This window comes from Cyrtonyx montezumae, unplaced genomic scaffold, assembly GCF_038088225.1.
Source record: "Cyrtonyx montezumae isolate F1298 unplaced genomic scaffold, pur_monq_1.0 scaffold_8, whole genome shotgun sequence".
Taxonomy (NCBI): Eukaryota; Metazoa; Chordata; class Aves; order Galliformes; family Odontophoridae; genus Cyrtonyx; species Cyrtonyx montezumae.
Genome location: NW_027072089.1, coordinates 60132321 through 60203561, shown reverse-complemented (window position 1 = coordinate 60203561; position 71241 = coordinate 60132321). Strand labels below are relative to the sequence as shown.

The following is a 71241-nucleotide window of genomic DNA, read 5'->3' as shown; positions in this document are numbered from 1 at the left end:
TACAGCCGGCCCCGGCGGCGAACAATGTAGCAGTCCTTGCAGCGCCTTTTTATCGACGTTTTCGTCTTCAGCCCCGCACAGAGCTTCAGCAGCCCAGGCGGCGGCAGGACGGCCAGCAGGGCCCGGCTGGAGGCGGCCTCCCCGTTTCGCAGGGGTATGGACACGGGTAGGGGCACGGCCGCTGGCCGCCACCGCGGCGCCAGCGAACACAAGGCCGAGCGGCCCAGCGAGCGAAGCGGCCCGGCGGCCCTGGCCAGGAAGAACAGCATGATCCGCGCCCTGCGGGGACAGTGAGGGATGAAGGCACCCAGCCAGCTCCTCGACCCGCCCCTCTCCCTCCTCCCTTCAGCGCGAGCCGTTACCAAACGCAGCTGCCTCCAACGAATGCAGACCGCTCGTCTCCTCGCCGGGCAGCGGGCGCCTTCCCGCGTGAGCCACGCGCATGCGCAGTGCCGAGACCGGGCAGGGAGCGTGCGGAGGACGCGCATGCGCACGGCCGCTGAAGCGGGCTCAAGATGGCGGCGCCCTGTGCGACCTTCCGTCGCTTGTTGCGGCCTTGGGGCCGCTCGGTTCTGTCTCGTCTGGACCCACCCGTTTCCTTTCGGCTTTATGGTTTGCGGGTTGCTGACACCGGCGAGCCGGTGACACACACGGGACAGGTGAGGGGCTGTGGTGGAGGAGGGTTTGGTGGTCGCCGCGCAGCGGAAGTGCAGTTCTTGTCTGTGCTCCTTGTCATCAGCTGCGCGGGGCTGGCTTTCTCGGGCCCTAGCTGGTAGCGGCTGAAGGAACGCTTTTGTCCTGTGCTGTTATGAAGCTACAGCATTTTAATTTTATGCGCTTCTCCAGAACCTTGGATAGATTGAAGCTGTTTGTGATCCTGTAGGTGTTTCCCACTGTGCTGATGTACCGGTCTTGCAAGCTCTCTTCTTTGTGGCCTTGACAAAACACTGTTCTGTAGGCAAACGTTTTCTGCTTGTTTCCTTTTATTTTTGGTGAGAGGATTGCGTGCGCCCTCAGTAAGCATGCAAACAACTCCAAGTTGGGAAGGAGTGTTGATCTACTGGCATATAGAAAAGCACTGCAGAAGGACATGGATAGACTGCATCAATGGGCCAGGTCACACTATGAGTTTCAATAGGGTCAAGTGTCAGGTCCTGCATTTTGCTCACAACAACTGCAGGCAACCTTGCAGGCTTTGGAAGGAGTAGCTGGGAAGCTGCCTGACAGAAAGGGACCTTGGTCTGCTGATGAACAATTGGCTGAATGTGAGCCAGTGGTGTGCCCAGGTGGCCAGGAAGGCCAGTGGCATCCTGGCCTGTGTCAGTAATGGTGTGGTGTAGTCCTGCCCCTGTACTTCATACTTGTGAGGCCCCACCTAAAGTACTGTGTTCAGTTTTGGGCACCTCAGTACAGAAAGGACATTGAGGTGCTGGAGCAGGTGCAAAGAAGGGCAGCAAGGCTGGTGAAGGGCTTGGAGAATATGCCCTATGAGGAGCAACTGAAGGAACTGGGGCTGTTTAGCCTGGGGAAGAGAAGGTTGAGGGGAGAGACCCTATTGCTCTCTTCAAATACCTGAAAGGTGATTGCAGTGAGTGTGGGGTTGGTCTCTTCTCACTGGTGACAGGACAAGGGAAATGACCTTAAGTTGCATCAGGGAAGGGTCAGGTTGGATATAGTGAAAATCTTTACAGAAAGAGTTGTTAAGCACTGGAATAGCCTCCCCAGGGAGGTGGTTGAGGCATCATTCCTGTATGTGTTTAAAAATAGTTTGGATGTGTTACTTAGGGACGTGATTTAGCGGTGGGTTGTTAGAGATAAGTATAACTACATCCTAACAATGCTACCCTGATAGTCTTTTCCAACCTGAGCAAGTCTGTGATTGTGTCACAAGTATACATAGGTCACTTTGTAGTTAGTCTCCTATTTTTTTCTATAGAACCCACAGCAGATACGATGAGGGTGATAATAGTATTTGGTAGAGCAAATTCTCGGCTACAAAGTGCTCTTTTGCAACATCATCCCCACTATTAGCTATAAATGCTCACTAGCAGTGAACAAGTAGCCTGCATGCTGAGCTAGTAAAACTGCATCAGCAGAGGTGACCTGTTGTTGCCACTGCTGAAACACACCACCACTGCCTTGCTGTGCTCTTAGGCAGTTTGGTTTCAATGTTCAGTGTGCATCCATGACTGTTAATGGATGCCAGCCTTTACACATGGAAGAATTCAGTGGTGTGTCTTTGCTTCATCTGCACTTCTGTGTCAGATGCCATGTTGTCAGGCATCCCCACTGCTGCTGTCTGTCAGGTGGCAACAAGATGTAATGGAATGTGGTCAGGGAGGTTCAACCTTTACTAACATCCTGTTTTTTTGCAACTTTGTAGTCCATTAGTTCTGGTTAGGATTAAAAGTGTTACAAGAATATTCTCAACTTATTACTGTTAGGTGGGCGTTGGATCTTTAAGTTGATCCATGAAAGTTGCAGAGAAAGTTATTTGGAAATCAAATGTTTGCAATTTTCTAAAGTGTCTAGAGTATCTAGACAGCATACATTTCAGATAACAGGCTTACAGTAAAATTGAATGCATCTTTGTTTAATGCATGCTGTAGAATTCGATGTTGTTAGGTACTACGTAGTCAAAACTTGTGTGTTGTTGTTTTTTAAAGTCAAAGGTACAGTATTTAACAAGCACTGTAATTTGAGTTCAACAGTTGATGCAGTTGAGATGCTGACAGATAGGAGGTGACCTTGTGTAAGTAGCTTGTAAGTTAATATCTTCTGTTCTTCAATATGTACATACCTAGTGTATGACAACTAGAGAGAGCTATATAATGTTTTATGGAGTTCTGAAAGAGGTGTGGCTGGTGTAGTTGGTGTTGGAAGAGTATATCTATTTCTAGTTGTTTGTTTTTCATAGATATTAGAAAGTTTTACATATATATATATATATATATACACACACACACACAAAAATAAAACTTACGTTTCACAGTTCACCTTCCAGATGACAGTGTGAGATAAAGGAACAAGTAATAAATCTGTTGGTCACAGCTAAGGCTTCTATTTACTGGCTTTCTCCTCTGTTTTTCAATCTACAATTTATTTTATTAAAGAAAAACAGGAATTGTTTGGTTGTTTTTTTTTCTGTGCAGTGCATACTGGTAAGACGGTGATGATTGAAACTTTTGAAGTGCTTAAATAATTTAGTCTTGATAGCGTTCTGAGTTTGTTTGTGGTCAAGGCTTTTTAAATAACATCAGGTTTATTTTGTATTTCAGGTGTATGATGAAAAGGATTACAGGAGAGTTAGATTTGTTGGACGACAAAAGGAGGTAACCTATACTTCTTTCCCTCTGTGGAGTGGGAGCAGTGTTATTTATTGACATGAACTGCATGCCAGTTACTCAGATTTGTAGCATGTTTTATTTTTGGCAGTCTTTATGTGCTTACTATGACTTTAAGCAGGAAATATATTTTCCTGTAAAGACAGGAAGAAAGGAAAGCATTGGTTATCATTTATAATACTGACTACCCAGAAAACACATACCAGACTTAGGTTTTTGAATACTTAAATTTTCTTACTGGCGAGTAATACACTGAAGATACCACTAGTTTTTTTTCCAAATGTATTTTGGTACTTCAGGTTACATACCAGTGACTTGTCCTGGAAACTCAGATTCTAGTTAAATCATAGTGCTGGTATGGTTGTGTTACTCTGCACAATTACAGAAACACTAATTCTGTGATGCACTACATTTAAGAAGAGGAAGGAAATTCAAAACTCACAATTATTCTCTCTGTTTAAGAAAGATGTCCTTTAATAGTAACTGAATTCAGAAAAAAGAAGTTTGCAACATGTAGTATTATGCTGTATTATTCATAAGAATAATAACTTCAATATCTTTCTAGTGGCTTTACCAATATCCTAGGAGTTTCCCAAATGTGTTTTGTCTGCTGGTGTTGCAACTTTGCAGCAGTGTCTGCAGTCTGAATGCTGTCTTGTTTCTGAGCTAAAGCTAGCCTGCCGAGTTGGTGATTGTGCTTTCTCAGTTATTTCTCTTTTATTTAATATGCTGTCCTTAATCAAATTGGGCTACTTAGACATAGTCTCTGTGGCTGTGTGCTGTGGACTACAGTCCTTGGGTGCATATGCCATCAGTGAAGTCTGGCCTCACACCTCTGTTCTGCTCATGTCTTCTCTCAGCTCCTTCCAGACTGAGAGACCATGTCTAGGTTGTGTATGTTGTCCCCTTGGTTCTGCCAATCTAATTGTTTGCCTAAAGAAATCCATGTGTTTGAGTTGAAATCATTGTTCTTTGTGCTGGATCTTGATTGTTTTACTGTGCTGAACTGGGGGATTAATGATCTCTGGTAAGGATCTGAAACAGCTGTGAGAATACTGAGAACAGCAGCTATTAATCTGCTGCAGCCAGAACAGTGTAATCTCATCCTTGTGTAATTCTGAACATACCAGAGAATCTAATAGCACACCACACCTTCCACTTCAGCTCTACTTTTCCTATTGTTCTTAATCAGAAACAATTTGCCTTTCTAATTGTTATGCAGCATGGTAATGTTTTCTTCAGATTCATGTGCAGTGGTGGATTAACTTGTATGGTAGGAGGCTCTAAGCTACTGGCAGTTGTTTCATCTTTCTCCTGACCTTACTTGTCCTGCTATTATTTTGAGTTTATCAGCACAGGGTCTTTTTGCAGTTTTATCATGTAGTGGCTAAAGCACAATACAGAGGCAGCATCAGTTAAATATTTTCCATTTTTAGCTGCTTGCTTGTTCCTGCTCACCTATTTGCTGAATCTGCCTAGGTCGTATTGTTAGCCTGAGCACTGGTGTGGCCTGTGTCAGAGGAAGGGGATAATTTTTGCTGAATGTAACATCTTCAATTCACTGATCTGTTTTACAGCACAACATAAGTTGCTGCAGCTGTGGATGAGGTGGGAGGAAACATATGAAGGAACTTCTTTAGATGGCTATAGTGGAACTACTTGGGGAAGCAATAAATGGCAATTATTTTCTGTTTGAGTGGCAAAGATAACCAAAAGTTTTTTGTTTTTTTTTCCCTTGCAGGTGAACAGGAATTTTGCAATTGATTTAATAGCAGAGCAGCCTGTGAGTGAGGTTGAAAGCAGAATTATATCATGTGATGGTGGTGGTGGAGCTTTGGGACATCCTAAAGTATACATAAACTTGGTAATATTGCTGTTCTTCATGTAGCCTGTTTTGCTTGCTAATTCTTATCTGTAAGATTATGTTTTAGCATGTTAATTGAACAAAGTAAAAGAATAATGAGAGGCTCATTTTATTTAGTGCCTGATGTAAAATTAAGATTTCTGCCCATAAAAGTTAGAGAGTTTCCATTTGAAATTACCAGAAATTTTTCTTTGATCTAAAAAAAGAAAAATAAAAAAATTCTTTGATTTGTTTGAAATGGTCCTTTTTTCTCTTCTGAAAAAAGAAATCAACTACAAAGTACTATGAACAAGCAGTGCCTTGTAAGCAAAAAAACACATTTCATCTGTTTTGAGGTGTTTATTCTAGCTGTTAAAATGCTGTATATTTTGAATTATGCAGTTTGTATTGAGTCTTGTGAGTTCAAGGAAAAAATGAAATGTATTTGCAGTTCATGGGAATCTTGGTAGTTCTGAAGATTGGAAGATTCCATCATAGGGAATCAATGAAAAAATAAGACATTATCTTCCTGTTTTCCTTGACAATAGTGATATCTTTCTCTGGAGAGTAATGACATTGAGATTACTGATGAACTTGGTAGAATCAGTGATCACTGGCTGATTAGGTATTGTTCTCAGGCAACTCCTTACCATGGATGACTTAGTCTTTGTTTGCTCATCTGAACTTTGGTATTTGCTTAATACTAAAGGATAGTGGGAGACACTGTTATCCTTTAGCTGCAGTGTCATTGCAACTCTCAACTATGAACACAGACATTTATATTTTGAATAAACTAAGCATTTTATAATGATTCATTTTACATTCTTCAGAGTAGATGCTCTGATATTCTAATTCATAAAACTGGGAAGCTTGTTTTTGTTAGTCTTATGAAGTTAATGTCTGTAGTGCACTGTTGATCTGTTGTCTTAGTCCTTTTGGTCTGCATTACATTCTTAAGGAATGCTTTAGCTTTTGTAACTTTTGAGATCTTTGCATTAACGATCAAATTCTGCAACATCTGTAGTTCAAATCTTGAATGCTAGCACCTATAAACAGTTCTGTAAAGTGAAACTAGCAGCTTGTGTATTTATTTTTACAGGACAAAGACACAAAGACTGGAACATGTGGCTACTGTGGACTTCAGTTTAAACAGAAACATCACTGAATGGTTATCTGCATGCTTGCATGTTTCTGTTAAGATGTTAATGCTTAACTATAAATAAACAGTATATTTAAAAGCTCAAGACTAGCATTTTTGTTTATCTTAGCTATGGAAAGTCCAGTCTGAACATCTTTAAAACCTACCTTTATGAGTATTGATGACCTGAAAGGTATATTATCTATGTAGTACTGATTTTTGTTTTTATGGCACAAATGTTTTGTTTGTCAGACTTCTTGTGGACTTGAAGGTGGCATTAGAATTCAGCAAAGATGGTTTGTAACAAGTAGACTTGGATTCTTTTGAACTCTGAATTGGATTTAAATGACTTGGCAATAGGTTATCCTAGAATATTGTCTTTTGATTCAATTTTACACTGTTAATTTGCTCATGGTTTTTAATCTATCCAGATGAAAAAGTAAAAGTAATAGAAAGTCAGAATATTCAGCACTGTAACATTTATAGGTGCATATCTCAGAAGAAAGATTGTAATCAAGTAGCTACCCGTCCTTTATTGTATGAAATGGTAATCAGTGTGAGCTGAAAGGTGAGGACATAAGCATTTCTCTTCCATATGAGAAGTTCAGAATATAAATAACTGATTTTGCTTGGATTTCACACCTTTGAAGCCACTTTAGAAATTGGCCCTGTTATACTCAAGGATACGGTAGTTACTGCTTCATATGAGGTAGCATCTTCTGCTCTGTTACTTTGGATAGGTGGGGGCTCTTATTCGTCAGGTTGTTTAATGCCACTGAGACTGTATTAGGCTGATTGAAGGACATCATCTTAGAACTGTGGAGTAGAATCCACTAAACCATGTCACTCAGTTCAACATTGAACTTTTCTTGAACACCTTCTGGATGGTGACTGCACCACCTCCCTGGGCAGCTTGTTCCAGCTCCTGGCCACTCTCTCAGAGAAGAATAATTTCCTAACATCCAACATGAATCTCCCCTGCTGCAACTTGACGCCATTTCCTCTAGTCTTATCACTTGGAATGCAGAAAAAGAGGCTGACTCCCACCTCACCACAACCTTCCTTGAGGTAGTTGTGTAGTGTGGTAAGGTCACTCCTGAGCCTTTTCCAGACTGAAAAACCCCAGCTCCCTCAGCTGTACCTCATAAGGCTTGTGTTCTAAACTCCTCACCAATTTCATTGCCCTTCTCTGCTGCCTTCTTGCTTGATTTCATTTCTGTTGTGTTCCAGAATGAGTTTCGAATGCCTGGAGAAAGATGGGAGCTTTGGCTTCTGCTTTGGACAGAGCTTGTATCTCTTGCTGTTAGGTGACTTCTTTTTTAAACTCCAGTAATGAGAAGTGGTGCCAGACAGTAGTTGCTGATAGGCTGAAGTTCAGTGGGGCAGATTCTACTAAAGCTTCAGATTATATTGCATTAATTAAATTGAAGTAATGGTGTCAAGTTGAATCAAATCATATGGGACTGTAGTTAGTAAGATAGATGAATTGAGCTTCTGCAATCAGACTTAAGGGAAGGTGTAAACTATTCTTGTCTGTAGAAGTTCTATTTAGAGGCTATCACTGCTGTTATGTGCATATACACCGCTTTTTTTTAATACATGTTCCACTTGAGAGAGCTTAATCTTCCTGTCTATATCTTTCTTTTTCTCACTTCCATTACTGCTCATTTCAGTGATTGTCAAGCTGGCCCTCATTCTTTGTGATGATGTAGTCTTAAGAGGTAATGATGTATAAGTATAGTGTTATACATGACTGATGAAAGTCTCTTATGTGCTATCATCTCTGCAAAGAGTCCTGAGTTATATGTTGTTGTGTGTGGTCATCTTCTTCGGGCCTTTGTTGTTTTGTTTTTTTCTTGGTTATATTATTCATACTTGGATCAATGTTGTTCATAATAAATTTACAGTGTTTAAGTTGGCACAGCATCTGCTGAGGACTCTGACAAATCCCTTCCCACTGATATCAGCTATGGCATTCTGTTCTTGTTCTCCCTAAAGCACTTGTTTCATATAGAGCTATCGATTTCCACCACTGAAGCAGAGGAGTTCTGTATTTTGCACTGGCGATTGCCATATAAAAACTCTGGGCTTCATTCTGTATTTTCTGGTAACTAAATTTACATATCTAGTTGTGCATAGCTGTTTGTATGAAGTCTCTTGCATTTCAGATCCTACTGTCCAAATATCTGTGAAAAGACCAACCTTTATCTACATGGGAAAAAGAAGTGAGGAAAAGCAGAAATTATTGTTGCTGTAAGTGGGTGTGTGTGGAAATGGATTTATGACTGTAGACTAATACACTTCAGTATTAAAGCAGCATTATGTTTCCTAGACAAAAATTCTGATTAGGAAGCAATATGAAATAGAATTCAGGTCTGTATGTTTTATCAGTCACTGTTCTGTTTTTCATAGATGATTACTTCTTCCAAGACTGGAAGTATAGACTCTTGTTCTAGTTACCAAAGTACAAACTGTAATATTTGCTCAGACACTATGAAAATAGGAAGTGTTCCCTATCCTCTAATTAAAAAAAAACAAAACAACAAAACTAAAAATTGATTTACAAACTGAGTCTAGTTAGTTCATAAAAGCATAAAGCACTATTATATCTGACTGACCTAGTGTGCAAGTGCATATTTTTAAACTATCTTTGAATCATACAGCCTCTGACTGTACTCTGGAGTTAGCTCTTATAACGTGCTTCTCGAAATTAGCAGACAACGTCCCTATACCTCCTGTGCAAATACTAAATAAAATAGAGCTTACAATAAGAGCAATAGAGATGGTTAGTTCTCTAATAGCTACATTGTTCTAATTCTTTGGTATATTCTCTGCTATTGATCTACAAAGCCTTTAATAGTAATTAAATATTTGTGGTGGCCTCTGAGTATGTTGCCTAAACCTGAAGCCAAGGACTGTTGAAAATTGCATCTGTCAATTCAGCCTTGCTAGTGGAATGGATTGATTGGGGTAGAAATGACCTTGCATTCAACTTGTCATGAATGTTATGGTGTAAATTATCATACCTCATCAGGCATCCATCAGGACTTGTGTAATTAGGGGAGAATAGCAGTTTCATCATAAGCAATATATCACAATAAGTATAATTAAAAAAATACGTATCCTTGCTGTAAAAGTCATTGATTTGGATGATGATGCTTTCAGGTACTTTTCTTTTATCAAGCATTGTTCAGCATTAGCAGCTGGTGCAACAGGATGTATTGAAGAGCATGCACATCCACATAGTGACAACTTCTGTTCCAAGCTTTCCAGATCACAAATCTCCAAGTTTTCTACTGACTGATTGCAGTGAGAAGTTGCAAGTTGAATGTGCTGACTGTCTGTTTTTCCCATGCTGAGAACAGCTCATGGAACTCAGATATGGTACACTTAACTGACAATAACGGGAACTCATTTTTCTGCACCTGAAAGTTCTGCAGTCATTGCTGATTGTTTCAGGCCTGCGCTGCTATCCAATGACTTGATACTCATTTTGCCATCTGAAATACTTAGCATTCAGGTGTCAGAACTGAGATGACAAAGCAAAAATTTCTGTGTGGAAGAACAGATTATGTAAGAGTAACACATTGCTTATAAAATGCCCCCACTGCCTTAGCGTCGTGCAAATGCTTTGAGAATATGCATAACTGCATTTATCCTGCTGATACTTCACCTTGTTTTTGGAAGTCCTCCCAGTCACCTTGCTGTGCCTTCATTTCTATTGCCACTGGCAATTGTATACTAGCATAAAGGGCTGTTCTTTTTGAAACTATCACTAGGTCTGAAGCGTACATTGAAGTGATTTAAGGAAGCAGTCATTTGTCTAGATTTTCTTTAAAGCTTGCCTGGATCAAGAAATCTAAAACTGTGTTTGCTACAGTGATTAATGATCAGAATGAAATCTCTGTATTGTTGGAATAAACACACATCTAGGTGAAAGATCTAATACGAGATTTGAGACATCATAGCATAGCAACTTGGCAAAATATTTCATAATCTTTATTAGCCTTCACATACAATTTTTGTCTTAACATCAAGTGATTTCCATTTGTGTTAACTTTATCTAAATATTAGTCACTGTCTTTTGTTGGCACGAGTAACTTCTGAAGTTTGAAGTTTATTTTCTCTACTGGATAAGGGGGAGAAAAGAGCTTTGTGGGCTGTGTTAATATGTTTGCTTGGGACACAGTAACTTTTTTCAGAAAATGTGGCTAAGAACATAAGAATAAAATTTATGTAATTTTAATGGCGATATGCATTCTTCTAAACTCGATTTGTAAGAAAGAGTCTCCTTCAAAGAAAACTTGGACGTAAAGCATTTCTTTTCTTCCAGGAGGGGCTTCTAATTATTTTTTCCTTCCCTTCACCAAGGTGCATCTTCTCCTGCTGTTCTAGGTGGATCTGTGATTTAGTGCCTAGTTAGACATCTAGAATGAGAATGGGACTTTCTCCAGGTTGTTTGTGCCAACTCTGAAATACAAGCTGAGTGACATACAGAGAAGGGATGTAGGAACTACATTCAGATGTTAGCCTTATTAGTCATTCACAAGCTTGAGGATCAGGAAAGATGTTATTGCGTGTCAACATATAGGGGAAGATTTTTTACCTAATATCATTGATATACTGATTGATTTATAAACTTCCTCAGCGTTTATTATTATTATTATTGTATTTATTATTATTATATAATTATTCTATACAGGCGTGTCTCTGCAGGTACAGAATACTTAGAATTGGTACCTATGACTCAGATGTGGTGAGATCTGGTATTTAATTCTGAGACTCAAGGATGGGTGCTCAAGTTGGTTCTAAACTAAAATTTTACCCATGCTTTGTATTTTTCTATAAAATAAATAAATAGGGAGTTGTCTAGGGAAACTGTTTGTTGGCCTAGAGTCAAACTGAGGGAGTCCACTACTGTTAAAGACGTATCCCTGTGTTCAGAGGATGGCTAGAAGGGTTATAAATCTAAGCAAAATATGTATATAATGAAAAGCTGAAAGAAAATGAAAACAGATGTGAAACAAGTCTAATAAAAAGCACATAAATAGTTTAGAAACAGTCTTAATGGATGTTGATCAAATGTAAGAAGGGTATGATTAACATCTCAATTTTAAAGATATCAAAAATTAAGAGATGTATCTTTTTTATAATGTAATTGTATAATAGGAAGTCAACAAATCAATTTCCAGTAATAGGTAATCAAGGGGTTGCCCTTTAATAGCTGCTAAATTTAGATATTTTTAAATTGGCATGTCCAGATAATTAGTTTTCAAGGAATTGTCCAATGAGGCTCCTGGATTGTTAAAGTTGATTTTTGATAAGCTTTGTAGTACTGGAGTAAAAGAAGAAAAAATGGCAAATATGCCAGCATTCAGAGAGGGTAAAAGGCATGACCTGTATAATTACATGTCTGTCAGTTTGACATCACTTCTGGGCAAAATAATAAGGGACCTAATTAATAATGAATTAAAGAAGTGTTATGTAATTAGCGCCAATCAACATGAGTTACAGAAAAATCAGTCCACATCAAACAACTTGATGTGTTTTGGATGAAATTAGTAGCAGTGGTTGATAAAGTTGGAAGTGTTAATGAAATACCTTCTGATTCCTGTGAAGATTATACTTGGTAGTGCTCCATGGTATTTTGTTTTAAAAGTGGTAGCTAATTCCTAGGTGGAAGGGAAGGTGTATCTCTTGGACTCTTGATGGCATCCTTTCTCAACCCTTTGTCACTTAGCATGTAACAGCTACTGGTGGTTTGAGAATTTAATAGCTGAAGGATTGTTAAGCAAGACAAGAGGATTCAGCAGGTCACTGCCAGTTACCAGGTGAAAGCTGGAGCAAAGCTGTATGTTTCAGTGGGATGAAACGTAAAGGATTGCATTTCTGTGAAGAGATCCTTGTAACAGTCTGAGTTATATTTTATTCTAGATGAATATCAGCCTTAATATGACTTCAGGTAATAGGAAAATTTGACCACTAGATTCATCTGGGGGGATTTAGTGATCATCAGATATGGCTTCATGGTTCAGTTCTGTCAACATTTGTGAAGTTTTGTGGAATAAATAGAACTTCACTGAGTAGGCATATCTTTCTTAATTTGGCATGCATTTGTCTGTACTTGAATAGTGTCCATTTTGAGGTCTATAGTTCATTAATTAATGTGGGTAAATTAGAAAAAGTTCAGAGCAAGTGCTGGCACTAATTACAAGAGTATAAAATGTGTTGTGTATTGAAAGATTTAACAAGCTTCATCTTTGCACTTCCTCATAAATAAGGTTAAGGGCTGACTTGATCAGAGTCTACCAATACACATGTAGAGAACAAAGCTTTGATAATGGGCTCTTTAGTCTGGCTGAAAAAAGGTAAGATATAGTGGCTGGAAGATGAACAGACAGATTCAGTCATGAGCGTCATTTACCAAGGACTGCAGTAGACTGCACAGCACTGTTGATTCTATTTTTGGAGTTGATATTTCTAAAATGTGTATTAATTGAAAAAGTGACAGTGCCTATAAAACTGCTATGAACTATTATGAAGGTGATTGGATGTTTGCAGTAGTCCATGCTCAATCTGTAGTAACATATATTACACCAAAGAGGCACTGGTTCTTTGAACATATTGAAGTACATTTCAGAACTTCTGAAAAAAACACAGGAAGGACTTCAACTTTTTTCCCCACAAAAAATACTCTAGTTGTCTGACAAATGGTGACTTGAACTCTGCTTTTGCTAAAGAAGCGTGAAGATCTAATCCTGATGTTTTATCACTGACAAAGAATTGTCGTTGTCCAGTGAGTGCCTAACAAAAATCCAGATAAACTAAATTAAAAAAAAAAAATAGGAGGTAGGCAGTTAGAGGATTTCCTCCTACCTGTTTCTTACTTTCCCAATTAAAATGACATAACGAAACCTCCATTACAGCTTGGGGTGAAAATGAAAAGCATTGTGTTCCATTTAAAAATTAAGTCACAGGTCACTCTAATTTTGTTTTTGGCAATATTTCTTCTGCAGTGTTCTTGATGTTACACTGAATTTTGGAATAAAGGGACTTGTACTTTTTCTAAGCACTGCTTGCCATTTTAAGTGGCTGTCTGGATTACAGTCTTAGATATTCTATGATTTTGATGAAGTAGCTAGTATTCAGCAGTTCCTTAAGTGTTGGATAGTAGCATCTTCAAGGATAGTCATGGAATGATTGATATTTACTCCAGTTAGCATAGGTTAGAAGTCATTACATTGAGACACTTAAGGGTAACCTAAGACAATAGTAGGAAAAATGTTGATGGAACATCTGTCCTTATTAGTGTTTGGAATAATTGAAAATGTTTTCTTTAAGTATATAGGTTGCTCTGAAATTAATGTCTCCTTTTTTTTTTTTTCCATGGCAACTACAACAAGTACAAAGAGCAGAACAACAGTATTTGATAGAGCTAATTCTCGGCTACAAAAGATTCTTTTTTTTTTTCAACAGTCACCACAATTAGCTATGTGTTTTTTTGCCAGCAGTGAGCAAGAGCCTGCATGCCACTCTAATGAAGAACTGCACCAGCGGAGATGACCCACTGTTTCACAGGTGCTGTGACAGCATCGTTGCTAGGAAAACGTTGCCTATGTGGTCCATCTTTCATCAGCCTGAACAGATGGAATTTGGAAGGAACCAAATTCAGCCTATACAGTGGGTGTGGTAGGACAGTTCAATATTCAAGTCCAAGATTGGTGATGTGCTTCACAGTCGTCAAACTGGAGCAGTTCTATTTCTGTCATCTTCTGTACAAATATTTGCTTAATACGACTTGGGTTATTTTATTTCCAATTCTGGATTATATATTTTATATATATATATATATTATAATATATAATAATATAATATATATATTTGTGTTAGGCCTCACCTAATGAGAAAGATCTTTGTCGGACAGATTTTCTCGTTTGTGATAACTTTACTGAAATCTGGTTAGCTGTTTCTAATGATGTTGTCTAATGATAGAAGTATAACTTCAGTGTAAAACTTTGGGTACTGACACATCCAAAACATTTAATAGCCTTACATCTCTTAAGGTGTAAATTTTTCCTTCTGTCCTTTATTCTTTAAGTTTTGACTAATTTGTGTAGAACATCTTCATTCTCTGTTTTTTACTGTTTCATTTCAGTTATGGTCAGATAAAACAACAGTTTGTGCAGTTGTTTGCGACTGTGACAAGTTATTCCTTCTTAAAGCAAGTTGTTATCCAGAGTTCTTAATTGACTTAAAAGTGCTGAAAGCTTCAGATGAAAAATAGGTTTGCTTTTTTTCTCCTTTGATTGTTTTCTTTTAAAATACTGGGATGTGTATTTGGAGGTGGGAAAAACCCCTGAGCTAGAATTGCTTTAAATTCCTGACAAGTGAAACTCTTCTTAATATTTTATGAAGGTTGTTTTTTTTTCTTTTATCACTTCTGGTAGCATTTCTTTATTATCTACTGAATTTAAAGAAGTTCATTTCTCAAAGTCACCATAGTTGTTCACTTCATTGGTTAATCAATTACACATTTGCAGTTGTTCTTATGAACTCTTAACTTACAATATCACTATTGGAACAAAAAGGATAGGGGGGAAAAGGGAAATAAAACGTGAATCAGGGCATCTGGTCTGCTGTGCTGTCCATGCTCAAGTCAAAGAGAAAGAATTAGTCAAACATTCTGTACTGAATTACCTGTGCTTCATCCAAGTCAACATTATGAATTACCTTATGACTTGTGGTCACGAGGTGTGGAAATATGAATGTTCACGCTACGGCTGGTTTCTGGTCTTGGAGCATGTGATCTTTGTGCTGTAATTTTGGAACTTCCGAGTTCCTTTGAATCCTGACTTAATATTCCAAATAAGGTCTTAGTATTCTACCGTTGTTTTTTTTTCTTTCTAAGTAATTGATATAAATTACAAGGTGAACTGGAGTTAATGCTACAAAACTATTATGAGAGTATAATCTATTTCCTAAAAAAAAAAAATCTGTATTTCCTATAAATTTCTCTCTACTTTTATTTTCTTTGCAGAAGTCTCCATTAGTAACATTCAAGAAGTGAGGATTTTGTCACATTCTCAGAAATAGATGGATTTAATTCCATGTTTGTAAATCTTAAATTAGTTACAGAGCAAACATGATGCAATACTTCCTTCATTATGAAGGACTGGGGAAAGAGCCTTGATTCATCAAAATATAAGTATGTATGGGACTATTAGCAATTATGGTAAAATCTGGGGAAAAAAGCCTCTTTATTTTTTTTCCTTTGGTCAGTGAAGCCAAGGAAAGTCCCAGTGTAAGCTCATCATTCTGGTGCTATCTAAAGTGTTTCATGTATCATTTATTATAGCAGATAGAGAAATGCTGAAATGCAGTTCACTTTAGCAGTAAGCTCCTTTAGGACTGTTTGGATAAGTGACTTAATGGCTTATTCTTAATGTTCTTCTCTTTTATCCTGAGACCTAGTAAAATCAAAATGACAAAAAAAAAAATTCAAATTCTTCTTGGCAGTAGGTCACCTGTGAAATATTTTCTGTCCAACTTCATTACTTTTGAATACAAAATGCCAAGAATAATGTGTGTGTGTCTTTGATCCTAAAAGATGCATATATCTGTAAGCCTTTCATATACCCAGTCTGTAGCTTTTTGCAATGGCAACAAAGACAGAAGTATTTTAAATCATAAAATCTGTACTCCATCTGCTCCATCTTAACAGCACTTTAAATCCTGACATAAGCCGCTGATAAGTGACATAAAAGCAGAAGCGAAGGAGAATTAGAGGCAGTGGCACTCACTGGGATAGAGAAAGTAGCACTGAATGAAAGTGATAGCTAGTGAGTATTTAAGGAAAATAGGGGGATTTAGAAGGTAGCAAGCTTTCAGTAAAAGTTTTTGTTTGTTTGATTGATTTTTTTTTTTTTTAATACAGGAAATATTTGTAGATGTTCTATGAAGGAATGTTTAGAAAATGTTCAGTGCCGGGTGCAAATAGAGGAACTTGTAAATTCCATTTAAAAATAAACTCTCAGCTACCTCAGAAAGATAATTGTATTCATTCTTCACACGTCTTTTAAATTATGTTACCAGGAAAGATAAATAGTCAAAATGAACATTTTATGTAAATAAGTTACCTGGAAAAAACTTCCTTCCTTAATTAAATTGTGTTTGTGTGCAGATGTAAAGTTGCAAGTTCAAGGGTATTGGTGTCTTGGGTTCTGATAATGGCTATCAGATTTAGTAGTCCCTCTCTGTAAGTCTCTGGCATAACTATATGCGCACAAAAACACACTAAATCAAGTTTGACAAAAGGAAGTTAAAGCAGGCAAAACATGCATAAGGTGAAAACAGCAAATGTTTCTAAGTTGCTAATTTCTACCTTATGGGGTTTTTCTATTAGCCAAACAAAATAAAACTTACTTTATAGCATTTTGTGGTCTTCCTGTTGAGAGTAGTAAATGGGAGAGTCAGCAGCTGCAGGCAGAGCATGACATTATGTGATGCTTCTCAGATCTGATCCAGAACCTAACTGTCAGGCTTCTGTTTCTCTCTTGTAACTCTCTCTTTAAGACACCAAACATCTTTACGTGATACCAAAGGCAGCATGTTAGATTAAAAATAAAAAATAAATTCACAGTTTTTGAAGTGGGACCACTTGGAGCCCATACATTGTTGCCTTCAATGAAAGCTCAAACCTTTCCGGTCTCTTGAGTTCATAGGATAATTGCTAATGCTTAGGAGATTGCATCAGTTGGTTTTGAAGGTCAAGTGAGCATCGCCTAAGGACATTCCTCCTATGTAGGAAGAACTTACAATCTCATCTTTTGATATTCCAGCTTGCATCTGTCTCCTTAATGCTGGTCTCATTAAATATGGTCACAGTTTCTTTGCTTGAGCCTTCACAAGAAAGAAAATGAGTTGATACTTCATGCTTGTGATGCTGCTTCTCTAACCAGTTAATGAGTCTAAATACTTTCTTTTTCATTATATCTATAAACTAATTGTTGTTGCTTTTAATGTTCATTGTTAACAAAATCTCACGTTGTACCTCATCTTTCTGATATGCTTATGCTTTTGCTTTATATTCATTTTTCATTGTGTGCCTCTAGTAACATGTCCTGCATAAAAACCTTTTACAGGTCAGACTTATTTCTCTAATTGCTGTGTCTGTACCAAAAGCTCTTACTGAGATCGTCATGCAGTGTAGCCATGTTTGCTCAGGCATAAAATATCTTGTAGGCTTCTTCAAATGCTTTCTAATTCTCAAAGTGTTTTGAGACCAGGATTTGTTCCAACCTTGTATTCTAACCTGTCCTCACGTAAGTTTACCTGATTTTGGTGAAATAAAACAGTATTAGCTTGGCCTCTTACAGATGTGCTCTTGTGGGTGTTCCTTCAGACCTTGTCCAGTGTTGTCTTGTGGGCTCCTCTATGGCTGCATGGAAGTTGTGCTCCCTGTGGTGTCAGTGGGCTGCAGGAGGACAGCCTGCTCCTCTGTGGGCCTCTCCTGGGCTGCAGGGAGATGCTGCTGCATGCCTAGAGCACTTCCTGTCCTTCTGCATTGACCTTGGTGCCTGCAGGGCTGCTGCTCTCATTTTGCTTTTTCTTTCTGAAATCTGCTCTCACAGAGGTGCAACCAGTTTTGTCCATTTTCTCAGTTTTGGCAGCAGTGGGTCCCTTTTGGGGCCATCTGGGACAACTGCCCTCATCCAACATGGAACAGATTCTGGTCTCTACTCAGAGGGCCCTCCTGCTCCTACCAACAGCACAGGATCCTTCTGGTCATTTTGTGTCATCTGCTTGGCTGTATCCACTCCCAACCTGTCTAACACCAGGTAAGTGTTAAATACTGAAGCTGCAAGTGCATCTTTGGGCTGAGGCCTGGTCTGCATGGACTACTGGTGCATGCATTCTTTAACTAGAAGCTATATTTCAAACCTGCTGACTGCTTCATTTCTTTTTCATTTCACTCTACCAACACCACTTCCCATCAACTTTAGAAATGTTCTCCCTATTTTACTGCATACTTCGTTCTAATGTCCTCTATTTTAAGATATTATTTCTTGATCTGTTTAAGAATGCTTTTAAGTATTTATCTGAGAGGAAAGAAGGTCACATTGCTATTGTAAATGTTGACTGTATTTTTTCTTTTCAAGTGGAAATGCCTTGAGTTCTGGAAGTGCCTTTTAAATTTCCCTGGAAAACTTTATTTCTTTATAGTGGTAAAATTGCTACTCTCCTTTAATCCTTTCTTAGAGGCATCAGGTTTGTCAAAAAGAGATGAACAAATGAACACTCTGCGTTGTGCTAATGCCAAAGGCAGTAACAGATGCTGCTGTAGAAGCCAGAACTGCTGCTTCTGGGCTGAAATTGCTGAAGTGTCACCATTGTGGAGCTAGGAACTGATGACTGCTGCTGCTATATTTACATGTAGCACTGTTGGTTTTGGTGGCTTTCTTTACACTTGAAGCAAAAAACAAACAAAAGTCTTAGAGACATACTGTTAATTGTTTTTTTGTTTTTTTTCTAACTTATCACAGTTCTTGGTACTTAGGATCTAGGGCTGAGCTTACAATCATATTTGTGTCTCCTTTGACTCATTTCTGCATCTGAATTCTGAATCTGAAGACCCTCACAACGAACTTATTGTAGTTCTGTAGAGTCTGTTCTTCCTCTTTGCTGGGCTTAGTGATTCTAGTCATCTCAGCCACTTTTCATTGAAGAACTTTCTTGCACTAATCATTCTCATCACCTTTGTTACCTTTCATCCTGCAACACTACCAGAAATGTTAAATGAGTTAAATTGTGCTTTACATAAATTTCCAGATGAGAGCGTACCACTGATTTACAGAATGTTCCCTGTCTTAGTCTCTGCTCTGCTTCTGTACGTTTGGAAGTAGGCAGCAAGGCTAATTAGCAGGTGGAGTGCCATGCTGATGCTGCCACTCTGACTCTTGCCTTGGAGTTAGTTGCTTTGCAGCTAAGTTGGCATTCTCAGCACAGATCTCCTGCTAAAACCAGCAGAGATATCTCACAAACTCCTGTGACCTTGAAAAAAGGATCTTTGTTGTTTTTATATTTCGTTTTCCTCTTGTCACTCCCAGAGTCACAGATAAAAGAATCTCTAGTTATAGAATCACAGAATCATTAAGGTGGGAAGAGGTCTCTAGCGTCACCTGGTTCAACCATCACCTCATGCCCACTAACCATGTCCCTCAGTGCCACATCTACACGTTTCTTGAACGCCTCAGGGGATGGTGACTCCACCACCTCCCTGGGCAGCCTGTTCCAATGCTTGACCACTCTCAGAGAAATTTTTTCCAGTATCCAACCTGAATCTCCTATGGTGTAAATTAAGGCCATTATCTCTTGTATCACCGGTTACCTGGGGGAAGAGGATGATTCCCACCTCATTGCAACCTCCTTTCAGGCACTTGTAGAGAGAAATAAGGTCTCTCCTATGTCTCCTCTGAACTAAACAATCTCAAGTCATAAGACTTGTGTTCCAGACCCATCACAGCTTTGTTGATCTCCTGGACGTTCTTCAGGGACTCAGTGTCTGCTGTGTTTCTGGTAAGTCTCTACAAGCCCACTAAAGTGTGAGTTTTTGTTATTTTTGTTTTTCTTCACATGTGGAATCAGATCAGATGCACAAGCACTACAGCGTCTTGGAGATATATAATTTAATTTTCTGCTGTCAATTCTAAGTGGACACAGAAGGAAAATTGAAAACACCAGCCAGAGTTCCAGCAGAAGACATTAGCTCAGGGAGCCCCGAAAGTAGAACTTCGTGGTTTTTTTGAAGCTCTGTTGAAACTTGTAAAGTCTCAGGCTTGAATGGATCAGTGGCACTTTGCAAGGAACCAAGAGCAGTGCTGTGGAGAAGGACTTGAGAGTCCTAGTGAATGAAAAATAGCGTGTGCTAGCAGTGTCTCTTGCAGCCAAGGCCAACTGTCTCTTGGGTTGTGCCAAAAGAGGGAGCCTGCAGGGATAGGAAGGAGACTATACCTCTCTTCTCTGCCCTTGTGAGACCCCATCTGGAGTACTACATCCAAGCCTGGGATCCCCAGCACAGGAATTATGTGGAGTAGGTTGGAGTGGGTCCAGAGGAAGGTCACAGAGATGATCAGTGTTAGAGTACCTCTCGCATTAAAATAGAATAAGGGAGCTGGGATCCCTCCAGGCTCTGGGGAGACCTCACTATTGTCTTCCAGTACTTCAAGGATAGTTATAAGCAGGAGGAAGACTGATTTTTTTTTTTCCACATTCTGACAGTGATAAGACAAGAGGGAGTGGTTTGAAACTAAAAGAGGGCAGATTTAGATTGGATACTAGGGAAAAATTTTTTACGTAGAGAGTGGTGAGGCATTGGCACAGATTGCCCAGAGAAGCTGTAGATGCCCCATCCCTGGAGGTACTCAAGGCCAGGTTGGATGGGGCCCTGAGCAGCCTGAGCTGGTGGGAGACAGCCCTGCCCATGGGGCTGGGGATGGGATGGGTTTTAAGGTCCCTTCCAACTGAAGATATTCTACAATATATTTTCAGTGTCTTACAGGAATGTGGAAGACCCTCAGTGTGTGTCAGAAGAGAAGTAACCTCTACAACAGTATTTTTGTGTGGATCCTGATCTTTTATTGAGTATTTCTTGTGTGGATAAATCTGTTTGTATTGAACTCTGTGGAGGGAATTGTGCTTGCTTATTCTCCAGGCAAGTGGGCTTAGACTACTGCAGATTCATTGTTCCAGGTGCCTGGGGATTGTTAAAGTAAGACAAGTTTTCTGCAATATATATATGATTTCAGAACTAAGCAATAGGTGAGCAAGTTATTTTGGGATTATATTTTCAAATTTAAGCATGTTATGATTCTAAATCTCACTTAGGACATTTACATATCTTTTGGGTCCTGACTCTTTAGCTTTATATGGCAAAGAGAAAGAAATAATTCTAACCTTATAAAAAGCTATGTTGTGCGAGTCCTTCAGAAAGGAGAAAAAAAAGAGCAGAGGTGGAAGCTGTTTTATAAGATGGGTGTTTCAGAAGCAGCACTATCTGTGCAGAGGAAAGTACAAAGTGCTGTAGTGAGATCTAGACCATTGAAATATTGACCCTATTTCATAAAGAACTTGTTATCTGTTTTTAACTGAATTCATTTGGCTCCATAGACACTTAAAAATATTTTAAATCACAAACAGGAGAGCTCGAGAAGACTCGAAAGTGCCAACAACAAATCATCAGCTTTCAACGCTACTCATATATCAGCTTTTAAAGGGAATTACTCATTTAAGTTCCTCTGCCTGCAATTGCTTTTAGATATCTGAAGAACCTCTCAGCCTTATGTACATGCAGTTTATTAAAGAAGGTAAGATAAGGTTTTTAAAATGAAGTTCTTTGATGCTTTCTTTATGCAGTCCTTACTAGAAAGTTGAATTCCAATCCAGAGACACAAAAACTATGGCAGTGTTGAGTGTTCAGTGCTGTACTCATGGAAAATATCATTCTAAATGTACTCATTGGCTATAACTGAGGCATAAAGTGTCTCTGCATACCTCTGCTACAATTAGAGTAAAAGCTTTAATATCGTGTATACTTAAAACCTGATAAACCTGTCTGAAACTGAAAATGCTGCTCAAATTACACTGTGAAAACTATGTGCAGAACTTTAATTCAGCCATGTCAAACATGTTATGATCTCCAGCAATGACAGATGGCCAGACCATTCATATTTGACAAGACCTCTTTAGTCACGCTAAACTGAATTTTGAATCCTGAGAGGTAGTATCAGTATTACTGTACTAATTTATTAGACAAGGATAAATTTAAATTTTTATTTTTGTGCAGTTATTTAAAATTTAAAACGATAAAGTCCAAACAAATTAAATTTTAGCAATCACTCTCCAAATGCATAAAAATCTCATAAAATATTTAGGAAGAGTCTTTGGATATGTTATAACAACTTAATCTCTATATAAATGCTCAGTTTTTCATGTAATTGTGTCTCCCCAGTATGCATGAAGATATCAAAACTTCAGCTAAGCACAAAGCTAATACTATCAGGAAAAATGATTTAACTTAACACAGTACCACAGGCACTAGACTTCTCTTTCCATACTATGCTCCTATTAAAGCATAATAAGGTTTTATCAGAGCATATACCTTCTTCCTTTGGGAACTGTAGTAAATGTGGAAAGTCACAGATGAAGGACAATAAAATAGTGTCAGCTATATGCTGAAAGCAGAAAATGAACATATGGAGTAACAGGAATTTAAAGGATGGAATTATTCTAAAACAATATATTAAACTCTGGGCAGGCGAAATACTCTGTTTTTATGTAACATTTCCATGCATGTGACCTTTTTTTAAAAAAAAAAAATCAAATCTCTTAAATCTACAACATCTTTGGCTAGAAGAAAGTTCTGTGGTACAGTGGTTTTCATTGTGATGATTTTAGTCCATTTAAAAAAAAAGACAAATTAAATGGTTATTCTTTTTACTGTCTGAAAAACTGGATTTAAGGCAGTGAGGGGAGGAAAACAAAAGTGAGAGAGGAAGGACAGATGAAGTTTTCCAGTAAAACCCAGCTCAAATTGGTCTCATTCAGATAAATTAATTATTCATGGAGACTCAGTCCCTAGACTCCGTAGCATCCTGAAAGTTCAGGATTGAGAACACACCACACACATCAGCATCTTTCCTGTACTGGGGAAATCAAAGGGGAACACAGAAGCTGGCATGCTGTTGCCAAAGTCCCAAACATGAGAGGACAGCGTTTTTAACTGCTCATTATTTTTGCACTATTGTTTGTCACCCAGTCTTGGGGAAAAAAACACTTGAAGCATCCCGAAGGGACCTTAAAGCTGAACTCCAGTACTTCTTTCTGTCAGAACTGAAGTCTGCTGCTTCTTCAAAGGAACACTTGTTCCTCTTGCTTTTCTGACTGACCTCTTACTATGCTTTGTGCACCTGCATAGAGGATCTGGTTCATCTTTAAGCACCCATTCAGTTGCTTTCTTATCCTTGGTCTGAGACATTCTCCATCTCAGGCCTATGATGGCCCTCCGAGGCATTCCTTCTAAGCCCTGTAGAGCTGCAGTCCATATGAAGAAGGGTCTTGTTCTTCCCTCTCCCAGTAGGTTGCTGGGAGCCTGCAGGATCCCAGTAGCATTTGTTGTACCCGAGTTAATGGTGAGTGTAGGTACTGTGGTTTAGGTAGATAAGGTGCTTATAAAAAAGCAAGGCCTTTTCTGTGCTTTACGCTGCCCTGACAGAGAGAGGCTGATAGTACACGGAAGCTGGGAAGGGATAGAATCAGAACAGCTGACCTCAACAGACCAAAGGGATATCCCATGCTGTATGATGTCATGCTAACTGCTTGGATAGGAAATAACTTTAATTTCAAAATCACAAAGAAAAGAAAGGAGTGGGGTGAGAGGAAAGAAAAGATCATAAGATCATGAGGGATTCAACTCAAAAAAGCATCAGAAAAATGTTCAGAGAAGGGGTTAACAAGATGAGCATAGTAAAAATAAAGGTACAGTAATGTTAGTGCACAATACATGCAAACCCAGCTGCGGATTCTCTTAAATATTACAAAAACGAGCAAACTTGAAACTATTAGAAGAAAAATATTTTCATACACATTAATGTATGATTAACTTGTGAAAGTATTCTATAATATAACTGAATTACAGAGTTAAAGGTAAGTGATCAGTTTCGTAGAAGCTGCTCTTCATTCAGAAGTTGTTATATTAGAGTGAAACAAACAAACAAACAAAATCACAGCTTTTATTTGTTTTTTATAAATTCCAGAACTTTTGGCCCGGTCAGGTGTTGCCTTTTCCATTCTTCCCAAGAACTAGTAATTCCAAGAGTCCCTGCTAGATGGCAGAGCAAGCCACCACAATAATAATGATGCGTTAAAAGCAGATCTGTTAGAATGTGATCTGCACAAATGCCTAGAAAACTGCTCAGCCAGTTTTCCTTTGCTTTTTAATTCATTTTTTCATCATGTTTTCTTATTGATATGTGGGATATCACAGCTGTCCTTTTAGTTTCTTAATTATGAAACAATAATAATCAGAGGTAAAGTTTGTCTTCTTCCTATAGGAATGGAGATGAAATCTCCTGCTTGTAGCTGTACTTCAGAAAGCATATTAAGTCCTAATGGATGTTCTCATGGCTTTTCCCCAGTCTTCACTGCTGTAGAAATGCATGAACCAAGCTCGTGCACCCTGATAACCACCCTGATACCCAGGTGCAGGTGGAACTTTCTTCTTAGTCTCATAAAACCTTTCATGTATACCCTGCCCTGCTGCACATCTCAGCTTCATGAAGATTATGCTGAGATGAGGGCATGATATTTGAATGTTGGCATTAACAAAAAAAAAAAAATCAGTTCTGCCTTCTGTATTTTTCTCCCTTTGAGTGTGCTATAGCCTGATTCAAAAAGCCTAACTCTCCAGTCATGTTTTTTAGTGTGAAATTAAGAGAAATTCCAAATAACTCACTGGGGTAATGCTGTTGTAACTGCTGTTAGCAAGAGCACAATTGGAGTGTAAAAGATTTACATGGGAGCATTTTCAGAAATTGCAGCTCTTGAGTTGGTTCTTTAAAGTACTGTTTTAATTACTACTAGCCTACATAGTAATTATTTTTAAGGCAAACATAATAGATGCAACAGGGAAGGACCAAAGTGTGAAGATAAAACTGACTATGGACATGTTATCTGTAATAGAATTCAGTCAATATTTGCAGGTGCAGATTTATAGACAGGGATAAGGTAGTCCCCATCTCCAGCTCCTTCCTGCAGCAGCAGGAGCTAAGTATTCACAGCACAGCACTGCATTTTGTTCTTGATATCTTGGTCACAGGGTGCAGACACAGATTGTTGAAGGCAATCTGTAACACCATGAAGCAGATGGCAAGTGAAAGTCTTGTGCTGGGACTCTGAGCAACCTGGTCTAGTGGCAAGTGTCCCTGCCTATAGCAGAAGGGCTGGAACTAGAATATCTTAAGAGTCCCTTCCAAGCCAAACCATTCCATGTCTCTATGATTCTGTGAAATATAACAATACTAACAATTACTGATATTGCTTTCCACTAGCAAACTATTAGAAATGATGTATACCTCTGTGGATAATCTTGTAGATAACAGGCTAGATGCACAAAGAGACTTAAGCATCCATGGATGCCTTTTGTGCATAACTCTAGTTTTAAGGAACTAGCCAGACTGTTAAGCTTGAGTTTGGTGGTCAATGGGAATGCACAAAAGCTCCCACACAGCCAACCTGGTTGGGAACCTTCTTCATTATAGCCACAAACTGAAGCACAGGAAGTTCCACAGAAATGTAAGAACTTCTTCACAGTGCAGGTGATGGAGCACTGGTGCAGGTTGCCCAGAGAGGTGGTAGAGTCTCATTCTCCAGGAATGTTCAAGGCCTACCTGTGCAACCTGGACTAGGGAGCTGCTTTGGCAGGGGGTTGGACTAGACGATCTCTAGAGGTCCCTTCCAACCCCTACAATTCTGTGATTCTGTGACCTCAATCATACTACTACCAGATTCAGTCTCCCTCGACTTAATGAAAGGAAGAGTGTTCAAGGGCTGTCTTGCACTGATTAATGCTACTGTTTATGCATCTCTCCTCAGATTCTGTATTCTATGTAATTCAGAAGAAGACTTAAACCTAGCTCCTCATCTGTGCCAGGAGTGCTGTAACCTCTTGGCTGCTGGACATTTGGAGGAGAGGGGAGGAGTAAGGGGAGCTGTCCTCCATTTCCCCTGTTAAAACTCATTCAGTATACACAAATAATGACAATTCATTACAGCAGAGACAGAGATTGATGACACAGGCATGTAATTAGGGCTATCACCTGGGAAGTGGGAGAGTCAGGTTCTGGTCCATGCTCCAATGAATATTTAATTATTAACATGAGATGGAACAGCTCTGTCAAGCCTGGGAAGGCTGCACCTGCAGTTCTGCAATGGTTTTCTGCTGCGGGTGGTCTCCTGGTCAGTAGGAGAATTGAACTGAAGTCTTTGCTTCAAAATTAATAAGTATTTCAGAGCAGGTCTTTAGCCACCACTAAACAATATTATAAAATGGCAAGGATTTTTGTAGTTTTTATTTCTTCTGTGAAAAGTTACATGTCTTAAGCATTTCATTCCAGAAGGGATTCAAAACTGTTAGCAAACCCTAAAAGCTGCAGGAAGGATTCCCCTGCACTCTGTCAATGTGGCCAGTGAGGTGTGAGGAGGCAGCTCCATGCATCCCATCATTTCTGTGAAATATGGAAAGGAAAAAAAAGAGAAAAAGAAAGAGTCAAAAAGTCTTTTTAATCCTTTCTGAGCTGTGTATCTGGGAAAACAAATTCTTTGGGTGCTTGGACTTGATTTGTTTTCACTGAAATCTCTGGGAAAAAAAAAAAGTCAATTTTCAGGTATGAATGGAGTGAAAGGTGAGCTGCAGCCCCAGGCACTGCATGCAGGTCAGAATAATGAATACTCAAGGAGGGGAAGATTCAGTTGCCTAAACACAACTGTCAGGTATCACTTTTGGTACTGGCCCTGACATTTTAAGCCTGCCTGAAACCCCATCTACCGTTTTGTAGGGGAGCAGCTCTGGATCTCCCTGAAGTCCTGCTGCAGAGCTGCCAGCCCTGTAGAGCTTATTGTGACTGCCCCAGGGCAACTCAGGTGGCACGAGGTAGCTGTGTTTAGGCAGCTAAATCCCACCCATCCTGTCTGTCTGCAGAGATACCTCTGGGCTCTGAAAGCAGTGTGTTTCCTCTTGTCGTTCTGTTTCACCAGCAGGACTGGTGGCTCCTTATGTGATGAACTATCCCAGCTTTTAAAGTGGTTACATTTCTTGTTGCAGAGAAAGGAGCAAAAAGTAAATTACTTCAAAAACATTTGTCGTCTGCTAGCTAGTCCAGTGACATTTTTCCACCATTACAAAAAAAATCAGACTTTCCCTGTTATTGTCCATAAACAAACCTTACGGTCCACAGTTCAGCTATGAAGACACAGTTTGGAAATACTGCATCTTGATAGATGTGTATTTGAAATGCATCTTTTCCTTTGCTCTTGGCACTTTCCTTACTGGATATATTGATATTTTTGTCATCAATTTTAGAAGGAATTTTAGACTAGAACAGAAAGAAAGAGGTGGGCAGGAGATGAAAGATACAGACTGGAACTATTAGTTAATAGTCATTCTTCTTGGAAACATCACCCAGGCCTTTGGGTCTGTGTGTGAGATCTCTTCAGCTGGCTGCTGAGCTAGCTGCAGTCAGAGTTAGTCACTGAACACAAGCCTTGCTCTTCCTTCTCTCCTGGATCAATTACAGTTGTGTCAATTTGTATTCCAAAATGCTGTGTGTGTACTGTGTCAGCTGACTGCACTGCAGAGGAAGGCTGAGCCTGCATACGAGCTGGCAGTGAGCTTACACCCAAGTGCCATACTACCATCCCTGCCATTGCAATACTGCTTAGGAATGTGCTTTTCTCTTCCCAGCATCTCTGTGTGCTCCACTGGGTATTTTAGAGGGCTTTGGTCCTATGCACTGAGGGGAAAGGAGAATTTATTCATGTCTAGAAAATACATTTCCTTAGGCAGAATTTCACTGCACGAGGCAGGGGGCTTAGAAAGCTCTGTGACTATTTGTCAAAGCAATAGCACACCTAGGGTCAGTTGAATGGAAGAGCTGCATGGGGGCTGTTATCATGGCAGGTTTTTAACACCAGAAGAGCAGAAATGTGCTTTTGGTGGATGCCAGCTCCTACCAGCTTGGGAGCTACTCAGGTAATGGGCCAAAGGCAGCCTTCTCCCAGGGACCTGGACTGAAGCTAAACAGCATCATTCAGTTTTGGATGGCTCTGCAGATGGTGTGTGCCAACAGTGCAAGTCAGGGACCTTTTTCCTGCCTTCAGAGAAGAGTATCAGCTATAACAGGGCATCCCCTGACAATATCACTGAATGGAAGAGCTAGGATAAGTGTCATGGTAGTTTTGCTCATCTGCATCTTTGATTCAGTTGTGTTATTTTTGTTGAAATTTTCTCTTCCAGCAATGAGGACAAAATTATATGACCAGGCACGGACAATTTAAAACTGAATTGACAAGAGCTTAGCTAAAATTATTGTTACAGAAAGAAACCTTTCTAACAAGAAGCACTTCGAATTTTAAAAAGAAGCAATGCTCACGATCTCCTTATTTGATTAAAGAAAAGAAGTCAGCTACAAGCTGTGAAACTAAAATGCTGTAAACGGGAGTAAGACCCCATACAATTCTGAAACTTTTATTATTGTTTTATGAAGTGAGGGAGTGATGGTCGAGGCAAGTGGTAGATTCTAGAGCCAGGATAAAGATGGGATTTCTTTTGGGGAGCAATGTGGTGAAAACTATTTTTGTTTGTTTCTTAGCTTCTTTTTTTCATGCAGATACACAAAGCTCTTTATTTGGTGATTGAGAACATAGGGAAAGATGATTCCGTAGGCTAATAATTGATCATTTCATCAATTTGAGGAACCATTCAGTAGTGACTATGTAGTAAAGAACAAATTCAGAGAACGTTTCTGTTTGCTACTTTTTTTTTAATTCAGAGGAGCTGTTTCTATGATCTGCATACTCTTACAATAATGGTATCAAGTCTGTATTAAGAGTTCAGCATATTCCCACAAGCTGTGGAGGAAAAGTAGAAAATGAAGAATAAAAAAGCATTGCTGCAAGCTTTTTTCATCTGTCTCCTGGTATTTCATGATAGAAAGTCTGTGTGCAATTGTGCATTTTTAGTGGAAATATATAAATATATATATATACCTTCTAAAGCTAGAGTTTAATTGAATGTCATTTAATATGAGCAGGTAGTGTTTTTTCTTCATTTTATTTGGAAAGCCTTTAATGTTTTCCATATAATAAATAACCCTCTCTACTTGTTTTTAGATAATTTATAACTTTTTTATATCCCATTTCTCCCTTATTATTGATTATTAATTCCTCTCACTCTGAAGAATTCATACTACTTAAATATTTATAAGGAATTAATATGTGCCAGCTTGATCATTACTTGATCGGGTTATGTAATGCTTTTTTAATCTTGTCTCGCAAGCAAATCCTTTCTGCTTCTTCATTTTCATTTTTACTCTCCTCTGGGCTCCAGCAAATCTATGAGTATATTTTTCTTCTGAGGTGGGAATCTAGCCCAAGGTTTGCTTTTAGAGTTAAGAAAAAAACACACACATACACACAAAAGCAACAATAACAGAGTAGCAGTATGAGGAAAAAAAAAAGCCAACCCAATTTTGTTTGTAACTCAGAGAATTACTGTCAACAGGTAATACAAATATACAGCTGCAATAGTTCATCTGAATATTTCTCCCATACAGTTTAATTTCTAAAAGAAATAGCTTATCTCTTGAGAGTATTTATTTATGTACTCCTCTCTAATTTGTGTTATTTTTATGAGCCATCCTGTTACTCTACCACTATACAGAAAGTAAGATTTTTTTTTAATATTTCCAGGCTGAATAATACTTTTTTTCTGCTTAGGTTGAAGGTCTTATGGTTTGTCACTGGAAGGCCCCTTTACTTGCTGATTTCTACTCATTAAAGTGGTAGTTTATCCACCTTCAAATGTCTCTGCTCTGTGTCACAGACACTTATTTGTTCTCCAGCCATCAAAGTGTATTAAAATTAACAGCAGTCATCACATGAGTGGAGGGTAGCCGTTTTCAGACACACAGATAGTTATATACTCACAGCAGGAAACTTGCAATCAAATTCTAACAAAAGGTCACATTTGCAATAAGTAAAGGAAAATGTAGGTAATTGGTTATGGAATCAGTTAATATCTTTGTGGACCTTGAAAGGTACTCTGATGGACTTGAAACCCTTTTGTTCAAGTAATTAAAACTGAGGTATTGTTATAGTATTAAAAGCCAAGGAAATTCTTGGTGCTCTGTGAAATAGTGTTGCTACAATGGCAAACAGAGGGAAAATTATTTGTAGTTTGTTTGAAAAGACCTACAGACCTGGCTGAAATGCAGAAATATATGCTTACAAAATCATATATTTACACCCAGTGTTAAATACACATCTACAGCTTTCCTTGGCTGGCTTAGGTCTGTGTCTCCTTCATTAACATCAGATTGCAGTGTTTAAGGGGCCTTCCAGGAACTTGAGCACACCTGTCCATCTCCATAGCAATGACTTTTTAAGGATGCACGTTGGCTGAAATTCTGATTCTTTACTAGTATCTGTCCAGCCAAGAGGAAAGGAACGCGTGGCAAATAGCAGTCCAGCAGCTAGAGATCGGAGCTGAGACCTCACAAGAGGAAAGAAGCACTGGGAAATTACATGGCAATGTGCTGAGGTTTTCTTTGTCTGTCAAACACTCCTTTTTTTTTCTCTAGTTATATCTAGGAGTTCCTCACAGTTTCCACCATGACTGGAGACCAGCCTTCAGGGTGTCTAGTGTGAGGCCCTTCTTTTATCCAGAGAAAATCAGAGTTGGCACCCAATAGCCCTCAGCAGAATGTTGTGGGATCCCTTGAGCAGAAGGTGAGAAAGCACACACCTTCCTGTTTATGGTCCTGTACAAACAAGGAGTCTTCTGGATTATACAGAAAAGGTATGTGAAAGCATACCTGAGTATGTGAGCTGAGGCATTTAGCAAGGAGGAGGAAGGCATTGTTAAAACTTCTGCTTGAATAAGCATTTTAAGTAATCAAACAGTCATTATGTGTACTCCAGGCATTCCTTTCTGTCCACTAGGTGCTCTTTCTACTAGTCTAGGCAGTCAAACATCATGTTGACTTCTCATGACAATTCATTTCTCATGCTCCCATTAAAATTTTGACCCCTTCTACTCACCAATTTTGCTTCAGAATAGTATCATAAAATCACCAAGGCTGGAAAAGACCTCAAAGATCATAAAGTTCAACCATCCACCTAACACCAGTATTTCCCCACTAAACCATGTCCCTTAGTACAACATGTTTCTTGAACATCTCCAGGGATGGTGACTCAACCACTTTCCTGAGCAACTCATTCCAGCAGCTGGCCACTCTTTTGGAGAAGAAATTTTTCCTAATATACAATATGAACCTTCCCTGCTGCAACCTGGTGCCATTCCCTCTAGTCCTGTTGCTAGTTACAGCAGAGAAAAGGGTGATACTCACTTCCTTTTAAATTGTTCTAGAGAGCAGTAAGGTCTCCCCCAAGCCTCCTCTTCTCTAGACGATCCCAGAAATAGCACGGCATTTATAGAACTTTCAGATAGCCTAGGGAATGCCATTGCTGAGATCTCGTCTCTTCCATCACCACTGAGTGGCCTGCACAAACAGAAGGTAGACCTAGCCCTGCACAAATTAGATAGAGGAACTCCTGAATATACCTTTAAGGAGCTTTAGGCTTCTTAAAGATATTCAGAGCAACCTGGGAGCTTTCTTAGATATGACTGGTATTTGATGGAGAGTCATAGAAGAATATAAGATGCCTGTGGGTTTCTAGGTGTCCTCAAGACAAGGCAGGTGGGCCTGTGCTGTTTCTGATGAACAAGGGGACTGTAATTTCAGATCCCTTAATTGAAAATAAAAGCTCATGGAGATCTTCTTATGTCTGGAAGTACTCTCTGAAAATGATTTGGAAAATGTACTACTAATTTACAACAGGAAAACTTAAATGCTTATCCTTCCATTAAATATTCTACTGGCTAAAATTGTTATAAAAAATGTCCCAGACCTTAGCTTGGTATGGCACTGATGTTCTCTAGGATAAAATTTGGGAAATGGAGGAGAGCTTCCAAGGCAAATTCAAAATCTCCTTAAAAGAAATGATACATTTCAGAGTTCTCAAAGGAATCCTTCCAAGCCTCCACAATGTTAGGCAGGAAAATGGAAAATGGGAAAATCAATGTCAAACTTCTTTTTTTCTCTAAGAATTAAAACCTCATTTCTAGTAAATGCAAATTTATACAGAGTCCACATCCAGTTCTTCTTGCAGGAAGAGATTCTGTTCTTTGAACTGCTTCATGGGCAGCCTCCAGGCTCAATGCTCTCCTTCATACATGTCTATTTTTCATGTCACCCTTACCTCTGAACTGCAGTTAGAGTTTCTCCCCAGAGGTGTTCTTCTCCAGCCCAGGTGAGAGAACTCTGTGAAAACATTCAGACTTTGAATTTTGAGTGCTAAATATTTCAGAGACCTGAATTTTATCTGTAAGCTGTATGTATGTGGGAAAAAAGGGAAGAACACCTCTGTCTAGTGACACACCAGCTCTATTTGATGATCTTTCCCCAGAGTCAATGCGACGGAAGATAGTAATACAGTTCCTGAATTGTTATATGGAGAATATTTGTTCAGTTCTAATTGAAACTGTTGCAGGAAGCTCTCTGTAAATTTGACAGACTTTCAACTAATAGGAAGGGGAAAAGTACCCAAACATCTTCTAATACTTAAGTAATCAATCACAGATGGAAATTAGAAGTTTGAGTGAGAAAATATTTGGATTACTGATTGCAGTAGGTAAGAGTTACTTCATAGATTTAAATAACTTTGCCTAAACAATCTGCTGCACAATTTCAAATGACAAACACACAGAAAGAAATGATGGCAAAGTTTTTGGATGTGAGATAGATTAAGTCATTGCAATTAATTTACCCATCTAGAAGGTGAAATAATGGAAATGCTGAATAAAACTATTAAGACTCTCTCAACATCTTACTTCTTTCTAGTCTAAATTATGGTGAACATAATATCTAGTCTAAAATTTTCATGGAAGTTATGATTTTTATACTTAGACATTTTGGGAGGATAGCGTGACACTTTTCCAGGATATCCTCTGTCAAATTATTTAGCCATGTCAGTGAAAAAAAAATCAAGTCTGCTAATATGAGGTTTTCAGAGCACATCTTGTTCAGTTAGTTTGAAGAGTAGTTCAAGATGTGACCTAATCACTGGCAACAGGAATTTCACTTTGGAAAAGAGCTCTGACAGTAGAGGATCACAATCCTGTTGACAAAAGCAACTGAGAACCTACTGAAGCTAGACATCATTTATTGAAATAGAATACTATTTATGAAGGTTGCACTGAAAGTAATGCCTCCTATTTTATTATATTGGCCAGTAACCTCACAGACAGACATTGGTGGTGACTACATTGAAAAACAACATTTTGTAGCTGAGAATATGCTCTATCGGATGTTATTGTGTTCTTTGTATCTGTTTTCATTTCCAAGGAAATTAACTGAAGGCATTACTTTTGGAGCAATCTATCTATTTACTGTGAGAGTAACTGGGCATTTTTTGGATGTACATCTTATCAGTTTCCCATCCTGGAATTATTTTCATCTCTGCTGTTCTCAACTTTCTGCTGACTGAAATTCACAACTGTGGAGCTTGAAGAAAGGTATTTGATTAGTTAAAGGTAGGTGATATTTAGCTTCCCCAAGAAGATGATCCAGTCATTCATTCTGTGCTCAATGCCCATCAAATATATCAAAATATCCTGTTGAATGGGCTTGAACTTACTTGGAGTTTTTTATTTGTTTGTTTTTTCCTGTGGTTTTTTTTTTTTTTTTTTTTTGTTTGTTTGTTTCCTCCCCTCCCAGAAAATTTTGAAGAAAATTTTTAAATTAATATTTTATTCCTTAGGGACTTGTTTTAAGTATTTTTTCAACTGTTAATTTCTCTTTAATTTCTTTTCCTTCTTAGCAAAATCCCATTCACAACACATTTCAGAAGTGACCTCTCTTCTCTGCTGTAAACTTTCTGCTGCAGATTTCCAATGTTGATCTTCCCTATTGAGATGAAATAAAGCCTCCTGTTCCAATAACTACAGAATGAGATACAGATTAAATATAAATGTTCAATTTGGGTTATTTCTGTAGAATCTGTGGTTGATTCTGCTCATGCAAAGTCCCCATCCATCTTTTAATGCCCCAAACAACATTGCTTCCACACTAATTACCCTATCATCTATCTATCTGTCTATGTATCTATGTATCTGTCTATCTATCTACTTACCTACCTACCTACCCACTCATCTATCTATTCATTTATCTATCTATCTCTATTTATTTTAAATTATGTTATAAACTTAGAGTGTCAGAGACTAAGAATAATGTTGATCTGACTGATGGTACATTTATTGATTTTTGCTCTCTCTAATCTAAGCCACAACTTCAGCTACTCATTCCAACCTTATCTGCTCTATCTATGCTTACAACAATAGCACCCAATCTGCTTTCTTATTGAAGATAGAAATGTTTAAGTAATAAGTGTTTTCCTGAGCTGAGGAAGCTGTCATTTGCTGGACCAACGTTTGCCTACAGGGTACTTGATGACAGATGTCTACCTTGTTGGAAAACCCTGATAAATCCAAAAGTCTTCACAGGATCACATCAGTTATCCAGACACCTTTTGCAGAGGTTAGGGAGAAAAATCAGTTTAAATAGTAAGCAAATCTCCTGACCTGACTTCCTGCCTCTCTGCCTGGTTTTCTAGATAAGGGAGAATCGAAGTTTCCTTGATCTTCTTATTCACCTTACAAGGCTGTAAAGGGGCAGTGCTCAGTGCTAGTCAAGTAGAGAGGACTCTCTTTCTTTTATGCATTCCCAAAAAGAGAACTATTGAGAACATCAAAAGTTTGGTTCACTGTAGATAGATTAGCTTATCATTGTAAATGTTAGAAGGTTTGGAGAGTGGAATAATAATCCTTATTTATAAAATATTTAGAATATATCTGTTTATAAAGCTGATAAACAAGTCATTTCATGAAACCAGTCTAAAATGTCCTTTTATTTTCTAAAATCTCAAATTGGTTCTGCTCTCAGGATAATTCTCACTGTAAATTTTATGTTGCATATTTAATACTATTTGGTTTCAAGTAATTGTCTGTTTTAAATCTTGCAGTTTTTGTGTATGCCCCAAGGCAACTGTATGTAGAGTTATCAAAAAGAGAGAAAGAAAAAAAGAGATAGTATATTCAAAAAGTACAAAATATGTAAAGTTTTGTCATATTTTTACAAACCCATGTATATTTATCATAATTTCTAATTATTCTTTTTGCTTTACTGCTTATTATTAGCTTAATTGAACCATAAAGTTTAGACTAATGACACCAATTTGTCTTTCATTATACTTTGCTCTATTAACTTTTACAAATGGATTCATCTCAGCTGCTGATTGATGGGCACACAGCAACTGTACTTGATTTCTCACTTGCAAGCAGCTGCATTACATTTTCTGTTCTTGGAAAATGCTTTTCTTTTTTTCTTGTTTTTGGGGGGAGGGAGAGAGGAAGGCAGGATTTGAGGTTTTGTCCTTTATTCTTGAGTTTTAAATACAAAATACACTTTCCTTTTCCATTCATTAGCCCTTCTTAGCTTTCATTAACCCATTACCACCCGCAGTAATAAGAGTTAGAGTCGTCAATTATTTCAAGAGATCATTTTCACAATAAAATATTTTGTTCATTTTCCCAGGAAAACCCTATCCACTTCAGGATTTTGGGAATTGAATCTCAGTGATCTTCACTATTAGGAATTTCTCTGATATCTGGTGGGAATTCTGTGAGAAAATAAATGAAAATATATATCTTCTCTTGGGAAAACAAACAAAACAAAATAAAAGAACACATAACTATCAAAACACACAAAAATTACAAAGAAAATTGCAAAAACATAATTGTGGAAAGCTATTGCAGGGCCACTTAGCTACTTTGTAGTTTGAGCCAGTACTGAACAATACAGTGCTCATATCCTTTTCTAGTGTCTTTGCAAATCCAATTAAACTGCAGGGAGAACAATGAATATTGGAATTTATCCGGTCTCCCAGCTGGGTCCAGTCTGATCTGCGGACACCTGCGCCAGCTTCGTGAGCTCAAGTGATGCTCTGCCTTGCCCTGACCTATCACCAACAATCAGTTCCATGGTTATTGTGCATGCCCTGTGAGGACTTCTGAATATCCAACCTAACTGATATCTGATATTTACGTATTTTTTCTAATTCTTACTGAGGATGGATGAAAATATGACAAGTTGAAAGGCAGTCAAGCAGAAAGACTGTAGGAATAGAGAGGGGAACCCTCATGAGGAAGGAGGAGGAAAGGCAATGAAATTAAAATATCCAAAATAGATGAGAAAATGCAGGGGAAAAGAAGCAGAGAGCTGCAACCCTTGCAGTATTATGGAAACCAGAGATCCCTTGCTGCAATAGAAATATTGCTCTTCCTTTCTGTGGCTTTTCATGTGCCTTATTCAGTAGAAAGAGTATCGTGCTTATTCCTAAACCATAGCATCCCAGGAGATGTGTCCCTGCATGCTAACTTTAGGAAGGAAAGAAAACAATTTAGAACCAGTATGAAGCATATTGACCAGAAAAAATTACCTTTGGAATTTGGTAATCCAAATAATATCTTTCACAAAGCCACTGTCTCACCTGATAGAAGTGTTGTGATTTGCTTTCATTTCACATCACAATAATTGTAGAATTCTAGCAACTGCTAAAAATACGGTAAAAGTGGGGTTTAAACAGTGACTCTATAGCAAGAAATAGCATGAAAGGAGTACAAAAGGTTCTGCATTTTTCCAGTCCTCCATCACAGTCTTTTATACATTTTGATGTTTTCTTGTTTGCATGGATGTTAATGTAACTGATGTCAAGTTTCTGAGTTTCAGTGAGTTTCCAGTGTTTCAAGTGACTATTATTTTTCCTAATCTAATTTCTGCTGGGCTAACAGAAAAGAAAGTATCTTATTAGGTGTGTTTTTTTGTAAGTTGAAGTGGCTTTGGTTTCAGTTTAGTGCAGAGGTGGAGATATTGAATAGAGAGCTGCAGACTTCCTTCAGTAATTGATCTGGCCCAGTAAAGTGTGATGGGGACATTTTATTAGGATAGTTTCTATAGATGTGGAACCATATTTTTAAAAATAACAACTTCAACCTCTAAAATAATTAAAATATTACAAATAAAGTGAGATTTAATAATAAATAATACATCTAGGCACTCTGCATTTGTCATCTGCACTTTCAGCTCTTTGAATACAATGAATTCACATTTTCAAGCTTCTTCATGCAGCCAGGTTGGCTGCACCTCGCTTTTCTAAACAAGATTCCCTAGCAATAATTTACCATTTTAAGTCATGGCTTAAGAGCTGGTTTCTCATATATCAGTGCTTCAAAGAAGGCTGTGAGAGCTGACAATGTTTCTAATCTCCTGCAAAGCATTTGTTATCTCTATGCGTTTTAAATTTTTACTAGCCAATGACCAGGTTTTGAAAATTAAGATATACTATTGAGATTTCCATGGGTGCTTATGTTATCTTATGTGTTTCTTTTCTTTGGCAGCTTTTAATTAGGGAAATAGCTATAATTTTTAAGACGACAAAGAGGCTTCCTTTGTCTACAAGTCACCACGCCTGATGTGTCACATAAAGGGACATCTAGTGAGCACATCATATTCTGCAACAAAACATAACATTGCTGCACTATTGAGCACCAGACCATAGAGTTCATCAAGCTAAAATTCATTGCAAGTTGTCCTGTGATTATCTAATTTGTATATGAAGCAGTTGTATCTTCACTCCATGCACATCTGAAATATAAATAACACGTTACTAGGCAGCTATTATGTTTGGATTGTGTTTTCAGTATATATGTTTGAAAGGACAACTGTGAATGTTATTCAACAAGTCAGCTTGTTTTTTGAAGTGTTATTTCTAGTATGTGGATCTGGAAATAATTTCCAGTAGAAAATATGAATACCTCTTTCTTCACTCGAAAGTGGTGTTTCTTTAAGGTCATAATTTCTCAGCGTTTTGCACCAACACGTAGAATGACAAATCAATTGGGCTTTCCATATTTAAACTTCCATTATTTTCCTAATCTTATTTTAACTAGAACAAAATAAAAATATAAAAAGAGACAAAATACTCCCCTTGTTCTGGAGTAAGTGAAATCACTGTAAATTAATTGTTTCCTAATTTGTAATTTTCTGTTACTCTTTGCCTCTCTTTCCATGTCATTCTTCCTGGTGGCAGGGAGAAGGAATGGAAAACAAGTGTCATTTCACTGGAACACAAAACACAGTTTTCTTATTGATTTGCTCACCACAGCCTTCCATGTCCTTATTAGTACATAATTTCAGGAAGTTCTACAGAAAGACTTTTCTTAGATTTTTTAAAAGGCAATATAGGTGATAATTACTGACAAATAAAATTTTGATCTTGAGTTAATTAAACTGAAAGAAAAAAAATTAAAAATCAGGAAAACAAAACAAAACAAAACAAAACAACATAATAACAACAATGGAAATGTCGTTTTCTTCCTAATTGAGATATGCATTCCAGGTGTTTCTCTTCTTACTAGTGAAAGGTCATTTGTCCCCCTTGCTTAAAATATTAGCAAAGTTTGCTGCTGAATTTACCAGGGAAAATGTGTAAGCATTTACTTTTTAGCTGGCACAAAGTTTTTCACACACAATTATAAGAGAAGTGAATTGCTTTTTACCATAAGAAGAACATTTTTCTCTGCATGTTTTAAACAATGATTTTCTGGACACATATTTTTTATCTCAAAAAACTCTGAAGCTTATGAAGTTGTTTGTTATTTTGCTGTGATTTTATATGGAATGGAAGGGTGAGGAAAAGGTCAGCAATAACTCTGCTGTTGCATTTTCACTGGGAAAAACATAATATTGATCGATAAGAAAATGGAAAAAGCACAACTATTAGCGTCTTACTTGATCTTCTCCGACCTTTACCCTGCCATGTTGATTTTATTCTTAAATGTTATGTCTGTTGTTCCAAAGGTTTGTCCTGTTTAGTCTTTTATTTAATTAATACATGATCTTCTTTACTCTCTCTAGTGTTAAAACATGAAATTCAGTTTCATTCCTTGTTGAACCATTGTCCTCTTTACACCCAGAAATGCACACTGGGTAATGACTCTGTGTAAGAATTGGCCTGCTTAAAACTCCTTCAGAATCACAATCAGTGGGTACTTAACTTCACCAAATTGTTTTACAGGTCCCATAGGAAAATTATCTGTAAGGATGTGGAAGCTCTTTAAAACGAAAATTTTAATTTTGATATAAACCTTACTTTTAACCTTTCTCTGTCGACTGTAGAGCAGAAAATATGGCATTGCAACTCAGTACCTCACTAAATATATCCTATATCTGCTGAGTTAGTAGCTACAAAATGTAGTAAAGGGAGAAGCTTTCTGTGCCCCAAGGACCATCTGCAAATGCTGCTTGGTGCGTAGAGTACTTTGTATGTATGCTCACAGGACAGGGATGGGAACAGGACAGGAGCAGGACTGGGAGCCTTGGCAAAGCTACTGTCGTGACTTAGTTTGCTTTCTGGCCTCAAATCTTCTTCTGCACTGACAAAGAACATAAAGCATATGTTTTGGCAATAAGGAGGGATATATATATAAATATTTATTCTTCGAGGTAGAAGAAAATATTTCAATTTAATACACAAAGATAACTACATATAGAAAAGGCAAGAAGTAGAATTTGTGTCTGTTGGACATCTGAGTTACATCCCACTCCTGCTTGAATTTCTTCTTCTACAATGGGGCAGAAACCAAACCCAAACCTGTTGGAGACTGAGGTCACTCATCTGTGAGATCGGATAAGTATTGTTGAATTCTGTAGGTCAGTAATGTTACTCATAGCTACGTTCTGAGTTGGTAACTGCTTTTGGAACTTCTTATTTCAGTTTGATTTAAATTGAAGGTTCCGGTAGGTTCACCTAAGATGCAGCTGTTTAGCTGAAAAAAAAAAAAGAAACAGTGTCGTTTGCAGTCCTAGAATAAAGCTGGCTTCAGGAACAAGTCAGAAAATGGTAATAAGGATTTTGTTTGTTTGTTTGTTTTGTTTATTTTCTTTTAAATGAAATAGTAGTGCCCTGATCACTTGAATCTAAGCTTCATAAAATAATAGTGGAGGCTGTTCCTGGTAACATTTTAAAATTTCAGAACGTCAGGGCTTTCTGAAGGGTTATGAGAAAATTTTTATTTAAAAGCAATAATGAGAATAGACCCGTAAAGATAACACTGTGTCTGCCAAAATAAAGGAATAACTGATATGAAAAATAAAAGATGAAGATATAATTAATTTCACTTGGCGTTTTTTATATATTTTACATAAAATAGTTTTTGCTGGCCTCATGTCCTTTCTAAAGAGATGATTAAAGGTACCTTTATTAGCTCGATCAGACTGAATTTCTGTACAATTTTTCACATATTACCATGCAAATTTCTCAATATCATAAGATGATATGATATATGATATACTAGTGATAAATATCCAACAAAGTAATTACTGGAAAATCTTAATCCAGTATGTTTCCACCGAGGTCTCACACAGACCAGTTCTTGCTCTAGTGCAGTCATAAATCATTGACAAAAGCACATAAGAAAATATAAAATAATTGTTGATAAGGTTTGCAGGTGCCATAAAAACAGATGGAATGGTAAAAACATCCTGACAACAAGTCATTTGTATGGGATTCTCTGTATCATTTAGTTAACCGGGAAGAAAAAACATGCATTTTAATATGGCTAAGTGCAAGACCAAACACCTGGAGGTAGAAAGGATTTAACACTAGGGAGACAATAATTTAAGAAGCCCTGATCGTGAAAAGGTGGTAACACTTTTTTAATGGAAATATTTTCTCATCTGATGGTCCAAGCAGAAGAATTAGTGTGAGTCCCTGGGTTTATAAACAAGAAATCATCAAATAGAGGGAGAGAGCTGTATTATCTCTGCCCACAAAGTTACTGACACCACCAACAAAATGCCATCTGATATCTATTCCTCAGAACAAACAGTAAAAGATTGGAGAGTGTTCAGAGAAGAGCTACAGGAATAATTTTGCAGACAGGAAATTCCACCTTACAAAGAAGCCTATAGGAAGCTTCAAGTTTCCAGTGTGTCATAGATAATCATAGCCCAGGGGGTGTATGAGCCCTGAATATCGCTCTCTAACTACAGAGTATGTTTCTTTTTAATATGACACTTGACTGCGTTAGACCAAGCCACCAGCTCCAGCAGTCAGAATACAAAAGGTTAACACTGTGTATAGAAAGATGTGAGAATTTTTTTCTTATTTGAACTTTTATATCAAAATTGTGGTATTTTTTTCTTTTTTTTCTTTTTAAATTGATTTTTTTTCCTTTCCCAAAGGATATTTTGCAGTCAGTCAGAAGTTCTTAAACACAATCACAGATGAAGTTAAATGGCTAAATCACACAGAAAGCCAGATGATATTCTGGTCTTAAGTATCTATTAACCTCTGTGAATCTTGCATATGTCAACATTTCTCCATAAAAATCTTTGGCATAATAACAAGATAAAAGACTGCGACCATCATTATTTTTTCACATTTTTTCTCAAAGGTGAACAGTTGTTAAACAAATATTACAGGTCTTTTTATAACACTGGTCTCCTTTATCACCATACATTAATTCCTCAGCTCTCTCATTTTAAGTGCTTGAAAGTTGCTTTCAATTGCAAATTAGCCAGGGCAAGAAGAGGGGCCATGAAATCTTCTTGTATAGAACATGTATCTGATTTTAGAGACCTGTGGTTTTGGATGTATTTTGTAGGTATCATATAGTAAAGAAAAGCTTGATAGATACATTTGATCTAATGCAAGTTATTCCTTATAAAGCCTGAATTATTCTCCTTCAAAGTTTTGCATATTTCTTCCGCCGTGTGAGGTTAGGAGGAAGAGCCGCAGATAAGAAAGTATCTGGAAGACTCAACAAGTTATCTGCCTCGACCTTTGGAGAGCCTTAAAGGGAAGTGTTGTCACTCGAGGAGATGTGGAGGTCATACTAGGCACAAAGCCAGCCTACAACTTTTTTTAGAGTGTGTCAGAGCCAGGGCAAAGTGAAGACAGACTAGACTTAATCCTTTAACCTAACCTGTCAAAACCACATCAAGTCAGCACTGCCAAATCTGCAGCCACCTCATAACTCAAAAAGGTATGCATGAGTGCATTTATGAATTTGCTTTTGAGAAGCGGTTTTATGCTTTGGTATTCACAGCATTATGAAACCCAGCCACATCACCGGGTATGCAAACATAAAGCTAAATGCTGCCTACTGCATGAGTGATTCATCTCAGTGAGTAGTAAGAAGATCTGAAATGTGATTATTGCAAGAGGTGATTGTTTTTAATAGACACTCACTTCTAAACATAAAAAATACAGACTTTGAAGAAATTAGGTTTGCATTGTTATAACAAAACCGGAAAGGAATAAGCTATTTGTCAAATCCATGGTAATGGATAAAGCACACATCACATTAAACTGATATTTTATTTTCACTGACTGAAGAAAACAGTTCCTGCATAGTGATAATGGTTCATTTACAATAAACATATTTTCAGGTTTACGTACATGCATGTGTGCATATTGATTTGTGTGTATATAGGTATGTGTATGTGCGTTTACTGGTAGTTATAAAAGGAAGCATTCATGTGAAAAAATAACACAAATGCATGCAAAAAACAGGGCCATTTCCTAACCGCTGCAAACTAGCTTGGCTGACGGTGGCACCCAGCCACATTCTGACATGACAGTTGTCACCGTTCTCTATACAGCTGTGAACTTTAAAGAGTGAATGTACAGTGATGCAAATGAAAAATGCTGGAAAGCTCATTTTGTGCTGTTGGTCACTGAGCTCTCCTTTGATATGGGCAAAGACACAGTAATGATTATGTGTATCTTCAGGGAGGATAGACTAAAAGCTGTATCAAAGTACACAAGGGATGTGCTCTGTAAGAAGCTGGGACTCAAGTTCTTTCTCCAGTACTTTCTCCAGTTCTTGTTTAGGTTCTTTTCCTGTTATAGCTGTGGAATGAAGCATCAAGCTCACATCACACACAGCTGAATCACCCGAGTGGACCTTGCTGGGTCTGGGCTTCCTCTCTGAGTGCAACAGCGTCCATCCAGGAGCAAGGAAACTCCTCTGCCCCAGGGCTGGTGGGGGGCTGGTGTCACAGGGAGATCTGCTTCTGTGAGGGACAGGGACAGAGCACGAGTGTGATCTCTGCCTTAATGATCAATTAACTGGGAAATTGTCAAAGGAAAATGCAAAAATGTCAAGATTTTACTAATGGCTCTTGCTCATGAGCTTGGAAGAACCATTAATGACACTGAGATTTTTTTAAACTGGAAGCATCAAAACTAAAATGCAGTCTTCTCTGCTCTAGGAGAATGAGAGTGCTCTCATCTTAATGAGTGATTTGAGCCATCCCAAGGCGGGGTAAAGATGTCTTTCTATCTACTTTACACTTAGAATATGATCAAATTGGAAATCTGTGAAAAGCAGGCTGAAGCTTGAAAAGGAAAGAAAATGGAAATGTAACAAACTATGGAAAAGAATATGGGAGTCTGAATTGTGAGTAAAGTCGAGCAAAAATGATGTTAAATGCATGTGCCAGGGATTTTAATGCATGTGTATTTTTGATCTCTTGTGAAAACTCCAACTAATCAAGAATTTCACTTCCAGGAGGAGCAGTAGGTTGGCAGATGTTCCCCACAGTCTTTGTGCTTTTCTGGGGAGCGAATGTGGCAGTCCATGACTATGATACTCCAATGATCATGTAGGGCACTTTGAAAAATGGATACAAATCAAGTAGTCTATCATCTGATTTCTAAAACAAGGAAAATATTCAGAATAGGATTGGAAAAATACTCAGAATCTTCTATTCCAAAGGAATAGAATACATGATATCTCATGCCTAAATTTCTGAAGATATTTAAGATAGTATACTACACATATAGTATACATTTACAAAGAAATAAGTCACACTGGCATGAATTAGAAACCAGAAATATCTGTTACTACCGCTTTTAAATCAGTAGCTTCAGGAGATATGAAGAAAAACAGATTTTCAACTTCAAATACATATACAGTGATACATTTTTACTTTGATTTTTAAGGTTCTAATGCCAGAAGATGCTTCCAGCTTTCTCATCTGATTGGCTTCATAAACCAGCCATAACTTCTGCCTCAAACCTGGCAATGGCTTACAAATGACCAGAGGCTTGAATCCGTACTAAAGGTTTCCATCTTTCAGAAATCACATCTGTTTTTCTCATTCACCACATTTTCCTCGTTCATCTCATTGAAGTATTTATTTAAGCTTATTTTTTTTCTCTTGTGCATTTGTACTCTTCCTCTGTTCTGAGAAACTGTTGTGAAATCCTTATTTTGTTCCCAAAGTATTAAAGACTACCATATATTTTTTGCAAGCAATTCTGTAAGAATACACCATAACAAGTCATAAATTCTTTCAGAACACCCACTATAACTTAGGACAGCATAAAATACATGCAGTCATATTTGAAATTAATCTATAGCTAAATAAAACGGGTGTAAATAATAATAAAAAAAATAGTTAAAAATTTACGAGGATTAGAAATTCTGTCATAGTTGCACTTCAGCTGCATCTCAGTACAAAATCAAATGTCTTTGCCACCTAGAAAAAAAGAAAAGCAGGAGAGATGTTCTTGCCATACACTTGTGATGTATTTGTATGTCATCCAATAACTTGGGAATGGTAAAGAAGATAAAGAACTATTATATTACACAGATATGTGTAATTGTGTCTGCACAAATCTGTGTTAGTGACTGAAAATTAAAAGGTGAAAGTGTGCTGTTTCTAACTAGTGGTGGACCTACAACAGCTCGGTTGCTTTTGCTTGCCTAGAGTTCCAAATGGCAATTGCTGCTGGAGATGAAGCAGCACCATGTATACAATCTAGAGTGTAGAGGGTTTAGACATTTATTTGTATGATTCAAAGAGTTGAATATGGTGTATGTTGTTCCAATGAGCTAAATGACACACAAAAAGAGATAAAGAACTATAAGATCCTTATAAGAAATGCTTCTTGAATGTAAACGCTTATTGGCTTCAGGTGTTTCAGTGTAGCAATGTTCAAAATTTTAACAGCTACTCCTGACACAGAAGCAGAGAAAAAACAAAGGAGGTAAATTGAGTGGTAGCAGGAGTAGTCATCTCTTGGCACCATGGGCTGATGCAGGTTGGCTGAGCACCGTGCTCCTTGTCTGGGAAGGGAGAACGCACTGCAAATGCTGATAGAGCTGAGAACAAGAAAGCTGCCTGTAAGGGCTGAAGTCCCTAAACTCTGTCCTCTGCGTCTCAGGATAGAGGTATTTCTTCCTTGGGTCTTGACAGTACAGCCTGAGACTGTTTTGAGCATGTGGTGAGCTTGTCCCACTGGAAAGTTGGTGGTCATACTCCAGGCAGCCAGGATTTTTAATCTGATCAGGCTCAGAAACACCCTCTTTTACCTCTGACAGGAGCCTGATTGTTCTAGTGCCTTAGATCTGAGTTACTTAAAGATACTGAATGAGGCTGATCAGATGCTGAGGGGCTGCCAAGATTGCAGGCCTGTTGGCCCTATCTCTTTTCTTATTAATTACGATAAAGCTCTACAAGCTGCAACCTGGCCCATTCAGCGCAGACTCTGGGACAGATTTCGTCCCTTATAGTCCCCTCTTTTCACAGCTTTGGCTATTCTTAGCCGGAGGAACAGTCCCTGTGGGATGATTGTCATCTGGTATATATATTTTGCAGCAGCTGACTCAGATAACCAGGAAAATATAACCAGCTCCCTGACTGCCCTGGGAACTCAACAGCATCAGGGAGTCTGGCCCAGTACCAGAAACAAGCAAACAGCCATGAACTGTGTCTTGCAAGACCAGGACACATGTTTCTGATGCTTCTCTGCTTTTCAGGCTTATACCATGGAGACCTTCATAAAGCAGTGAAATATGGGCAGATAATCAAACTGAAAAAACTAGACACAGGCTGACTGACAGCAGAAAAGATATCCTAAGGATCTTGACGATACTTGTATGATTCCCATTTTCTATCACTACTGAGGTGGCCTCTACGTCTGTTTAAATTACACAGTCAGTGTCTACTCTTTTACTCTCATTCAGTGACAGATTTGTTTCCTGCTGACCCCCTAGGACATTCCCTTACTGGTCATATTCTGATGTTTTGTCTGTTCTTTGCAAAATAAACCAGACAGAAGGTGTTAGTATTAACCCTGAGTGCACAAGTTTACCCTGTCCACATAAACCCTTTTTTGGAAGCCTCTGCAAGTACTGAATTCCTTCTAATATGAGTTCCAAAAATGCCTGTCCCGCAATACAACCTGCAGGAAAGGAAGAGTGGAGAGATAGGTTACAAGAAACTGTATGACAAGACCCAGCAAAGATGGTGAGGCCTTGAAGCTGGGAGGACTTCCTTCTTCTGGCAGCAAGGAACAATCCTATCAGCCTGATGTGTGTAACTTAACCCTTAGCCCCATAAGGTCTTATTGAAACTTACCTACTTAGCTTAGGCTTGATTGCTCCTTCTGTTGCATCAGAAGGATGGTAATTTTCTCATTCCTTATTTTGAATAAAATTCTTGGCCATGTCTGAACATAAGCTTTTCCTACCATCAGTCATACAGAATAATGGCACTTTAAACAGAGCTGTACAAGTGGTTAGAGAAGATGTTCAGGTGCACCAGGCCCAAAGCATTCACACGAGGATCTCATTTATTTCTCAGACAGCCTATGTTTCTACCAGTTTTCCAAATCTGTGTTATACAGCAATCCGTATTTGTAGGGCGATCCGTGCAGTGATCTTCTAGTCACCATTTCTACTCTGGGATTCCTGTGACATTCTAGTTTGCAGAGTAAAAATACCAGATAGAGGACTATACTAATTACGTGGTATGGTCACTGTTATGACTGAGATGGAATTTTGATCAAATAGAAAATAACATCTGAAAATAAGCTTGAGTATCTTCAGGTGTAAGAGGATGCAGAACTAACTGTAGGAGACCAAGAGCAGAAGGGGGAACATCCATGGGGCTAGTGGAAGCCATACAGAATAGGATTATAGGTACAGCAGAAGAGGAAGAAAAAGAAAAGATTATTATTCACTCTGCTTTGAAGCTTTTTGTTCTGTATCAAAGCCAAGACAGTTACATGCAGTCTGGACATCCACCAGAGCTAATAGGAAATGGGAAGAGGTAGCAGTATGCCGGTTAGTTTGTATGATAGTGATAGTGATCCATTCAGGACAGATATGTGTTAACCATGTCTCCCTTATTCCAGTGAGTGAGTGGGATATTTATCTCACGTGTTTACTTATGGTGATTTATATTGTTCCCAGATCTTACAAACCAAAACAGAGTGTTGTTCAGTGATGGACTGAGAAAAGTCTGTGGTGATTGTTTTGTCCTCAAACATTTTGTCTGAAGCATTGAGTGCTCTGAGTTTGGGGTAGGCAAGCCTGACTGTGCTGCTGAAACTGCAGAGGAGAAATCCCATCCACGCTGAGTTACACATGGATGGTGCATACCAGCCCACAGGCTAGGTACCATATCAGCCACTCTTCATCTCCTCTTCTATGTACCTTATTCTACACTTGAAGGAAACCTGAGCAAGCAAACTAGGGAGACATTACCTGTTGCAACTCTCTTTTTTGTAGGTAGTCAAGAGACTTGGTTTGTGAGAGTGACAGCATAAGCCTGTTCTTCAGTTCTGAGAAAGTTTCAGCGCCAAGGTCTTGCTGGGGTCCCATGCTTCTGTGCAGATCAGCTCCTGTAGCTTCCCTCAGGACATTACTGAAAAGAGTCTATCAGACCTGCCTTCTGTTGTGTCTGAAACCATGAGAAATATAGAATGAATCAAGAGCCAACAGTCAACAAGCAGCAAACATCTGGTGAAAAGAAAAGCTCTGATTATTACTTGCCTAAATTTGCAGCAAGATCCTGATTAGGATCCATCTAACCTGTCATGAATACTATAGGCTAGAGGAACTGCCAGAAAAAGGACATATTTCCACTGACTACAGAGGGAGTACATTACATGATACACTTAGGTTTTTTATTAATGGACAGATGGGTTTCCCACTCCTCTTCTCATTGTGTAGGGAAAAATTATTTGTGCTGCACAATGAAAAAGCTGAAGTTTTAAATATAAGAGTGTAAATTCAATCAATAAGCCACATAATTTGGATTAGAGATACATAATCATTTTAGTAACTGCAAAGCAGCCTGAGTTTTTCAAAATGCTTAAAATCAGATACTTTCATTGACTTCAGTGGGTCGAGAAGAAACTGAACAGTTTGTTAATCTGTTGTTTATGATTATAATCAAACAATACCTTTCCTTTTGCAAATAATGACATTAAAAATATAAGCTGTCATAAATTTCCTGCACCTGCTACCTTTTCCTGATTAAAGTGCTCTCTCCTGTCTCTTAAACTCCAAAGCTTTAGAAATGTTTTTTGACTTTGCTCATGTTTATAAAGGTAAGAGTATCCAGACAAGGCAGTAGGGTGAAGCTGATTTATGTGGTCAACCATACATAACAGAAGATGTAGCTCTGCATTCAGAGACAAACCATAGTTTGACATTTGTTCACATAAATGATAAGATGACTAATTATGAAAAATGATCTAATTTGTGAGAATTACAATCAGGTCATGTATGTTATGGGGAAAAGAGCTAGATTAATTATGTACAGTGTGTAACTGTCAAATACCAACAACATATGTAATGGAAAGTCAACAATATGTAAGTATCTAGATAATCTCTATGAAGTCTGAATTTCTTTGCATACCCATGTTCCTTGGGTTCACAAACTGCTGTACTCCAGCTTATCAAGCTGCACTTATGAAGTTATGGGCATGGATTCAAATAAATTTGTTGATCTGTTCTCTAGAATTGAGAAAGTATTGTGATTACACATGACAGCCCTATCATGGGGGTTTCTTCATGTGGGGCTCAGCAAAACTACTAGGAAACCTACGAGCAATTACTGAATACCCAGTTTCGAAAATCAAACTGCTGACAAATGGAATCACTTGAGAGTATGAAAATACCTGAAGAGTAAATTAAGAATTTTGGTAACAGCGTTGCATTCCCAATTCCATAAATACTACTGGTTTTAGGAAAAACCCACTGTAAAAAATATAATTATTGCTTTTCTGTGAAAATAATATGAGTTTTTAATGGTTGCTTAATTACACTATAATTAAAATATGTGAAGCTTCTTTAGTGTAAATACACTTTATCCTAGAGGTATTAAAAACTTCACTATATCTAAATCATGCTAATAATCAGAATATGAGCAGTAAAGAATTAAAAATTACCAGAAGTGGAAGTATAAAAGCCCATTTGCTCTCTTACTGTTTTATACCCTGAGTGAAAACAGAAAAAGGAAGCAGGACCATCAGCTTTAAAATATTAGAACTCCAACTTTCAGCTGAAGGAGCTAGTGTCTTTGCCTTAGGTAGCAAATCAGTGACTGAATTAAATTTGTATCCCGGTTACAGTTTTGGGAGTTGCTGATAGAAAAGTAATTATTACTTTTTAATACACAGTGCTAAGTGTGGAGGTAGGAATTTTCACTCTATTTTTCACTGTAATTCTGTTTTCAAAAGTAATATGCAAAAACTCATTGTGCACATATTTCATATTTATTTTAATATGAAAAGCACACATCTTGTGCAAAATAGAGAAAAGATTAGAAGAAATAAAAACCCATTTTAGCATGAACCGTATATTTACAATGGACTCACTGGGGATCTGTGTTCTTACAGTCAGTAACTGCATTTCCTTCTTCTGAGTTTTCCTTATACGACAACGTTAAGAGAATTCTTGCCATATGTCATTTGAATCCTTTCGGGACTTCGAAAGAAGATGAGAAGACTACTTAGGCAAGTTTTGTAAATGTATGTGTCTGTCCATATGTATTAAAGTATACAGATAGTTTTTATCTTACGTCACACTTAGATTTATTAAAAATAAATGACATGCGCTGAATTTTATCACAGCTGAAACGTGCAGCTTAAATAGTTGATACATAGTTTTTGATGATGTGTATCTCTTAGCAAACAAGCTCATACATTTATATAAAAGAATGAGAAAAAAATTCTGAAACTTCAGTACATCCAGTAGATACCTTTTTACTTTTATATACAGAGGAAAGTACATTATATAACTGAGATGCTGCTAAAGGCTTTTTGCTTTGTTTTGTTTTCTTTTGTTTTGTTTTGTTGTCCCTCATTTAATCAATATAAATAATTGAGGTAAGAAATAGACATTATTAAAACTAGATCAGGTTCTAGAAAGTACTGTGAGTAATCATACAACTTTCCCAGAATGCTAACTCTGCCTCTCACGCCTGCCACATGCTTATTCAGGCTTTGTGATATGCATTTGATCGGTGCTTCTGTCAGTTCCCAGAGTTTCTTAAAAGCATGGGTGCTGATTATGGGGACATGGTTTACTTTCTCAAAGTAAGCAGGCTGAGGCAGGAAGAAAGGCTAAAAAGAGCTGATGTTTTGTGAAACGAAATCAAGTTATTTATGGAATCAAATGGAAAATTTGTGCCAGAGCTTGAAGATGAAAACTGGCTTACAAATTTGCCATAGTTTAAAAGAAGGCAACTTCTGTGATCTTCACTTCTTCCTCTGCAAAAGGAAACAAGACCAAGGCCTAATGGCCAGAAGCAACACAGAGGGAAAATCAGCATTTAAGAGGAACAAAATATTGAACTTCTTGAATTTTTAAGCAAATTTAATTGTGATACAGTTTGCATAATTGCCAATTGCTTTAATCAGAAACTTAAAACAACAAGAACAAAAACAAACCTGAGTGAATTTAGTGCTGTGACCAAACTTCGTTATTATTTTTTAATATGACGGATGACATATTCTTGAAAGGACCTCACAGAGGAATAAAAAGGGGAAGGGATGCCCCACTCCAACCTGAACAAATGTTTTCCACAATACAATTTATTTAAGTGTTAAGATCCATATCTGGAGGTGTGAAAGACCTACTTAATCACATAAGAATATAGCAGTAGCGGATAGTAAAATGTGCAGCAGGTATAGCTTTAAAGTGATGGCAGTAAAATGGGCCACTTCTCAGAGAACTGCCTAGCCTTTAATTCAACCCTCAAAAACATGGAAGCCTGTCATTGCTGAAGCTGTTAGAAAATTTGTTACCGATTAAGAGCATATATTGTCTCTGGCAGAGTTCAGTCACTAAACAATTCTGTTTCTCAAATTACTGCTATAGTAGGTTACAGTTTCCAAAGAAAGATTTGGTGATGCTAGACTCAAGAATATTCCATTTTTATGTCACTCTTCAAAGCTTTGAAGGAGGAGATATCTTTTGTTTGTTTGAAGGTGAATGCAGTAATCGTGGCCATGCATCCTTCTTTGCTTCAGGAAATCTCACTGGTGAGAGCCATGCCAAAGCCTACCTTTAACAACAACATAAACTAACTGAGTTTGGTAACATATGCAAAGTCAGGAACTTATCCTTTTCCAGATCGCAAACAATTAATATATGACTTCCTTCTGGCAATACATTAATCAGGATAAGTCACAATGAAGGCTGAGAACTCTGTCTCCTTACATCTTGATGCCCAAAGAATGTATAGTGGTTAAAAGCAAGAAAATGAAAACGAAAATAAAATGCTTTATCACATCCTCTTCTCAACATTGTTTTATTCATAGTTATTCTATCAGTCAGCTACCTCTGTGACGGCATTCATTAGGGTCTTGTAACAATACTTCCCAACTTGTTTTCCTGTCCATCTAAAGTCCCAGCTGCTAAAAAGTAGCAACCCGTGGGACTTACCAGCTCATGTGAGGTATGCCCAAGAGGAACCTCTACAGCTGTCTTTATAGCAATCCTTCTTCATCTGTACCTCTGTTGGTCTCCCATATACATAGACTGAGACAGCAGCCATTCACTGGGAAATAAAAAGCTGCTCTTATTTCCTGATCTGACTAATGTCTTCCTGTGCTCAGCTGTTTTTTGTGATTTTGGGAACATGCTCTTAGTGAACAGAACACTGCATCTTATCACTCTCTGGTGGCTGATGCCTCATAAAAGAAAATGATCCCAGTTCTCTCTGGTGCCATCTACCCTGCTGCTGAGATCAAGGGCAAAAGGACTTAATCACTTACAGCTGCTCAAGAGTGGACCACATCCCTTCTCTAGGAGTCTTCAACGCAACAAGAAGAAGACTTCAGACCACACTATGATTGTCCCTTTTCCAATTAGTCTCTCACAATCAGGAGTACCAAGTCTCTTCAGCCTTTGAAGTCTAGGCCTAAAATGGGTTTTCAGAAGAGTTTGGTAGTATTTGACTATGAAGGGTTAGGATGTTGCAGATCAAATCTGAAAATCAGAGTAATTGGCTCAAATTAAGCCCAAACTATCTTGGTAGGAGGCTGAGCTGAAAGGAGAGTAAGTAAATGCACTGATTTCCACATTAATTGTGAGTCAAGTTTCTGGACTGATATTATAATACATATTACCTGCATTAAAAACTGGGCATTGTAATACAATTGGCGCACTGATGCATATTAGAATTTAAAAAACAAACGAACAAACAAAAAAACTGGACAGTTTTGAGTTAGTGGTGACTGTAAAATAATTGTATGATACTGCTTTGCACATATCACATCAAGGTTATTTGGTTGTTATTAATTGGACAAGGATAGCGTGGGAATTCTCTGTATAGATAATTAAATCCTTTACAAAAGCAGGAATTTTATGTTTGTATGAAGCATTGATGACCATGTTCCAAAAGAACAATACTGTTTGTTTATCATGTTTGCATTGCTTACTCATACTATATGTATGCAAGCCTATTCTCCCAGACATCAGTCACTTCCAGAAGCTAGATTTGCTTTTTCTTTTTTAAGAATATATAATATTTGGCTTCTGTTTCCTTCCTCCTTCCCTTCCTTTCTTCCTCCCTCCCTTCCTCCCTCCCCTCCTTCTTCCTTCCCTTCCTCCTCCTCCCTCCCTTCCTCTCTCTCTTCCTTCCTCCCTTCCTTTCTTTTTCCCTCTATTTCTCCTTTGTAGCAGAGCATTTGATGTTTGTCACTCTTGTGCTAGCACAAGAGAAGAAAGACTTAGCAGAAATGTGTGAAAGTAAACCCAGCAGTAATTTTGGGAATCCAGCTCCTTATATCTACATTAGTTGATTTCACCTATTTCAGAAGTAACATAACTTGAACCAGTCTATGTCAGTGAGGCACTCCATTTGTGGGTCTAAAATACTTAACTGAAAATAGTTACACGGCAGGAGATTCCTTCAAGTGCTCTGTGATTTCTTCAGAGCCCTGGGTTTACATGCAAGGGGTTTTATTCCAGTCAACTTGATGCACAGGGATCTTTCCTTCTGTCTGATAAGGTCACACAAGGTCAGTAAGAAGATGATGGTTTGTTCAGAATAAAGGAAACCAAAGGCATGAAACCTCAGAATTAAAATGTTGTGTTCAAATTACTGCCAACGACTAATGTCATCATAGCTGGCTTATCACTGTCACATCACTGTCACATACTGTATTCTTGTTTGTGTGCTGTGACCTAACCAATACAGAAGGAAAAACATTACACCATATCTTGTATATCCCATGCAATGGCCTGCTTGGACATCTTTCCTATTTCCGGGAAAGAAAAAGAATCCTACTAACAAGGGACTCCCAAGAGTCCCTCTCTTTTTTCATTTTTCATGTGTTTTTCACTAGTGAAAGCAGTAATACAATCAACTTCGTTAATTAGTTGAGCACCTTCAGACTGAGGTTTTACATAGTCTGGAACTTACTCTGAATAACTTGGCAGAATATTACAGGTCCCTGAATTTCAGTGTCAGGAAATTCCATGACACGAGACAAAGCTTGAAAAGACCCACCTGTTTTGACATACCAGATCTGAAGCCATAAGAACAGAACTTGAGCAATGATTTGATTATTCAGCTTTATTTTCTAGAAAGTGTTTTGTGTTCACCTGTATTAATGCTGTTTCACAATTGAATACATATAGGAAATAATTTTAAACTATTTTTTGGCTTTTAGCATTTCATAGACATGGTATGAATCAAAGAAACAATGCTGTAGGTAAGTGTTTTCTCAGATCCGTTAGATCACCATTGTCATCTTTGGCAGTATTTCAGAAAGGAATTCTGAGGTGTTCTTTGAGAAAAGACCTGATTATTATCCCATGGAAACAAGTGACAAAATGCCAACTGCAACTAAAATATCTCCAGTTCAAAATATAAACAATCACATGCTTATATGGAGAAAGGACTTAAAGGTAAGACTGAGAAGAGAAAGGATTTTAACACTCTCATTTTGTGTCCAGATCAATCAATAAAAAAACATATTTTTCACTTATTTATGTTAGGGGGGGGGGAAAGAGAACGTTAAGAGAATGATTTCCTTCAAGATATTCCTTCCTTTTTCATGCTCTCCTTAAACTGGAACAGACAGAAAATAACTCCTGAGCCTTTGAAGTAGGCCAGATGCAGTTCTTATGCCCAGTCTCGGTTCCACACTGTGGAAAGAATACTAGTGGGCCTTGCTATCACATGCACACTCTCTCTAGGATGCATAGAGGCTTCCTTCTTTCCTCCATGTCCATTTCTCAATGGGGTAGGAGACAATAGGGGGACACAAGGAACCAATTTTCATCTTCTGCTTTTGAAATATTCCCATGTGTTTCCTCTTTTCCCGCTTTTTCAGTGTATGGTGAATGTTTCTTCAGGTTCTCCATCAAGTGAAGACTTTGCTCAGTAGTCCACAGTACAGGAGGCTGACTTCCTGGGTATTAAAACACTCTCTGACCTACGCAGTGTGTGTATATATTAAAACTGCTTCTTGGAGAACCACAAGTCTGGAATTATTTTCTGCAGTGATGCAACTTGACAAGGAGTATGACGGGAACTCTCTTCACAAGTCTGAAGCATTTCACAGCCTATTTGACATTAAATATGGGTTAAAACATCCTCACACACAGAAGGAATTGATACCATGTCACAGTTCTAGGATCTGTTTTTGTCAATACCTAGTCCATGAAAGCCGGCTTTCCCCTGAAGATGAAGCACAAGTATTACACTTTTTATAAAGGAAATTAAAATATGTAATTTTGTCATTAAGATTCCTTCACTCTTGACTTTTTCATATGCACAGGCACACACACAAATCTCAAGAGACAGAAGGCCCAGATTCAAGCTCACTAGAACCAATTTTAACTCTAGACAGAAGGGAAGGCCTAAGCACAATGGCCAAAACTGAGTTGTATTTGAATGATACTTTTTTGCCCCATTCAGCTATAAATCAATCTCACAGAAACAGTTTCTGATCCCTTACAAAATCTATGGCTTATAATACTTTCTTGCATTTTCCAGTTTTTCTGCATGAAACGGTACAGCATGAGCATTACCTCTTTTCTTGGCATTTAACTGGATACACTTTCTCACACATATTATTTGAAGGTCAGATTTAAATGGAAAAGGTAAAAGTATATCAGAAAGACTGTAGTAAGTCAGGGTTTCCTTCCGAACTATTTGAAATACATTTTGTATGAGCTCTTACCAAGGCAAAGTCTTCTTGGACACTTCTCTTTGTGTGGCTGATGGGAAGGATCTGTTACACTGGGTTCTGTGATTATGAATTGATTACACTGTTTTAATAGTGCAAAATGAATTCAGGATAAAAATAGTAATGCTCCTAAACATTAACAGAGAAAGGACATATTGCTTTAGTTGTCTTTTAATTAGGCATCTATAAACAAGCTGGCCATTGCAAGGTGATCTATAATCAGATTACCTAAATGCCAGCCTTTTCCTAAATTAACACTTACAATTATATGACATAGTTTCAGATTGTTAATTGCTATTCCTTTGTTGTTGTTGTTATTATTATTATTATTATTTAAGGAAAGGGCAGCATGCCCCATTGCAATTTTGCATGCACGCCTGGGGAAAAAAAGTAGATGACATAAATCGCATGCATAATCTCAGGAGACAATCATTTTAAATCTTAATTGGCTGCCTTTTAAATATCATTTAAGGTCTCGTTTTCTCTGCCTCTCTCACTCTAGTTAAGAAGGTGTTGTGTCAAAGTCTATTACCTTGCTGGACGTCTCGCCTCTAAGTTTAAAAAAAAAAAAATAGAACCATCAGCAGAGGTTTGAGAGGTCGATAAAGCTTTTAGATTTGGAGATGTTTTCAGGGAGCCCATTTCCTGCGGCTAAGAGTTGTTAATGGAGCTTAAGGAATTATCTTATGACTCGGGCTGGGAGAGCCGTATATTTCTTCGCTCCTGTTCCCTTGTCGAGGCTGAATATGCTGCTGTCAAACTCGCTTAATGAAAAGTAACGCGTCGCTGATTACAGTTTTATTTGGGCTCTATGTAAAAAGCACTGTTAATTTAGCATCCCCTCCTTTGTGTGTTTGAATTTGCCATGGCTGAATGATTTAGAGTCTCTCAGTTTCAAGCCGTTTCTCTATGATTTTTTTTTCTCTTCTCCCTCTCACTCAGCCTGCCTTTTTATTCCTGCTTTGTACCACCACATGAGCTGCGTGTTTTTCCCTTTCAGCCCTCGTCTAAAGCCCTGATCTTTGACTTGTGCTATTGAGTCAAATGGCAAAATTAATTTCTCGCACTCTTTTGTCGAGACTTCTAAAAACCTTTTGAAAGATCATTGTATTTGGCGATTATCTGTATAGATAAGCTAAGCTTCGTGTACCGAAGTGAGAAACTGCTTTCCCTTCCCTACCATTCCTGCAGTCTCCTCTCACACAGGTAACGTTTTGGTGTCGGGTGAGTGCACGCACCCACGCACACACCCACCAAAAAGATTCAATAGGCGTCCGGTCCCGTTGTTCAGAGGGATCTGGTCATGTTATAAAACAAGCGTAAACTTACTCAAACTTGTTCTGTAACGACAAAGATAAGGAAATGAGGAGATAAGGATCTGCTCCGATTTTCTCTCGGCTTCAGATACTTCAGCGTGCCCGTGCGTTCCCCATGGTTTTGTCTTTTATCACCTTCATTTTAAAGGAGGAACTGCCTCTCAGATCACAGCCTGACCAAACCGCGCTGCGATTTACAACAGGAGACGACCCGCCCAGCGGCGGCCCGGTGCGAAGTGCTCAGCACCCAACACCCCCGGCAGCTCTTCGGGTCTTACTGAAACCCTCCCGGAAAGCCGGTGCCACCCCGTCCGGTACCTGCATGCACGCAAACCTCCCTGCTTTTCTTGGCTGAAATATCCCCTCTCCGCGGCACACAGCCTTTCCCCCCGTCCCGCCGGCCGCCACCAATGGCTCGAGGGCAGCCTGACCGCTCGCCCTTCCTCCCTTCTCTCCATCCCCACCTCCTTAGTTGGGCTGAAAATAATTTGCTTTGTCTAAAGGGCTTCAGAGGCAAAGCTCTCGCCGGCCGCCCCGGCTGCATTAAAATTCCTGCCGGCCCAGCCTTGAGCTGAGATCGCGGCTCCCCGGAGACTCCACTTTCGCTATTACTGTCAAGTACCCTTGACTCTTTATTTTTGCCCTTTTATCTATTACAACTAATTCGAGTTCTTTTGCCCTTTTCAGTTTAAGACGTGGCTTTCTGTAAAGCCTCCCCCTGCCACCGAGCTCTCCGGGTGCAGAGCCTTTAGAAATTGAGGGGTTTACTGTCAAAATGAAAATTTCACTTCAAATTATCTTGGCTGATGCACGTTTTCCAGGCCGGGGGCTCCTGTCTGAGCCTTTTGACAGCCAGATCAGCAGAGGGGTTCAGTGATCTCGATAATATCATCCAAGAGAGCGAAAGTCAATACAATGACAGGGAATATGACTGGATACAATCCAATTACGGCTGCTCGCAGAGAGGGGAAGGGCTTGATCTGATCTCCGCACCCGGATTCCTTTATTCAGTCCTTGCACTAACAGGTCTCGCTAGAAACTTTGCGGGCTGAAGGATGTTCTATTTCGGCTGGGTGCTGCCTCGACCGCCTTTATCGTCGCCTTTAATACTTATGTGTGTATCCCCCTGGCTACATTCTCATTTAGCTATTTATTTCGGGCGGGAGGGTGTGGGTGAGGACATAAGGGCTCTTCATCTTGTTCGGTGTCATCTCGGTCCTTCGGGTGCTTTCACTTATACCCCGTAGCGCCGAGCGCGGCTGCCGGGGGGTATGGGCCCCGGTGTGAGCAAGTCGGGGACTGCTGGCTGGTAGCTTCTGTTCCGGCAGTTCTCCCTCTCTCCCGGTACGAGGATCGGGAAAAGTATGCTCCAATTTCGGGGAAGAGTAAGGGAAATCTTTTAAACGGCTGTTATCTAAATGGTAAATTGGCTGCAAGTGCTCCTGAATCACACGTCGAGAGCGCTTTCCCTCTCTCTCTTTTTGTTGGCTGCACTCTATTTAATGTCAAAACGGTAAAGCATCTGTCCTGAAGTGCTGAAATATTCATGGAGGATCAGCGATTCTCCATACTGGCAGAAGAGCTGGAAAGTTAAAACGGTTGTTTAAAAGATCAAATTTTCCACGTGAATCAATCGCTCTGTGCACAGTGGAGGAGGAGGAGACACCCCGGCAGAGCCGGGCCGTTTCGGGAGAACCCCCGCCCGCAGCTGGAGCGGGCGATGGGCTCGGACTGCGGCGCCCCGGCCGCCAGCCCCGAGACACCGGCGGCCCAGGCGGCGCCTTTCGCCCCTGCGACTGCGCCGGCGACGTTTTTCAGGTACTGGCCCCGTGTGACCACCGTCAGCCTCACCGCACGGAACGCCCCGCTCCTCCTGGGCAGGGCGGAGAGGGGCTCCAGCACCGGGCAATGAGGGCAGCGTCCTGACAGTTCTCTGAGCGAGCGGGGAATTTGAAAACCTGAAATATGTTTGCGCAATGCAAATATGCCAGCACGCGTGGTACCTCTGAAACAGACAATTTATTGGAGTGAACATACCCTTTAACATATTTCTTTTTTTTTTTTTTTCCAAGATAAATTTGTGCAGTAGGTGTAAACCTAGTGGAAGTGCTGTTTGTGAATTATATGCTAACAAGGAAATCAGGAGGAAAAAACTCTCAAAAAGTCTTTATAACTAATGTCGGCATGCCTTAAATTAAATCTGAATTAAAATTTCTCGTCTGTAAACTTTCAGATGTAAACTTTGTAAGTAGGTCTATGCTATAGTACGTGCTTTGGGACATGGAATTAAATAACTCTCACAACACTGATCCCTTAAAGTCGCAGCCATGAGAAATTAATTCTTCAGAACAGCAGTGTCTGTCCGTTGAGCTGAGCAAACTGAACGTTAAATCCTTGTTTTGGTTGTTAAAAAAAAATAATAATAAAGGAAAAAGTTTTATATTTCAACTCTCGTGAGTTTCTTTTCAGTGTACATGACTCTTCCAGCGCGGGGAAGTTCTTTGCCCCTCAGGGGGCCGTTAGGAGCAAAACATTTTGCTCCCTGCTTTGGGAAAGGCGAGAAACTCCTTGCTTGAGTCCTGATGGGCCAGGTTGGCCAGCTGCCCCTTGAGCACGTTGGCACCATTGCCCACCGAGCGTCCCAAGGCGCCCGTTTCCAGAATGGCTCCTTTGGTGGTGGCCCAGGACACCGTGGTGTTGCTCAAGGCTTGGTTCAAAGTACTGTGCCTGAACAGCGGGTCGTGAAATACCCCGTCCACCCAGTTCCTGAGGTTAGTGACTGGCGAATCCTGGTGCCGGTCCATGACACTGACCGGGGCGGAGACGGCGGCGGCAGCCGGGCCTCCCGGCCTCTTCAGCATGCAGGAGGGGTACTCGGCCTGGTTGAGGGAGGTGGCGGTGTGCGCCAGGGACCAGATGCGGGGCTTGGTCTCCAGCAGCGGCTGGCCCTGCGGGAAGCACAGCTTGGCCTCGCAGCCGCGCGGCCGAGCTCCGAGCAGGGCCGCCTCGCACTCCTCCGCCGCCGGCTTCAGGCAGCCGCGGGCCCGCTCTGCCGCCTCCTCCTCCTCCTCGGCGGCTGAGGCGGGGGGCTCGGCGGCGCGGGGTGGGGGGCCGCCGCTCGGCAGCGGCTGCGGGTGAGGATGCGGGTGCGGGAAGGACCGCCTCATCTCGCACTCGGAGCTCTCCGACTCGGCGGCGTCCAAATCCTCCAGGTCGCTGAGCTCCAGCTCCTTCTCCTCCTTGCCCGTGGGCTCTGCGGGTGGGGGCGGGGGAGGGGACGGCAAAAACAAGACACACGGTCACGGGCGGTCGCGCTGCCCCCGGGCGCCCCGACAGCGAGGCCCGAGGCCGCGGGGGCGCGGCCCCCTAGGGGAAAGCCGGCGGCCGAGCCCCCGCGGCCGAGCTGCTAAGTGCCCGCTCCTAGCAGGGTACCCTCGGCCTTCTCGCTCTTCATGGCGTCTTCCTGCGAGCATTCCTCCTCCTCTTCCTCCTCTTCCTCGTATGGCCGCTTCTCGTCCGAGCACTTGTTCCGAGGGGGCCACGTCATCTTGTTCTCCTTCTTGAGGCGGCGGCGGGCGTTGGCGAACCAGGTGGAGACCTGGGTGAGGGTCATCTTGGTGATGATGGCCAGCATGATCTTCTCCCCCTTGGTGGGGTAGGGGTTCTTGCGGTGCTCCTGCAGCCAGGCCTTCAGCGTGCTGGTGGTCTCCCGAGTGGCATTCTTCCGCCGCGTGCCGCCGTCCATCGCCCCGTACCTGCGGGCACAGCGACACGTAGGGTCCCTGGGCCCGGCCCGACAGACGGGGTGGACGAGGAGGGGGCACCCGGTGTGGACGGCTCTGTCCCAGCGGCCGAGTAAAGGCGAGGATGGAGCCAGTGAAGTGCCTGCGGTGCTTATGGGGAAGGTGGGAGCAACGCCCGCCTGTAATGGCCATGAAGTCAGCACACGTCTGGGTGACCCCAGGGCGTAACTGGGAATGGAAATCTATTTATTTCCCTTTACTCCTTTTATTAGCAACCCCCCCACACCACCCTAACCGCCACCATCCTTTTGTTCCCGATAACTGTAAAAACCCTGACGCAGGAGACATCGCGGTTCAATATTTAACGCACACCCTCCAGGAAAGGTCACCACCGCCCGATGGGCCCCGAAGGCTGCGGCTCTGGAAGCGCTGGGACGGACAGACGGCCGCCGACGCTCGGCAGAGAGCACACCGGGGGCCCGTGGCGGGGCACAAAACCCCGGAGGGAGTGGGGGTGGGCCGCTTACCTGTCGTACTGGTACTGGCTGAGGCTGTGCTCGTAGGGGTAATAGGCAGCCGCCGGGGAGATGCCCGCATGCGCAGAGCCGCCGCCGTCCTTCGCCTCCAAAGTGTTCTGCAAGAGACGCCCCGCCGCCCTCAGCCCCCCGCTCTCGGGCAGGGCCGAGGAGGGAGCGGCGGCCGTGCGCTGCCTGCCCCCCGCCCCGCTTACCAGCGAGTAGAAGGCGGGCGCCTCGGTGCCGTAGGTCACGTAGTTCCCGTAGCCCTGAGGGCCGCCGTAGGGGCCGCCGTAGACCCCCAGGGCTGCGGCGGAGTTGAGCTCGTGGCGGGCGGTGGCGAGCAGGCGGCTCTCGTAGACGGGACAATAGACCGGCGTCTGCGCGGGGGCGGCCGGGCCCGACTCGGGCAGCGTGCGGCCGCCGGACTCGCAGCAGGGCGTCAGGGAGTTGGTGCTCATCAGGAACTGCGGGGACAGCGGGCCGGGGGGGTGTCAGCTCCCGCTGCTCGGCTTTGGGGTCTAAGGTATAAGCTTTGGGGGTGTAAGCTCTGGGGTTTTTGAGGTCACAGCGTTGGGGTGTTTCCCCCCTTACTCCCCACCGTTTTGCTTGAGAACGTTCTGCGAAGTTTAACGCGTATCTGTATAGAGCGTATCTATATAGTGATACATCAGCAACAATGAACAGACGCCCCGTGACCGTGTGCGTGGAACCTCCATAACGCACCGCTCCTTTGCCCAACTTTGCGGTGCGCTCAGCCAACAGTGGCTTTACACCGCTTTCTCCCCCTGCAGCACAGTGCTGCCCATCTGCGTTCTGCCAGCTTCACCCCCCCCACCTCCCAGATCACTCATGCATATTTATTTGGACTGCAGATTTGCAGCGGCCACGCACGCATCTGTCATTAACCTGCTGGGTTCGGGTATCCCATTATGTTCCCGTACCTCGGCCTTTACTGCGTTCGCGTTTAATTGGTAAATTCCCGGGGGAATGGAAAAAGCGCTCCGGGAGGGGAGGGGGGGTGGGGGGGAAGTTGAGGGGAGGTGGGAGGGAGAAAAGAGCGGGTGGGGGGCTCTCCCACTCTCTTCTCCCCGCCCTCTGCTCTGTATCTCTACCCAAGCATCACCATTACCCCAGTGCCCCTAAACCCTGTTTTAACGTAAGTTAAAGAGTCTGGCAGGCACTGGGAGCAAACCTCAGGTTTCACGCTCCCCTGTGCTAGGAGGGATCGCTGACTGCGGCTCCTGGCCCCGAGAGGAAGCGATCGATAATAAGCGGAGCTCAATGGAGCGCTAGGAGGCAGAAGCCTTACCTGGGGCCCGGAGGAGTAGGGGTAGCCGAACTGCGGGTAGGACATGGTCCAGAGGCTCCCGGTGATCTAGAAACAAGGCGAGACGTCTGATCTGCACGCTAGGGCAGCCGTGCTCTGCTCTATTGTACCGATTGATTGGGAACCGCAGCTCCCTAGATGCTTAAGAGGACGAAGCAGAAAACCACAGTTTATTTATTTACACGAAAATTTCAACTTTTCTTTATACCGAAGTGAAAAATAAGAAATAAAAGAGGATATATAAAAACTGTAGTATGTTCCCCTCCGCATCTACTGCACGAAGAGTTGTTACGTGGGGGCTCCGGGGCTGGCAAGCGGCAGAGATACACATTTTGCACCCACGGGAAAAGAAAGGGGGGGGGGACAATTGGGAGGGGGGGACTGGGAGGGATGAGCAGAGCAAACACACCACGTCAGCAGCGCGCTGCTGCGAAAGAGCCGAGCCTCTGACGTCACTTAAACCCCATTCACATCAACCGGCCCCGAAGTGTGGCACTCAGTGCCGGGAGCCGAAGCTGGGGCAGCTTTGACGGCGACGCGTCGGTGCATTTCGGGGAGGGAAATGAATGGATTTGATCGGAAGGATAAATGTTGTATCAGCTAAGGTTGGCCCCCACCCTCCTTCGTCACCGAAGGGCTGGGATGCACTTTTAATTAGAAATTAATTAATGAGCAGCTGCTTCTTCCCACCCCACAGTAATAATTAGTCTCAATTACAAACAAGACATATGAAGGGACACACGACTGAGTCTTCATTTAAGATTTAATCAACAGTTAAAATTAGCGCTAACGCTGCCAATAAAGCCCGTGACATACGGCCCTGCGTTCTTTTTCCAGCCCCTCATCCCGACGTGTGATTACAGGTAGAAAACCAGTAATCCGCCAGCGCGTTCCGGGCAGCGACTGAAGGGCGGGAATTCTTGAGAACCCCTCTGAAGCCGTCGGAAAAGCATTCGCCGAAAGGGGTTGGGGGAAGGGGGGGAAACAAAGCAGGGGTGCAGGGAGAGGGGTGCAGCACCAGGGGCCAAGCGCTGTTCCCCCACTGCAGAGCAAACACCTCTCTCCCGAGCGAGGGGAACAGCCGAGGCCCGGAGCCCCTCGCTCCGCCAGCCGTGCAGCCCCGGAGCCCCCGGGCCGGCTCCGTGCTGCCGCCCCGCGGAGCGGCCCCGACGGCGGCTCCCAGCTGTAGCTGCAGGGCCGGGCCGGGCCGGGCCGAGCGGCGGCTGTCGGAGAGCTGAGCGCTGCAGTGCGGTGTGCAGACTTGCTCAGAGAGATTCCCGGGTTCAGACATGTGAATAGCCCCAGGGTCACACTCTAATTAATGATGATGTTCTCTTCTTCTCCCCAGCTGGAAGACTGCCTCCCAGAAACGAATCTGCCCACACTGACAGCTCGATTGAGGGTGATTGATGACTATCTGGAGACCACAGTACACATAATATAATATCTGCTGCGTAATTGCTTTAATTTACAGATGAAAATAGTACTTCTCGCACGGAGTTAGACTACAACGCGCGGTGCTTTATGGCGCTTTGGCGTGTTTGCAAATAAAGGCAGATGCAGCACATGCAAATTGCCCTGACAGCTCGAGAGAGACGAGTAGAGAGCGGGACCAAATGGCATTCATAATCGGCTCTGAATTCCGTATTGATTTTGGGGAACGGGGAGAAAACGCCGATCCTTTCCTCACCTGAGCTGCCAATTTCTCTTTCTCCCTGGGAACAGCTATAACTTAGCCATTGGGGTTCTGTGACAGAATCACTCCTTTATTCCTCGCGCGGCCCCAGGACCTAATGACACTTGCAGTCACTATTTACAAGCAGACCCCGTCCATTCGGCGCGCATCGCTCCGGCCGAACTCAGCGTGTCCGCACAGCGCTCTGCCCGCAGCGCTCAGCACCGCTCGGTGTCCCCCGCGCAGATGGCGCCGGGGCTCTTCGCTTCAACCCTGCAGTAGGACCCCGCGGTGCTGGGGAAGAGAACAGTTGCACTTATCTCAAGAGTGGCTCAGGGTAAGATCGCGGCACTATAATTAGCTGGGAGCCGGGGAACAGCCTGCAGAAGTGCTCGCAGTTCTGGAAGTTTGGGAGATGTCCTGTTGTTGGTTGGTTTATTGTCTTCTTCCTCCCCCCTCCCTCTTTTTTTTAAAAAAAAAAAAAAAAAACTACCGCAGATGTCAACTCCGCAGCGGCCCGCACAACACTACAGGTTTGATATGTAGATGAGTCTATTAAACTTTAAAACACAAGGTGAAATTCAATATTTATAGCCCTCGTCTATTTATATATCGCGGTTGTCTCTCAGTGCCCCGCACCACGCGAATACTCAGTGCCCATTTTGCACCCAACTTTCCCGTATTAATCACGGTGATTATTTGTCATTTGTCAGCGCAGCCGGGCTGCAGGGCCACTTCCAGGCTGTATTCCCTAGAGAGCGCTCATTAAAAACCCAAAACCAAAACCGAAAACCAAACCTTCACCGCCAAAAACCCTTCGTAATTAAGCATTGAAAGCAAACATTGCATCTTCCTACGGCTCACCTCTTGCTTCACTCTCAGCCTACAAATAATGGACTTTTGTCGATGGAAAACGCAGTTTATATTTCATCGGGAATTTTTGGTGCCAGAGCTCCACAATGATTTCAAATAACCTCTGTGGTGGGTGAGCATAAACAGCACAGCGCTGTTCCACCCCAGGGAAAGACACTGAATGCGGTGGGCTCTCTCCATAAACATTTGGAAAATGCACGTCTGTGCTGCGCAGTGCATGTGGTTCCCTGTCAGAGCCCCTTTCCCGTGCACGGGAGTTCAGGACACAGCGCAAAGTTTCGGAGAGTGAACCCACCGCGAACAGTGTGCAGGCTGGAGGCTTTCCCTCCTGCAAGAGGAAGAACGGCGATTTGGGAACCGAACTGAATGAGCCTTCCAGGCTCTGCGCTGCCACCCCGGGAACCCGGAGCCGGTGCTCATGTGAGTTTCATCGTACAAACGCGGAACGAGGTGGAAGAGCTGCGGCAGCGGAGCAGGCCGGGGCAGGTAGCGGGGGAGAGCAGTGATGGACGTCCGCAGGGACACGCAGTGAGGCTGCTCCGCAGCCACCGCTCCGCTGTCTGCTCTCCCATCGCCTCCTCGTTCCGAGGGTTTCTGCCACTCCTGCAAACACCTCCCCGACGGAATTCGCTCACGGTCTAAAAGAAAGAGACTTCGGCAAAGCTCTTTCAGCCGACTTTGCTTTGTTTTCCCGTTCGGGATTTCAAGCAGCTCCGACACCGGCTGCTAAAAGCCGCAGTGATTCACACATCGCTGACCCGGAGCCCTCGGCAAAGCTGCACCGCGGGGTGCTCGGGGCCGGGGCCGGGGCTGCCGGTGCCCACCTGAACGGCCCCGTGCGAGAGGTATCGGGAGCCGCGATGACGAACAGCAGTTGCCTAAGCGTGTGCCGCTAATTCATTTACACAATTATAACTACGCGTAAAATAACTCTCGCAGCGCTTTCATTCGGTAGCTTCAATCACCTGGCGAACCATTTCCATTAAGGCCTCACTCTGCTCTTCGCATCCAGCAACTTCCAGCTCGGAAGGGCTGCGGCCAGCCCGCACCCACGGCTCACCCCAAACTTTTCGGGAAGAAAAGCAAAAGCCGCGCCCCGGGCGCTGCTGCGTTCCTCCGTACAGAGCTCCGAGGGCGCGGGACGGGCAGGGGCCGTCCGAGGAGGCTCCGCTCGGACCCCGCTCGCAATCGCTCTGTGCTGCGGGGCAGCGCGCAGCCCCGCTCACTCCTGCGCGGACGTACAACTTTCCTGCTCACATAAGTCACATCCTACTCCTTTTAAAGTTTGTCTTTAAAGCCGGAAAGTTTGAGTCGGTGCCTTACCTTAGCTCTCGCGGAGTGTCATAGGCGCACCCCCGTTCCCAAGAAATAACACGTACGTTAGATTACATTTGCCTTCTTTCCCAGGCAAAGACCTCACAGAGCCAAGTGATCCATCACACGGAGTTCCCCTTCCCTCCAGCACTTCGTTCCCAGCCTCGCTGCCGCTGCAGCTCCGAAGGGGGAAAATAACCCCGCCGCCCCCTCCTCCCTGCTGCCGCGCACATACACACGCACACACATACACACACAACAGCATCACCACCAAAACAAGGAGAGAACGTTTTACCTGCGATCACTCCCGGCTCCGGCTAGCACCTCGCAGTGCCATGGCAGCGCTCCTCTCCTCCCGCTCTCTGCGCGGATCGCTGCGCGGAGCGGCCGCGCGCATTTCTCAGCGTGCGGCACCTGACGGCAGCGCGCAGTGCCTCCGCTCCCCCGGCGCAGCCGCCACGTCCCTCACCCCTGTCCTAGTGACGTCCCAGCGCGGCTCTGCTGCTCCGCTGCCGATTAACACTTTCCAGGCGCTCGGCTCCCAACTTTTCCTTTTAAAACGGCGGCAGCCGGAGCCTCTCGCCTCCTCGCGTTATAAACGCCGGCTGGGGCGTGGGGGACACCATAATTAATAGCAGGTTGGTAAAATTAGCGCTGCCACTCCAATCGTTGTCCTTGTCGCCGACAATAATTGCATTGATTCGGGAAGGACACGAGTGTCCTCCATTTAACCTAATGATCCGCGGGGTGCACCCGCCGGAAGGCAGCCGGAGCGCTGATTAAGTGCGCTCCCCCCGCGCCGCCATTTATCTCCGCGAGTCGGGGCTGCGAGGCGCGCAACTTACGGGCAACTCTGCCTCGCCCGCCGCCTTTGTTTCCCTCCCGTCGGCGGAGGTGGGCTCGGACGCAGGCGCCAGCCGGGCTGTGCCCGCACCTGCCCACCCCCTGCCCTCACTTCCACTCGGAGCCCTCGCGCCGGGCTCCGCCGGGGCTGCGCTCCCCCCGCCCGCAGCGCCCCGCAGCTCCCCGCAGCCCCGGGGCCGTCCCCTCCCGCCCCGGGGCTGCCTCCGGGGGGGCGATAGCTCCAGGGCCGGAGCGCTCGCTCCCGCTCAGCCACCCCCGCCCCTCCCTCTCGTCCGCGTGTCCGACCCGCAGAAGTTCTGAGCGCCCAGCGGCTCTTGTCCCAACTGCGCGAAGTTCGGCGGAGCGGCCGCTACTTTCTCGCCTTAATTGTTCGTGCCGAGCAGAAAAAATCGTACAGAATCGTAGGGATCATAGGGACAAATCGGGATCGGCAGAAGGGGGAGGAGGGATCGATATCATTTGTGTTTAAAGGCATAAGGCTGGTGGAAGTCTCAAAAAGACAGAGAGAAGGAGAATATTCTATCGCACCCAATTAAGAGAAGACAAAGAGGTGTGGGGAGAAAAGCTGCGAGAGGTGGGGTGTCTGAGGAGTTTTAGCCGCTGTCTTCTCACCGTAACCACCAAAGCTGAACAATAACGTTAATGGGGAACATCTGTACATCGACAGATTTATTCTTGCCAGGGCTCTTTCATGCCCATGTCATTTGCATGGGCCCGTGCTCATAATGTTCGACACATGCTGCACCTTGTAGTGCGATGACAGGGTACATCTGATGAACGTTCAGAGTGGGAAATCCACTTCTCTTTCCCCTTTCTTCCTCCTCGGGTTGCCCTTGCAGCTTCCAAAGCAGGGAAACCACACGGAGAGAGAGAACGTGCTCCTTCTACCCATCTGTACACACAAACAGAAAGCCTATCACACTGCAAGCTGTCGTTCAATCAACTGGGCAGCAGCCCTGGAGGTGCCTGGCCTTGTGCAGGTCTGGGAGATGCCATGGGGCTAGGGCTGCCCTGTGTGCACTGCCTCCCCTGGGACATCCATGTAGAGGTGGCGGGGAGGCTGCTGGATGCTGCCTCCCTCACTGCTTCTTCTCTTCTGTTCAAGGACAGAAGGCATCGTTCAAAAAATCTTTTCTCCTGTTAACACTTACCAGCTGTATAAATGCATCTCATGCACTTACCAGTGCATAAATGTATCTTACACAGTACAGCAACCTCAGTTGTGCGAGACAGACATTTTTACTACGACAGAGTTGGTTGGAGGAAGAAAAAAGCAGACATTGTCTTTTCCAGTTTGCTCGTGCTGACCTTCACACCTCAGAATTGCCACCCATTGCCTCTTTGACCCACACATCAGAATGCAGGGTGGCTTTCTGCGTGTCTAGGCAGGAAGGAAAGAGCTCCCAGTGGATGAACATGCAAGTCAGCCATGATGACCCACAGGCTATGTCCACTGAGGGAGCACAGGCCACCAGGAAACCCCAGAAGGTGCCTGCAACCTGAGCAAAACCTTCTGGGGAGCACTCAGAAGTTCAGAGTCCAGGGTTCAGGACTCAAGGGCCATATGTAGGTTTTGCCTGATGTTGCTCACAGTGTTGTTACAGGTTTTTTTTTCCCCATCCCTTTTTTGATGACCCATAATGCAAAGATTTCAACCATTTGTAATGCTTAAACTATTAAAAAGTGCTTTTATCTTCTTTTTTTTCTTTTTTTTTTTCCCGCAGTAGAATTGGTGTTGGTCTTGTCTACCCTGACATGCTTTGTCATTCTTTCCCATTTTCATAGCTTGATCCATGCCACCTCTGTTCTGAAAAGGCCTTCACTAAATGATAGCAAGTGGTTAAAAACCTTAATTTTCCATGTCATTAGACAAACAGCACTGGTGATAGCACCGTGTACTTCCATTCAGAAAGGGAATATCATTTAATTGCTAGTGTCAATTTCTGCAGCACAGTGGCTGTTCTTTGAAGACCTACTTTCTAAGAGATCAGATAGGAAAGAACACCAGCTTGATCTTTTTCTTTTTCTTTTGGCCTTTATTTTACTGTTGAGATTATTAAATCACAGCTAATGAAAGAATATTATACTATTCCTTGTCTTATAGCTCATGCATGCTATGAAAGTCCTAGGCAATCACTAGCTTCATTGGGAAAACTCCAAGATAATCTGTATAACTGGAATCATTCCACACACATACATAAAACAAACAAACTAGAACAAACAAAACAAAACCAAACAAAAAAAGCAAAACAAAATAAAACAACAACAGCAACAAAAGAGAGTAGAATTCACAATGCAGTAAATACATGGACAGAAATCAGATTTTGACTGAAACTGTCTGATCTCATCTAGTTTTGGTGCAGTTTTATGCTAACCTTATAGAAGCAAGGTTTATCTGAACATGTGGGGATCTGTGCAGGTACATTTCTTTTCCCTTTCTTGCATTAAATTGATTATGTGATGTTCAAAAGACTGATATACATTAGAAAACCTTTAGGCATTTCAGCGTAAAGGAGATGGTTTATTAAAAGGAGAGGTTATTACTGTGAACAATGACTTCAGTGCATACGTTGGCATGTGAAATATTTATCTGGCACTGACCTGCACTGGTCAGAACGTCACTTTAATGCATAAATATATGGTCAAGACAATAAAAAGCATCTTTAATCAAACTAAGTCTAGTTATCTGTGGGTCTTTTGAATATATATGCTTATAAACACATTTTCAACCATATTCTATGCAAGTATTGTCATAGTTTAGCTGGCAAAGCTGTGGTCTTGAGAAGGCAATTATTCTGTACTCTAATTACAAACGTGGAGAGGATTATTTTTTGGTAGGAGAATAGCATCAGCTTCATTTTCAGTGCTGAAAAGCTTAGCCATTCCAGCAGACACTGAAAACCTTAAGAAGGTGCCGAGTGAGTTCGTAAGACCAAGTTCTCCTTCCAACCTTGGGTGGGCAGTGCTGAGCCCTGGGGTGAGTAGGGAAGGAGTGGCTCCTTCCTCCATGCTAAAGAGAACCAAAGAAAACTGGGCTGTGGGTCTGATCCCAGAAAGCTTTCTGTGTTTGGGAAGTGCCATGTGATGTTACTTGCGGGTAATCACTCTGTGCACAGAAGGGATTACAGACAAGAACCACACACGCCTTGGAAAACAATGATGCAATTAAAGCAGTGTTTGTAGCGTGCGCTTTGGGTTATCTTTCCATGTGGGATGAACCATCCTTTTTTTTCCCTGCTAATTATTTTCATTAGCTGTTTTAACTCTTCCTGAGAGCTCTTAATAACCGCTTCAGAGCAGAATATGTAAAACTGAAAATTATTTATGGCACCGATTAGAACTACAGAATACTAATATGGGGACTCAGGAGTAATTTACCATAGCAAGAAAAGCATTATTTAATTGTTTAATATAGAGGTTTAATTGTGCTTGCATATAATTATCATGTAAATATCACTGTGATCACTTTAAGAGGTTATTTCTAAGTGTGCCAAAATTCTGAAGCAATCTGAAAAGAATTAATTTTTCTCTTGCCTTCCTTCACAAGTCTCTCAAGTGCGTTATATATTTTAACTTAAACCAAAATATAGCCGAAGGCAGACAGGAGTTCCAACAGTGACCAGTGTAATACTCACTGCTTTTAATTACTGTAACAATAAATCACACAGGAATGTCCTCCAGGAACTAAATGATTTTCTAAAAACATTTGAGAATATTTTTGAAATTCAATTAATTGAAGGCACCAGATAAAAGGTACACATTCTTAATGGCTATAAAATAACCCTAAGGGATGTAACTGAGCTCCAAGCTTAACTTCAAAGTGTG

General features: G+C 41.2%; 3 protein-coding genes across 4 annotated transcripts in view; 1 reads left to right on the top strand and 2 right to left on the bottom strand.

The window, feature by feature from the left end:
• MRPL36 (mitochondrial ribosomal protein L36) overlaps positions 1-436 on the bottom strand; it is a 487-nt gene extending 51 nt beyond the window's left edge. Inside the window, exons 1-2 of the mRNA XM_065751674.1 lie at positions 363-436; positions 1-279 (exon numbers count right to left, since the gene is read on the bottom strand). The exon at positions 1-279 is cut by the window's left edge and continues 51 nt beyond it. Coding sequence (XP_065607746.1) covers positions 1-269 — 269 coding nt within the window. The 5' untranslated portion in view covers positions 270-279; positions 363-436. The remainder of the gene's footprint in view (positions 280-362) is intronic.
• A 47-nt stretch (positions 437-483) lies between these two features.
• NDUFS6 (NADH:ubiquinone oxidoreductase subunit S6) lies at positions 484-6431 on the top strand. The gene is made up of 4 exons (XM_065751673.1): positions 484-659; positions 3279-3332; positions 5086-5208; positions 6287-6431. The coding sequence occupies exons 1-4, from the start codon at positions 516-518 to the stop codon at positions 6350-6352; spliced, it is 387 nt and encodes a 128-aa protein (XP_065607745.1). The 5' UTR covers positions 484-515; the 3' UTR covers positions 6353-6431.
• Positions 6432-59047: 52616 nt separating this feature from the next.
• On the bottom strand, positions 59048-67520 carry IRX4 (iroquois homeobox 4). 2 transcript variants are annotated; one of them, XM_065752779.1, is made up of 6 exons: positions 66848-67520; positions 62673-62831; positions 61576-61827; positions 61373-61479; positions 60535-60857; positions 59048-60355 (listed from the first exon to the last, which is right to left on the bottom strand). In XM_065752779.1, exons 2-6 carry the CDS (start codon positions 62715-62717, stop codon positions 59622-59624), a joined length of 1461 nt encoding a protein of 486 aa, XP_065608851.1. In that variant the 5' UTR covers positions 62718-62831; positions 66848-67520; the 3' UTR covers positions 59048-59621. The 2 variants fall into 2 exon arrangements, with proteins under 2 accessions (XP_065608851.1, XP_065608852.1); XM_065752780.1 differs by having other exon boundaries at positions 62673-62738.
• Between the last annotated feature and the right edge of the window lie 3721 nt (positions 67521-71241).

What these genes read in the sequence shown, in the direction of transcription:
- NDUFS6 (XM_065751673.1), top strand. Translation starts at nt 516, where the DNA reads ATGGCGGCGCCCTGTGCGACCTTCCGTCGCTTGTTGCGGCCTTGGGGC. An exon ending in CGGTGACACACACGGGACAG is followed by an intron (nt 660 to 3,278) that starts GTGAGGGGCTGT and finishes TTTGTATTTCAG; the next exon opens with GTGTATGATGAAAAGGATTA. An exon ending in TTGTTGGACGACAAAAGGAG is followed by an intron (nt 3,333 to 5,085) that starts GTAACCTATACT and finishes TTTCCCTTGCAG; the next exon opens with GTGAACAGGAATTTTGCAAT.
- IRX4 (XM_065752779.1), bottom strand. Translation starts at nt 62,717, where the DNA reads ATGTCCTACCCGCAGTTCGGCTACCCCTACTCCTCCGGGCCCCAG. An exon ending in CCTACTCCTCCGGGCCCCAG is followed by an intron (nt 61,828 to 62,672) that starts GTAAGGCTTCTG and finishes CTGTCCCCGCAG; the next exon opens with TTCCTGATGAGCACCAACTC. An exon ending in GAAGAGCGAGAAGGCCGAGG is followed by an intron (nt 60,356 to 60,534) that starts GTACCCTGCTAG and finishes CCCCACCCGCAG; the next exon opens with AGCCCACGGGCAAGGAGGAG.